The sequence below is a fragment of the Nannobrachium achirus genome, assembly GCF_963921795.1.
Source record: "Nannobrachium achirus genome assembly, chromosome: 6".
Lineage (NCBI taxonomy): Eukaryota > Metazoa > Chordata > Actinopteri > Myctophiformes > Myctophidae > Nannobrachium > Nannobrachium achirus.
Genome location: NC_137815.1, coordinates 20,329,589 through 20,401,510, shown reverse-complemented (window position 1 = coordinate 20,401,510; position 71,922 = coordinate 20,329,589). Strand labels below are relative to the sequence as shown.

Sequence of the window (71,922 nt, the reverse complement as noted above, 5' to 3'; positions counted from 1 at the left end):
GGGCCATTTGCGGCCCGCGGGGGGCTACTGTCAGGCCCCCACCAACACCAGTAATAATGGTGGTATAAGAGCAGCAACAACACTAGTATATCGTCATTGTCGGGTGGAAAACCTGTATCTCAAAATGTGTATGTTCTTTCGCAAAGTAAAGCTCTGCTTCATCAAACAAGGCCGTCGCACAAAAGTAGTGAAAACAGCAGATCTACAAGCACACAACGCCTCGCGGTGCGAGTCGTTGTGTGCTTGTAGATCGGCTGTTTTAAAAGTCATTTTTTAAATGATAAATGCAAAACGAACGGTTGTGGACATACAAGATGTTCACCCGACAACGACGATATCTAAACCGTCGCTGGAGTACGCCACCGTCGCCCCCTGCAATGTTGTGGCCCTCGGCTTGGTACCCTAACCCTAGGCATAATTTGGCCCTTGGGGGAAACTAATTGGGGAACCCTGCAGTAGGTGTAGGTTATTTAGTGCATGTTTTCAGCACAGTCAAGACCATTCAGTGAATTTAGATTCTCCCAGATGTGTCTGTATAGGAAGGGATTTCTGAGCATCATGGTTACGCTAGATTAACACATTGTACTGTAGTCTGATCATTGTTTTTGACTTCATATTCACCTGATATTTTTGTGACTGTTCTGAATTTTTTTAATAAATGTTTGTTTTTATATGGTGTGTTACACTGTATTATAACTCGGTATTGACCCTTTTCCTTTAATTAGGCAGAAGCGGAGATAATGTTTTTGTCTGTGTCTGTGTCGGTGTGTGTGTGTGTGTGTGTGTGTGTGTGTGTGTGTGTGTGTGTGTGTGTGTGTGTGTGTGTGTGTGTGTGTGTGTGTGTGTGTGTGTGTGTGTGTGTGTGTGTGTGTGTGTGTGTGTGTGTGCACATTGCCAGCACCATTTAAGGAGAGTTGCGTCACCTCCATTGAATTCATCCAGGGCTTCTACATAGGCTTCTATTGGCGAATAGTGACAAAGTGCTGAACCGGACGTTTACGGAATGCAGTGGAGTCTATGGGCGATTGTCACTATTTCGAGTTACATGAACCACGTGGCCGCGCAACTCTCCAATAGATGGCTCTGCACATTGCAAGTAGGCTATATTATGTAAAAGACACGTTACCCCATTGTTTTCAAATCAGCCTCGTGGTGGTGCTATACCAAGCTACTTTACTTTTGCCGATAACCTATTGAGTGGCCTTTATAGCCAATGGGAGCCAATGCAATGTCATGTTGGGCCACAATTTCAGCAATATTCATGTGTACTAAAGGAGCTGAGCGTCAACGGCTTTTTGATATTCCATGTTGTTTGCCTGTAATTGGCCACCAAAATTAGAGTGAGGGGCACATTTCTTACAAAAACGCCATAGGCCTATATCATGAACTCAACATCTAACCTCAAATTGGAATTGAAAGTAAGTAAGTAAGAGTAAGTAAGTAAGTACTCTGTACCGATGGAGGAGGATGGCTGCTACTGCTCCTGCCGTGGAGTTAAAATGATGGTGGATCACAACCACATCAACCAACTGTAAGTTATAGAATAATATACTAATGTTTTTACAAGTTTTACTCTGAGAGGAGACGGTGAAAAACATGTATTTATATTGTGTACCCCGTGTCAGTTTTTCCACTGAGGAGGGCGGTGTCCCGAACAGCTGTGAGTGTGACTTAAGTTTATACTGATGTTTAGAGGTTTAGAACCGTTTGAGAGGTTGGACATGTCACCTAAATTAGGTGATTGATTGATTGATTGATTGATTGATTGATTGAAGCATTTATTAGTTTGCAGTATAGATAACTATATCTGCTATTTTTCACTGGTTAAAGCATTCAGTAATTCTAGGCCTAAATTAAATGACGTTTGGTGTGTTGTGGTCGCCATCATTTGCAGGTTCAGAGGTCATTCTCTATGTGACACAATGACGCAGGATGTGGATTGCGTGATGCTATACCCAGATGGAAAAACAATACTACTGTGATGACACAAAACAGACACACTAATTTGAAATAAAACTATCCTGTCTATGAACTGTTTCTTTGTCTTTTATGTCTCTCTCTACTCACACTCATTATTTATTTATCTACATTGTTGTATAATATTTAATATGAATAGCATGCACAATGCACTGTGGCATACTGAAATATACTGTATGTTGTCTGGTCACTTGTCAGTAATGGGTAATTAATGATCCACCCCACCCATGCTGATGGGTAGATTGAGGACACTCCCCAGGTGATGAGTTTACCCCCAAAATAATCATATTTTAACTGGGGAGGTGTTGTGAAAATGTAGATCGGCTATTTTCACAATGTCTGCCAATAATATTTGACAATTGGGCCAATGTTTAATTTGTAATTTTAGAGGTATTAAAAAGTCCTTAAATTGTCACTTTAGAAATGTGCCTGGGCGTAACATATAGGCTACCCTCTACTTAAACGTTATGTTGGTTTGTTGACTGTTGAGTGAGAAAACAACGTTGCCCATTAAGTTAAGTTGAGTTAATCATCTGGGGGGACCCCCAAAATAATTTGGGGACCCCCCTGGGGGTCCTGACCCATAGGCTGAGAACCACTGCATTAGATACTATGCCCTATAGAGTAGAAGGAAGGAGGAGCCTGGTTTACGAGGCTACTAGTCTGTTTGCAATGCAAACAAACCTGAACCTGCAAAAGGTCTCTGATTTCAAGGTCTTTAATATTGCTACTGAGATATACATGCTATTTCAATTCAAAGGAGCTTTATTGGCATGTGAAAACAAAGCAAGTGTCAACATAATAAAAACAGCATTGTGTAAACAGTTTACACAATGCCGCATGTGCTGTCACATTTTGGCCTCATGTACAGTAGGCTTTACATAATAATATAAGCCTACAGGCCTTTTTTGGACCAAATAGCAGCAATCATGCAGTCGCTTTAGGACAAGATGCAGCATTTTTCCTCAAAACGATTTTAAGTAGGCTATAAAAAAAGAAGAAAAAGATTTAAAATGCGTTTAAAGGTATAGCAGCTCTGCTCTGCTTATAAGTGCAGTAGGCCTAATAATAGATGCTTTGTAGTCCATCCATGCAATGCATTTGTACAGAGGCGTCAATTGGGTATGGTATGGCAAGCTATATGGCAGCTGCTTGGCTACGGGGGGAAATAATAAAATGTACTTTTCATTGTGCCTGTTGCTAAGGTATGGCAACATGACTGGTGTCTTGCACGCGCGCGAGGGCGCGCGTGCAAGACACCAGTCATGTTGCCATACCTTAGCTTTTGCTGAACTGACGCCACTGCATTTGTATATTGTAATAGTGAGTGTAGTTTTGTAGAGATAGGTCAGTGGGCCGCTTATCCCATCCGAGTGCAGTCAGTGCACACTTATAACACCACGCATGCAAGGAGTGGCAAGTGTCCTCCAGTCCACACAGACAGTCTCCACTTCATTCATTCCTGCCCGTGCTTTACGTGCGCTGTCTGTGTGTGTGTGTGTGTGTGTGTGTGTGTGTGTGTGTGTGTGTGTGTGTGTGTGTGTGTGTGTGTGTGTGTGTGTGTGTGTGTGTGTGTGTGTGTGTGTGTGTGTGTGTGTGCGTGCAGGCAGTTGAGTAGAGTGAAGACGCGCGCTGTCAACAGCCGCTCGCACCGCGCTGTTAAAAACGGATCCGCGCCGGGAATATGAGAGGTTCCTCCTGCCAGCCAGGGCACACGCAAAGCAGATCAGGTAAAAGATGCCAATGCAAATGACAGATGGTGTTATCATCATTAGACATTTGCATGCGATGGTGATGTGTTGTTGGTTGGAGCAGCCATGCAGTGAGTCTTCTTAACTCCCGTCGTGCGTGGGCGTAATAAACAAGACTGTGTCACGTAGGCTACACTCTACAGTAGGCGCATGCACAGGACAAGGACTGAGGACGAAATTGACGATCTCCGGTACTCGAGGGTTGTTATGAAGGAAAATTGCGTTTCAGATTCGATGAGACGCGATATTGACCGTATATTCAAAAGTGGCTGTGTTAGCTACTAGCGTGTCCTTATTTGCCCCCTTTATGTGTCTGATTTATATTACATTGTACGACGGTGTCGATTGAAGCTCCAGCTCTGCAGTTTATGGGTTGCCTCAGGTCGTGGTATACGGGGGTTGTTGTGACCGATTGTGAAGCTATTAAATACGCTGTGAAACAGCGACCACCACAATCCACCAAAGGAATGTCACTATGAAAAGCATTCGCTTTTTAGCCTATATTACATCTAATGGTCGTGTTTGTTGTTGTTGTGTTTTTGGTCACATATATTTTGTCTATAGGCTATATTTTTGCTATTACATCTGCGGAGATCAGACAGCTGCTGTACACTTCGGGTTGTTGAACTTGCTATCTATGCTGCGTGTGGTCGCTTGTTTAGGGGGTGTTTCGTGTTTGTAAACACTGCAGCATGCATGCAGGGTTGGTGTCCTTGACCAGCCTCCGCTTTGCATAAAACATGAAGCCTGTAGGGTTCTTGGTTACATTTCAATTTATCTTTGGCCAAGAGTAGGCTACAGGCCTCTGTTTTAATTCTTATGGTGAAACATAGGCTCATATCATATCCCTTTTACTTTCTGTTGTGTAGCCTATATCCTTCACCATATAGGTCTAAAACTCATGTTTAAAGAGATTCTTCTGTACAACTTTTTGTTAGTGTGCTGTCAGTGAGTGTGACTACAGTAACATCTCAAGTCCCAATGTTTTATTGTTATTTGAAAAATAAGGAGTTATAACCGATAATAGGCCTAGTAATAAGTATAATAGCAAAGTTATTACAACACAGTTTTGTTTGTAGGCCTACTTATCTCATGCCTAATGTCTACATTTGTGTGATTTCATTAGAAGGTTTAAGGAGAGCCAGATATTTTATTCTTACACTAAAGTAATGCTGGTCCTGTAGTGCTAGTACTGCATAGCTACTGCATTGTGTGCTTTCTGTGTGACAGATGTTAGTGTGGTGGAGAGAGTCGCAGCCCCATAGCCTGAAGCCTCAAAAGTCTAGTATCTGCCCTCATTCCATAGGGATATCCCTTTCCCTTTGGAGTAAAGGTTAAGATATGGGACTTTCACGCGGGAGACCCGGGTTCGAAGCCGGGTGGGGAGGTTTGGATCACCTCCGTTACATTAAGAGGGAAGAAATTAGCTCAGGACAGTAAGTCTGTTCTTTGGCTGTGTCTCTTGAATTATAGGCCTACTCACAGAGGGCTAAGACAAGGTGAATTGGTGATACACAAACACATACTCAGGAGTAGACCCTTTTCTATGCATTTGCATCCAAGCAGAGCACGCAAGTACTGTGTTTGGCTGTATGTATGTATGTATGTATGTATGTATGTATGTATGTATGTATGTATGTGGGTCAGTGACGTGACGCCCCAAAAAAATTGTTTTTAAAAAAACTTTAAATTGCAGGCATAAAAGTTATTTACTTTTGTTCTACTCACTCTCAACCTTATGGAAATACATTTTGTTTTTAGATATTTTATTGGAATCAGACTTTATTCAGCAGTTTGTTGTACTTGTGCCTAAAATCGTCATATGGTGTGACATGAAAATAATTGTTCATAAAATGAAAATGGAGTACATCTTTCTTAAGTTACTCACTTTATCAAAGTCCTTTATCATAACTAACCAGTGATCCACTATAGTTTTTTGAAAATGTATTATATCTGTATATTTTTTTCATAATCGACACTCTGTGTGAGGCCCATGTTCATGATCTTACAACATATTTTAAATGTATTCTGTCAAAACTTTCTCTAAAATTACACAAATATTTGTGACTCTTCCTGATAATATTCTCTATGTAATCCATAAACATTTTTTTGGTTTAATAAAGGTATGATTTTTCACTATTTGGAATGTCACACCAAATGATTTAGTGTCACACCGTATGATCATATCTTCATGTGTCAAAGCAAACTGTGTTTTAACCTACCTATTAGTGAGTACTGAACTTTACTGATTGATTAAACAATTACCCAGGATAACATGGCCTTAATATTTCTGAACAGGATATTATTGTAGGGCTTTAACATGGGATAAGAAAGAATTGTAGTAGTAGATGGATGATGAGGATGTGCACAGGAATGCTACACACACCTAAGTCTTCTGCCGGCCCACGGCAGAAGGATCCTAAAGAGACAATAAGGCGCATAGCCACACTTGGAGCCAAGGCAACATTTTATTAACACCAATTAGTGGAAACAGAACTCAGCATTCAGGTAAATTGCTTTTTTCCGAAGTCTCCTGAACTTGAACACAGCATTTTGTGTTGAACAAATGTAATTAGGAATCATGACATTACACCACATCTCCACTAGCTAAAGAGTGCTGGGTTGCGCAACTCCGAAAATAGCTGATCTACAAGCTCTCGCAGCACAACGTGTTGAGAGCTTGTAGATCAGCTATTTTCGCTAGTTTTGTCTCGGGTCCTACCTTAACACTGTCCACTGTCCAGTCCAGTGAGTGAAAGTACAAAAGTATTAGATCAGATTAGATTATACATTTAGACTGTATTGTACATCAGCCAGTCGTATTTGGTGAGGGTAGCAAACCGGCTGCCTTGTTGCGGTTCTGCTATGCCACAGACAACCTCCTGCTCTTCGTAGAAAATGCAGTCTCGCCCCTTTGGCTCCTCTCTCCTTGCTGGGTCATTGTTTAGTTTCTCCCTGTACTTTCTCGTTCTCTCAGCACTTGTCATTTTCCAGCTGACAAAAGAAAATGGAATGTATAGTTTAAGACAAAGAGAAAATATTGTTTAGATTGAAACAATATGTTAAGGTTTCTGTGAAGGGGTTTCTGCTCTGTCTGATGAATTTGAAGTATCACTGAATGAAGCTAAATTACATTTTATGTAAAAATGTTTAAAACAAATGTTTAAATGTACAAAAGAAACATGGAACTTTGTTATTTATTGTTATATCTGTAGTTAAATACAGTATAAATCATATGGTGTGACAATCAAGTCATATGGCGTGACAAGCAGACATGTCACACCATTATGATTAAGTGTCACACCATATTACGTTTTCTGTATTTAGGTTTACCTTGAGGCTACTATGTACACATTAGCATGCTAACAGCATGCTAGCTATAACAAAGCAACCTAGATCTACATGGAAATATGACCAAAACTTCAAATAACTTAAGCTTTTTTTAATGAAAGGGTGTCACACCAACAGACATCCAAAGTGGTGGGTTTGTCAAAGTTTCAACAAGATGGCATTTCATGAAAATGTTAAAATCATAACTCACCTCACACCTGTCTTGCAGTTGTGCTGGGAGTGCTGAATAGCCTTAGAGAAGAAGGACCTCTCTAGCCAATAGGTGTCCAAATAATTGCCTGTTTAATTTGTCCAAACTAGTGTCACACCAAATGATTTTGGTTTGGGGGACAAAATGTTTTTGATCAGAAATGACTGAAAACATTATGCTTTGACTTTGAAAAGATATAGGCTCACAAATAGACATTTTTTTAGCCTAAATTCATTTTCAAATGATTTTTAGCAATTCTTTTTCTTAGTTTTATTCAAGTTCCCACTTTGAGAAACAAGGTCAGGACAGTCACACCATATGAGTTTTGCCATGTTTGGTTGAAAATTCTGAAGAAATGAGGAATGAAATGTTTTAATCTTGAGTAAGTTCATATAAAGCTTAATGTCCTGCACAATATTCAGAAGGTTTTTGACAAATATATTTTTTATTTATACATGTTTGACACCGAGGACAGCGAAAACGTTACGTCACGTCACCCACCCATGTATGTATGTATGTATATGTATGTATGCATGCATGCATGTATGTATGTATGTATGTATGTATGTATGTATGTATGTATGACACTGTATGTATGTATGTATGTATGTATGTATGTATGACACTGTATGTATGTAGGTGTCTGTGTGTGTTTAAGCCCGTAGCCCAATCAGGGACCAGCATTTCTGGCAACGCCATCATTAACAGCCAATGAGGGACCAGCATTCCTGCATGGTGATGCCAGGGGTGATGTCACGGTGAGCGCACCTCATATGGCGTGCTCTGCTTGTGCACAAGACGCAAGTTGGCACCTCGACAGAGTGCAGCTCCAGTTTATTTTCCTTTGTTAACAAAATCAAAATGAAAAGGACTATTTTGTGTTGGACTATTTATTATCCGCTCATGTTTGTCAAACATTTACATAGATTTAGGCTGTCTCTGCTGTCAACAGACTGCAAAACAGAAACAATTGATCTGCTATAAAGAGTTCTAAAAGGGCCTTTTGGTGAAAATATTGAAAATAGCAGACCTCCAAGCTCACAACGCGCCATGCTGCGACGCGTTGTGAGCTTGGAGGTCGGCTATTTTCAATCATTCTTTCAACATAAGTTGGATTCAAGTTCAGGAGAGTTTGGACGAGGTAATTTTCTTGAATGCTGCCTTCAGGTATGGCATGCAAAGAGGGGCATTTGAAATTCTTTCACCATAGTAAAAACTGCATGCGTGTCTGGAGAGGGCACTTTTTACAGAAGGGTAAAAGGGCAAAAAAAGCCCCCTTTGATGTCTGTGTGCACGTGCCTGAGCTGCTGCATCATCTAAGTGTACTGGCCTATATTAGGACAGAGATACTGTACTTTGTCCCGTGTGAGTCCCACGGTGACTGCATGCCCCACATGACATTCACATCAACCTGGGTTGGAAACTCTGCTATCTGCAGGCTTCCAGCTAAGTAAATCTGCTCTCTCTCTCTCTCTCTCTCTCTCTCTCTCTTGCCTTTGTCCCCGTCCTCTACTTTAGATGCAGTTTATCCACATTTCTCTTTTTAATCCCCCCTCATCCATACATACTTACTTACTGACTCACTTGATTTCCGCTTCTCCTTCTCCCTCTCCCTCTCCCTCGCTCTATCGTTGCTCTGCTCTATCTGGGTGAAAGTTCAGCCACATATATGCTGCAGAATCCCATTACAGGCTTCAGACGATTACCTTGCATGTTTATTGTATGCTGGGTTCGTGTGCATATTTGCGTGTGTGTAGTTGATATGCCTGGAAGTGGTTCATTGATGTTATTTTTGTGAGTTTGCATACATATACTGTAGCAAGGCTCTGTAGCATGGTGACATTTTCTTCCAGATTCAGTAGGACCGACTCTACTCTCTCATTCTCCAATTTCTTTGCAGCATAACAGAATAAAAGCTGTCTATGAAAAGAGGGGGTCCCAAACAAGAATCCCAAATAACCATAATCTCTGGCTGTGACCCTCATATTGTGACATGGCATAAAGAAAAAGTGAAAATAGCTGATCTACACAACACACTGTGAGCTCATTTATATATTTTGAAAATGTTTTGAAAATGCTTGAATTTCAGACATGCTCAAAAATGTAATTGTTTTGTGAAGCCACTGGGTTGGTTTGGCAATAAAGGAAGCCGGTGCCCAACCTGTTCTGTTCTTGGATTCCGACTGAGCACTGGCACTGCACACCCCTGGATCATATGGGACACACATGCCAAACTGGGGCCATTTGGACAGGCGTCGCCAATATGCCACAGTTTGTGGCCCCACTTTTAAAGCAGCTCTTGATTCTTTGTCTTTTGCCTCAATGTACGAACTGCAACAGAAGACCGACCCTCTTTAACTTTAGGTTTTGGTGGCCACTGGCCAGTAACTCAGGGTTCATGTTTGGATCAGAATCCAGCCTGAATCAGAACTGGTTAGATCAGTTGTCTCTTCCTTCACTATAGAGGTAGACCTATTTAAGTTATGGAGGCAATAACGTTTTTTTTTGAGCGGTGCTAACCGCTCCTACGTCTGACTTTGTGTGAGTGTCCGTATGAGCATTGACAGAACGGCCCATACAAGGAGATATGCATGTGTGTCGTGTTTGATACCATCAATTCACACTGGTTCGATTACTTTTTTTTCTCTTTACCATTTGAATACTTTATTAGTTTGCAAAAAAAAGTTATTATACAATAATGCTAAAGGGATAAAGCAGGGGTGCCCACACTTTTTTGACGTGAGATTTACTTTTAAAATGACTAGCTCAACATAATCTACCCATCCAAAATGTTTTAGCTGAGGCCTGAGGGGGGCTTTGGAATAGCAGCACTGGCGTTACATTTTAGACAAACACACTTACTGTAAGGGGGAAATGAATGGGAAATACTGTGGGAAATGTCTTCATCCCATTCTGTATGGAAGTGGTAGGTTTTGGGGTCCTTTGTAATGCTACTGACTCTTGAACAAAGTATTGCATTGGAGGTTTGCCTACTTTAGAAGCCATGAAGGGAGCTGCAGGCCCTTCTTGATGTCATATTGACATTCTTTTTATATTTTAATTAAATATTTTTAGAGGCATGTCATGTGGTTATCCGATAAAGGATATGTATTTGCATTGCATATCCAACTGGCATTTTGGTGCTTCACAGTCTCCCTCACGCTCCAAGGTTTAGTAGTAGGCACAGTGTTCCCGTGTTGCATATATAGGCTAATACCTTGCGGAGGTGTTGGTGTGTGGTGGAGGATTATTATGATTATAATTATGATGACATGTCGGGTGACAAGGGCTCGTTGGATCAACAGGTTGGTGTCTGTCCACTTGACATGGTTATGTACTGTAGGCTAGTCATAATGATAGCATAACCCTTTCATTAACACATTAATTCAGTGTTACTGCAACAAAGTACACAACAATAACAAACACAATTACTTGGAAACACACCCTAGAACATTTTGATCAAAATGTCATATTTGCTTGGTAGGTAGTTAAACTGTTTCTTCACAATTGTATTCTCATGTCCCTCTGCTTAGAGTTGAAATGTGCTATTTTTGTATTTGTTTTGTTTATAATTACTTTATTATAATTATAATTATTTCAAATAAAGAGGGAAAGTGTTGCTGTACCCACACTGTACACTGTATCATTTTAGGTACTTACCCACACTGTACACACTGTATCATTTTAGGTACTTACCCACACTGCACTATCATTTTAAGTACTCCACACTCCATTGGACAATATACATTGACATAGGCCTACTAGTGCATGCTTATTGACAGGTCAAGCTTGCCATAGAGAAAAGATACTGTATGCAGAATTCCTGACCTATGCTGTATCATAGGCCTTCACAATAAGGCTAACAGTGCCACCTAGTGTTACACATTTGACACTACACTATTTCAATCAATCTGTATTTCAGAATAATAGGTCCATAAAGACAACACGGGAAATGCTATAAAAAAGAAGAAAAAATAAAGAAAAAAACATCAGACACCCTCTCCAATGTCTCCAAAAGTAGAAGAAATAAATCAGACTCCATAGCGTAATCAAGCATTATATGGGTTTGATTATACAGTAAATAGAATAATAGATCATCACGAGTCACGACCACGTTGATTGTATGCGGCATGTGACATTTCAAAATGTCTGTGAAGCAGTCATGTTGTGTAAATTTTATAAGAAAAGGTTTCTGTCAGAAGTGGGATTCGAACCCACGCCTCCAGGGGAGACTGCGACCTGAACGCAGCGCCTTAGACCGCTCGGCCATCCTGACTATAAGGAATCAGATTAGGGGTATAGTGATATTAATCAATTTAATGAGAAGCGCTATAGTTTCATACAATGTTACTACTATATATACAATATAATTAGCATACACTAGAATAAGTATTTCGTTGTATTCTGATGTATTGTCTATGTTATAAATTAAATGATGATGATTAATTGAGGATATTTATATAAATTGTTATAAAAGGGTTACTGTCAGAAGTGGGATTCGAACCCACGCCTCCAGAGGAGACTGCGACCTGAACGCAGCGCCTTAGACCGCTCGGCCATCCTGACTATGGGATTTTAATAGGATTTTTATATTGATATAATTTTATATAATGTTTTATAACGTATTACGACTAGAATATGTATTTTGTCATCTTACTTATAAAATAATATTACTGTATTCTTATGTATTGTTTGTATTAGATATTACATTGTGATATAAGTTAAAATATATAGTTTGATACGAAAATGTTGATGTCAGAAGTGGGATTCGAACCCACGCCTCCAGGGGAGACTGCGACCTGAACGCAGCGCCTTAGACCGCTCGGCCATCCTGACTATGGGATGATCTCGGTTGAATATTGATACATTCAATAAGTAGCCTTAGTCATATCGTACAATATACTGTGTTACACATTACATAACAGGCTTTCAAATGATCTTTCTAACCTTATCCGACCCTATTCGCGGCGTCTAATGTGGTGGTTAAGGAAAGGCACGTGAAGCTGGCGCTGCATGACTTGTTTTTGAGGTGTACCATATCTGCTTTCTCAGAAGCCTGGCCCCACGCCCTCCGGATTTCTGGTTCGTCTCTGCCATTGGCTACACATCCTCGCCGTCTCATTTGTGATTGGTTCCAGTCACAGCAACATTCACTGCCCATGTGCGCTGCATGTGTAAAAAGGGTTGTTTTTGTCTATTTCCACCTTCCCTTGTTGTATGGCATTACGGTAATATTAATTCATCAATTTGAATTAAAAACGGATATTTTAGTACGATGTTTAATCAATTTGACAGTTGTTTAACATTCGTGTGAAGTACATGTATTCATTTTTTACTTTGTTTTGAGGTTTGTAACAGAGTATTTCTATATTGCAGTAGGCCTACTGATACTTCTACTTTAAACAAATCTGAGAAGGCCTACTTTTTCCACCACTAGTGATTTTGCAGGTATAATATAACCACAACTAGAAATTAATCGTTTAATCAAGAATTGACTGAAGACTTTATAAGTAGTTTGCATAGGGGAGGTACAGTTTCATGACGGTACAGTTCACTGGCATAGGCGCCGGACCATGGACTGTTTGGGCTGGACTGCCACCCCACTTTTAGGCTATCGAGCTTTTTTTTTCTTTTTTTTCCTGTATGTTTTCTCCTCGACCGGCGCGAGGGCAGTAGCCCCGCCCAGTGCGACCCCTATCCTGGTCTTAAGTGTGACGTTGTTTTGTAGGCGGAGACACGTGGGGGCTGAGCGTCTCCAGTCCCTATCTTTCACCATTCAAAACAACAAACTTGGAACCCGTGAATCTTTTTTACTATACGCTTATTTTTCAGAAAGGAACCATTGGGAGTTAAAAGGAGTCATAATGCTTCAAACTAGAATATTTTATTCATGTAATTGTTCTCCCACGGGCGGATCCATTGAAAATAGCGAGGGACACAGCACTGCGCATATTAACAATACAACTGCTGCCCCCACCCGGAAGTGGCGGGTCTGACTCTGACTACAAAATTACGCCACGGCTTAAGAGCAGGATACACAAGTCTGTCTGCTTACATGTTCAACCGGTTCTGAACTTCTGATGACGGCCAGGCTGCAGTGCATGGTAGACTAAAGTAACAAATTAGCCTACATTATAGAGCCTACTGTAAGTACAATGTTTAGGCTTTCTCAGAGGCAAATATAGTAGGCTACTTTTACTCCACTACAAATATTTGAAAACAGTTAAGTTACTTTGCAGATTTCGATTATTATAAAGGCATACATTAACCAGTTCAGTCTATATATTTAGACCATTAAAGGCATACATTAACCAGTTCAGTCTATATATTTAGACCATTAGAAATGAAAATACAAGATCTGCTAAAATATTTGTAGGTCTGTCTATGGTAGCCTACATTTTTTAAAACCTGTGAAATGGGACGTTCTGCAAATGACTACGTTTTATTTATACAGTAGCTACATTTTGATACCAAAACGTCATTATGCAAGTATTTTGGACATGGGACTTCTAACAGAGTATTTCTACTTTTACTTACTTAAAGGGGAGCTCCGGTCGTTTTCAAGGGCTTTTGTAACCCCATATTATCATATTCTAACTTGGAAAACAAAAAAGAAATTTATTTTTGTGGTACATTTCCATTTTTTGGGAAACGCGAAGCTATGACCTCACTTCCTACAGCACCAACCTCACTTCCTCCAGCACCCATAATCCTTTGCGCAAGCAGCGCTTGGAGAAGAGAGCCAAAGCTAAGCTAACAGCATAACCATAATAACATCCTCGCTGCGTTGCTGTTTTAGTTTGTTTGTTGCTGTTGGTTGGAAGTCACGTAGTAAGAAGATGGGATGTTATGACCGCAGTGATGCTGAGCAGTTGTAGAAGTTTTGAAACGTGTGCAACTGTGTCGGTGAAACAACATGGCATTGTTGTTTTACCGTGGTGTTATGATTGAATGAAGCCGAGCGACGGAGCGAGCCCCGGGTGCTGCTGCTGCCTGCAGAACGATGGGACATGAATCTGCGGTTGTGTAGTGATTAGTAAACATTTCACAACAGATGACTTCCACCGAGATGTAATGGCAGGATTGATGGACACAATGCAAAGCTAAATGTCCCTTGTAAAGCAGAACATAGGTATGTACTGTATGTTTGGAATTAAAATGCCACTCTACGAAACATAATGTATAATGTACAAGCAAAGGTTGCAACTTGATTCATGTTTGTAACACTTATTTTGTTGTCATCTCTTGTCTTTAGAATCATCCATCTAATGGGTGGAGAGGCTTCATATCAAGGTGTATTCTTTCAAGAGGTAGGACTACTTTTAGGCTATTGTTATTGCTAGCGATGCTAATCTTTAGCCAACAGCAGTGCGGTTCCAACATTAATGTAAATGTGCGGGGCACCCAAAAGTGGTGAGATAAAAGTCAACAGAGGGGACTGTATTATAATGTATATGAATCGACAAACAACCCCTCCCCCAGTGGCTGCACAGTAATTATGATGTAACGTGAGCTATTATAAAAGATGATGATGATGATGATACTACACTCTGATTCCTAGTGTAGGCAACCAAACGTTGGGTACTTACAACTGTGAAGTGTGTGAATCACTAGCATATATTTTATTCAGACAAACTCATAAACAAACTGAATCCACATAACTCCATTAAAACACATAGCAGTACTGTAACACTCCCCTTCCCTCATTGACCATACATGAAGCTAGATCGCATTGTTTTTTTTTTAAATGTTTTTTACTGATGTGCGTGGTCTAAATGTTATTGTTTTCTAGATTGATATTGCTATGCATTTGTTATATTGTTGTTGATGTACTGACATTATCCTATTATATTGATATACTGTATTACCTGCTTATTGTACATCGCTTTGGATTAAAATCTGCTAAATGCCTAAATTGTAATCATCCAGCACTTTTGCCAGTTACTTTTTATTCTTTTGTACTACACTGTTTTATAAAGTAGGGTTTAAACTTACAAACAAAAAACTGTTTAAATATGGAGATAAGAGGTTTGTGCCCGAGAGCAACCCCCCAACATTACATGAAATATGTAACATGGTAAAATGCAGTGTTACTGTTGTTAGCTTATAGATCTGTTCTTTTTTTTTTAGCAAACTGGTTTAGGATTCTCATTATTGCATGGTGTTATTACTAGAAATGGGGTAAAAGCTATGGCAACATTTTGAAATGTCATTGTAAAAAATCTGTGTACCCTGAAACATTTTTCCTCCTCTTTGTCTATAATTGCATAAGGTGCTGACACATCACATAATCCACCATGTCCAAGATGATGTCCATAGCAGTCCTGCGGGAAGACAGCGGTACAACTGTCTACATCGCCCTCTGCAGCTTACAAGAAACTCCCAGGAATATTATTTACTCTCTCGATTCATACAGCAATGTGATCTAATTTTTTAATATTAGACTACTCTAAAGCCTCTTTCAACTCTAATGTTGCCTCGCCTGTGCTCTGTACACCCAGTAATAAGCTTGTTATTTTAATAAGTCAAATTGGGAAATAAGATAAAAGTGAGAGAATAATTTTCCAAATCCTAGGGAGAAAAATAATCATTTACAAGAATCGTGCTGCCCTTCTGCAGATATAAGTGTCTGCTAAATTTCTAAATTAGATCAGCTAACACAGGGAACATGTCAGAACCCTAAAACATCCGGGACAACCTTGTCCTAGCTCTGGTCGAGAGTGTGCGCTGCTCAACCCATTTTCAGTATTGGCTACAGCACAAACTATTAGAATAACGGTTTCAATTTCAGGTGGACTACACACTAAAAAGGCTAATAAAAACAATATATAACATCATGAGCTTTTTGGTTTCATCCTTGCAATCTGTCATGAAAATATGTATTTACCGGTAATATATTATTTGCTGGAGTAGAGCAGTGGTTCTTACTCTGGCGTCCCTGCAACAATCATATTTGAACTGGGGACCCCCCACCCTGATAAGCACTTAGACTGTAGGAGTTGAGGCATTACATTCTGCTCGATTCCGTTCCACAGATAAATATTGTGAAACTAGCCGATCTACAAGCTCAAACTCCCAGACTCAAAGGTTGAGAACCACTGGACTACAGTAATGCTCTGAAACAGAAGTACTTGCCACTGTGTTTGTTACATTTGTGTTTACTGTGTTACAAATGGCAGGTTCACACAGCACTCCATACTGTGTACATTATATTTCTTACAAGTAAAAACAGAAAAGAAGGAAAATCAAATGTATTGAATCTATTTTATTATCTATTATGACAAGGATCATAGAAATGTTCACATCTCTATGCATTTGTTATGTATAATACAATATAATGATGCCAGGGTAAGAAGACGTCGACTCTCCACTTGCGACGACTCTCCAGGACACTCCAAACGATACCGCAGTGCCTGCAGTGAGAAGAAGAAAATACTGTAACATGTTGCATTGTCTTTGTCACACACAAACGGTTCATCGCCATGGCAGCTTATCGTGTACATCAGGGTCTGCAACCTTTTACAAATGAAAAGTGCCATGGTTTTATTTTTTTAGATAGTGTGCCATGTCAACATGAATTTTAATGACAAGCCATCATAAGTGTGGACATTTTGATTGGAAGGACATAACAATCATTAGACTCTGAGCAATAAGTCACTTATCTCCCAGACTCCCTCCCCAGTCAGAGTTCATAGCTTTAATGAATGTAGAATTATATGCAGGATGTCATTTGCTGCAAATTAGGTGACTTAATTTAATTTACCATGTTTAAAATATATATTTGAAATAAAAATCCTGTCTCACACTTCTGCCAGTGTGCCAGTGATCACCCCACCCCCCCCTGTGCCAATGTTGGCACTCGTGCCTAAGGTTGCCTAGCCCTGGTTTTTGTCATGGACATACAAATATTAAATAAGACCAGAGACAGATCTGCTAGCCCTAAATATTAGCCTACTAGTGCTGTTCTCAGTGTGTTGAGGGACCTTCAGTTGAAGATGGTTCAAATGGATCACAGGTCTATTTTCTGAGAGCAGTGGTGTAAGCAGTGCTTGTAAAATGTTGAGGCTTTTGTACTTTGAATAATTTCCAGCTTTCTGTACTGGTACTTGACTCGAGCTCGAATCCAAATATAGTACTTGTACACCATTACAATCATTTGAAAACTTGAGTTACTTTGCACATAAATGATTATATTATAAAACCTAATTAATCAACTTTAGCCCTATTTTATATCCAGGCTATTTGAAAATAGACGATCTACAAGCTCACAATGTGTTGATGCGATGTGTTGTGAGTTTGTGGATCTGCCATTTTCAAACATTTTGTACTTTTAAAGTATATTTTGATGCCAATACTTTAGTACTTTTACTTCTTACAGAACGTTTTCTATATTGCAGTATTGATAGCCTACTTTTACTCAAGTATCTTAGTCCTTTTTCCATCTCTGTCAGAGTGTAGACCTACAAATGGGACCAAATAGACCCATAGGAGGTACTGGAAAATAAAAGTTTTGAGAGCCACTGTACTAGTGGACTCCTAATGTGAAATACATAGTAAAATCAGTGCCATCATACATATTTTAAAGTAAACTTAGGCCTACAGACTTTACATTCTGTAATTGGGATTAATATAGGAATGTGCATGCCAGGACACATTGATGATGACACTCACATACACAAATAAGTTATACATGAATGAAACATACCATTGGGTCTCATTTGTCTCTTCCAGTTCAACTTGGGGATCCTAGCAGCATGGAGCAGTAGTCACAACAAACGGGCAGAATAACTTGGGTGCAGAGAATGGTCCTATGACAGTGTGTATGATGTTAGCTTAGTGGAGTCCCAGCTGGCAGAGAGACGCCTCGACTTTTCTCTCTGGTTCACGTCGCTGCTTTTTTTTCTTTTTTTTTCCTTCTTCTAATGTAATGCATAGCCTACTCCAGTTCATATAAAAAGTAGTTCTACCGAAGATTCTGCCAGCAAGTCCCTATGTCAGTAGAAAACATGTCTGAAACAAGTAACAACCATACTGTTGTTGCTAACTAGCGTTCACGCTACGGCAACTACACCGGGTCAAATCCTACTGTAGTTTCTGCAGCTACAACGGCCTCCCACCACGTACGTCATAGCCAGGCGTTCCATTGGCCGAATCAGTCTATGACGTACGTGGTAGTAAGGCCCCCTACTGTCCACAGAACAGTAATGTAAGGAAATAGACGCGTTTTAGCATGAACGTAGTTGACTAAAAGAACACAGACTTGGTTGAAAACCGGCGAACCACTCCTTTAAGTAAAACATGTGAGTAGGTCTACTTTTCTTTTTTCTTCACTGACGGCCGGGCTGCAGCGTCGGCTCGGTCACTCTCTCTCTCTCCTCACTCAGTCGACTACGATGTAAAAGCAGTTCGTTCTAACTTTCACTACTGTATATAGCCTATACAGTAGCTGGAATTTCCCTTACTTTATTCTCATTTAAACTTAATGTATTTTCTCGAAAATACATTGAGCGCAGCAGAGCCCTCATTCATGCCGAGATTACAGAAGGCATAACAAGGCATAGGCGTACAACATTGTAGGGCATAATAATTAATATTGAAATAAGAAAAGCAGGATAAAACAAGTTAGGCCTATGTATTGTGAAAAAGTTGAATTCAATTCTTAATCCAGACAGAGCTACTAACAATTGTCATCTAACAACACATTGTACTAGTGATTGTTGTGATAGTTATACTAAAGTCCGAGGTGTACGTTTGGTTACGGTTATGACGTCACCACCTGGCCACGCCCACATCACCGTCCCCTCACTATTTTACCACTGCCGGCGCCACTGTTCACTGGTACAAGGTCAACTAAAAGGGCCTCCTCCTAGTAGGCTAAGCTCTTCAGCTTTTTTTTTTTTACACAGGAAACCTTTATGTATCTCATTCATAAACATTGAATGACAGATGGATAGAACACAGTGCTATGCAGAGGACAACATCAATAGCAAAAGAAGGAATTACAAAAATAGTCAAGAAGAAAAATAAAAGTATTAAGAAAATAAATAAACGGGCGTTAGTTCATCACAATATACCTTTCAAAGTAATGGGGTGACAGAAAAAGAAAATATAAATTGACAAGTTGTGCCCTGTTGGCTGGTACATTCTGTTCCTCAAGCGCTGATTATTCATATTCGTATTCAGTTTACGTCTCAACATGAGATAACAATGCTTGTTACACATGGCTTTATTGTTTCCCGCCTTGCGCTTCGTTGCGTGCCATTACGGTAACGAGATAGCGCTGTTTCTCAGCTGATATGACATCCCTCAGACTAGTGACTCTGGAGACAGCTACAGATCAGACAGAGGCTACTGAGGCTATGGTGCAACAACCAAGACGTTATGATGGAGACCTTCCCCTGCGAACTGACCCAGAATCCACTGAGGAAAATCTGGATGCCGTTAGGTAAAAACGGGCTACCACCAGAAAAGCACATAATTCAAAGAAGGGGTAAGCTCTGTGATTTCACTGACTGTCTGGTGGCATGTACCACAATGCACGTGATTTCAGATACCTTACTTTACTATTATATTATATTTATTGTGTGGTTATTGTTATTAATGTAATTTTTTCTTCATTTGAAAAATGTCTTTGTTTTTCGAGGCCACTCTCTCTGAACTTTGAAGATGGCTTTACGCGTGGCGTGGGGTTTGCAGCGTTGCGCACTTGGGGTTCGGCATTCTCCTGGATTTGGGGGTAACGTTTAGGCGTAGGTGTTGCATCATTCTCCGCCTGTCTCGTCTCACACTCACAGTCTGGTCTGTGAGAATGAATGTCTAAAAGGCGATGAAGCCACATTTAAACAAACACTACTGGTACCTTTACCTGAGTGCCTCTAATGTGATCTAACAAAGATGACACGCACATGACTTACAGGCACACAGTCAGTCACCCGTGACCACAAAACCAACTTATACAGTACATTCCCAGCAGCAGTCTATCTACTGTATATAAAACTGACTGATCACACTCAAAGTTGGGTCGTCACTCGTCAGTGTGCGTTCAGCAGACACATTGAAGAAGAGTGACATTTGCAATCTGTTAAAATTGGTTGTTTACTCGAGCATATAATAATATGCAGTGATTAAGAACTGTATGCACGAGCTGCGGTCTTAAAGTGATCCCTGGCTAATACGACAAATATGCCTTAATACATTATAATTGTCCTCTATAACTGCAATGTAAAATTAAAAACACCTTAAATATTTTATTTCTTCTAGAAATAGCTAATCTTTCACTCAACAGGGGAAATGCCCGTCACAAGTTGATGATGTCATAAATGTCATGTGTTATCTATCCCTATGGAATTCATGTCATGCATGTGAAAATAAAAACAAACTTAATATTTCCTATGGTTAATATGAGCATCAAATCAATATTTCAAATGTGTTTTTTGCACATGCATGCCGTAAATTCCATAGGGATAGATCACACATGACATTTATGACATCATCAACTTGCGACAGGCATTTCCCCTATTGAGTGAAAGATTCGTTATTTCTAGGAGAAATAAAATATTGTAGGTGTTTTTAATTTTACATTGTAGTTATAGAGGACTATTATAATGTATTAAGGCATATTTGTCATATTAGCCAGGGATCACTTTAAGCCTGCCAGCTGAAAGGCGTCCAAAGTAGCCTACTACTAAATGGCATCGATCGCGCGGCGCATCACTGAAACTATAAATGATCATGTTTCAGCATGTATTTAGTCAAGTTGTATGGGGAAATTTCACCCTGACGGGCAAGTGACAACCACCTTAAAAAACATTGTATATAGGCTATATCCCTGCTCTGCCTGCACTTAACCGTGATGCATGAAAACTGTTTTCACATACATATTTTGTTCTGATTGTATTGTATTGTGTACACTTCTGCTTTGGCAATGTAAACGTATGTTTTCTCATGCAAATAAAGCCCCTTGAAATCAAATTGAAATTGACAATGCTGCTGCAGTCCAGTTTGATCTGTGATGCAGCATCTTCGGTCTCTTTTCGCTGAGTCAGGCTGAGTCAGCTCTTTGGAAAGGGAAAGCCTACTCTTTTAAAACGTTTTTAATGCCCAACAACGTGCTAATTGCTTCCACCAGCTGAGTTCAGTCAGACTCGGACTGAGCTCTATCACCCAAGGTGGCACTGACTGAGCCATATGAACCAGGGGAAAACATGTATAAGCTCACACTAATTGGACATTTCTTCATCCATACATTGGGCTGGAAGTGTGTGTGTGTGTGTGTGTGTGTGTGTGTGTGTGTGTGTGTGTGTGTGTGTGTGTGTGTGTGTGTGTGTGTGTGTGTGTGTGTGTGTGTGTGTGTGTGTGTGTGCGTGTTTAGAGTGAGCTATCTGCTGCGGTTTAGAAGGTAGAGTAGGCTGACAAGCTTTGTAGAGTCTGTGACCGTTATATTGAGGAAGGCAATACAGTACTGCCAGGACTGCAGTGCTAAGCACCAAGTCGGTGTTTTCCAAACTCCTGTGGGGAACTGGGGATCCACATTTTCAATTGTTATTAAATGAAAGGGCACTGGGGCAGTAATATAACAGATACAAAGTAAATTTACAGAAAACGTTTCAAGGCAGTTGAAGGCACCAATTTACAGTACCAGTACTGGACGCGAGTTTCTAAATTCTAGGAGAGCTAAGGCAAAACCACGCCCCGGACTCATTTTTGAAGCTTGTGATTGGCTGAACCGGAGATAGGGAGCGCTCCATTGTAGTCACTTGGACCGCGGCAGAGGTGCACCAAAACCTGAACCTCTCCTTAACCGTTCCTAACCCTAACCCCAACTCTAACCCTAACCCTAACCTTAACCCTAACCCTAACTCTAACCCTAACCCTAACCTTAACCTCAGTAAAACTAACGCAGGTGAATGCTAACCTAGTGAAATGCTAACCTGCCGACGCTGGTGAGTATAGCTAACCTGCCGACGCTGGTGAAAACGAGCGCTCCTTGCCTTAGCTCTCCTAGAATTTAGAAACTCGCGTACTGGACCTGACTCATAGTCAGAATTGTTTGTGATTCAGAGAAGTTGGAGACACATTACGAATCCAAAAACATCACACAATGCAAATTGAAATACTGTATTCAGAATGATCAACTGACAATATATATATATATATATATATATATATATATATTAGTGGTGTCCAACGATTAAATATTTTAATCGCGATTAATCGCATGATTTATGTAGTTAATCGCGCGATTAATCGCAAATAAGTCATCAGCTTTTATCAGGTCACAATGTAACTTGGAGGGATATCTTTCAAGTCTTTTGTGGCCCTATTAACCTGGGAGTGTAAATATTTGCTGGATTTATGCAAAAGTATGTTAATCTTTTATTCTAAATCAATTAAAAACCTGAATAAATCATAATGGTATTGCATTAAACAGACTTCAGCTGATGGGTATAAAGATCTGCTAAATGATTACTGTTGTGTCCACCTTTATGCTTTAATTATACTTTGGTATTTTTTGTTAAATCAACAGGGATGGACCTTGTAGCCAATATAGCCGATATTGTAGTAATGTTTGTAAATATGCGATTAATTGCGATTAAAATAATTAATCGCAATTAACATAACGGTGAGTTAATTGCGATTAATTTAGTTAACTCGGACAGCATTAATATATATATATATATATATATATATATATATTTATATATATATATATATAAAGGTCTATAGATTATTGATACTAATGCAGACTATACAGATTCATTATTATGTATACAAAGTCAGGCCTACTTTGTTTGAAATTGTATCTTTACTGACTTACTGTACTACATGTGAGGTCAAATCCTGACCATGAGTAATGAGTAATGATGATACAATGTTTTTGAGTTCATTGTCTGGATGAAAGAACTCAAAGGACTAGTAGATCTTCAAACACTCCCTCTGGTGTTCTGGTGTTGACAATATTGGTTTTACTTTGGTGTGGTTTTCTCATGTAAGTTTACACTTAGAGCCAGAACACACCTATTTCATTGTACTACATAATACACAACAATAATGTCGAACTCGAGGTTTATTGCTAATACCTATTACCAGCTCAGTATTGCAGTAATGATGTGAGTGACTCATCAGGCTGGTTTAGTCATTGTTTTTCTGCAGCAGTCTGACTCACATGCATCCCCGCAAAATGACAATACAAAAAGGTCAATGAGGTCAATAGCGATTGACAGACGATCTATGCATAGATTTGATTGATTGATTGAAGGCTTTATTAGAAGTTTGCATAGGAAAATGTACAGTTTCATGACGGTACAGTTCACTGGTACAAGGTCTACTAAAAGGAGATCCATGAAAAGACTAAGCTTATTTCAACAGGAAACCATTTAAGTATCTCATATAAAAATTAACGAAGTCATGACGTGAACCAGGTAGCATGTGTAAATGACATCAAACTTTGTTACTTTATAGCATTTGGCCAATGTAGAATGAACCTCTCTCCATTGTTTGAGTAAGGATACCAGGCTTATTAATTGTCCCCCCCCCTCTCTCTCCTTCTTTCTTTTTGTCTTTCTCTTTCTTTCATTCTCTCCAGTATGTACGACCAACTGCCCAACGCTCATTGTGACAGTAGGACTACCGGCCAGAGGGAAGACTTACATTTCAAAGAAGCTGACTCGTTACCTAAACTGGATAGGTGTGCCAACAAAAGGTAGGCCTACCCGACACTCACTTTGTTTTATGTAGTTATGCAAAATGTGAAATTATTCTCTCTGCCAGGCCGGACGGGCCGAACGGACATGTGCGTGTCTGTGAGCAGCTAATTTCCGACACTGTTGGACCATTCGACATGACAATTTGCTTGCACACTCCCTGGAGCCCAGAGCAGAACCTCTGCCCCACATTTTTCACATGAGCACATTTTTTGCTACTACTCCTACATATTTTGTCCAAACCTCATGCAGATTGGTATACATTATCTCTGTAGTCATGTGACCAACCAATACCAATCCAGACATATCTGTCAGATGTCTCATATTACATTCCAATTGGCTACCATTGGATTTTAAAGTTTGCGGGGGTGGCCTGTTTTGCACAACATACCACAAATGATGAATGCAGCGCTGATTGCTGTGAAACTTTGCACACACACACATTCCCACTAGGCCATGGACAACAATCTTTCAAATCGCCAACAGCCCACTTCGCATTTTGGCCGATAACTCTTCAACCGTAGGTGGTACTATCAATATCTTCTCTCCCTGGATTACTTCGATCATGACACAACATATTGGCCCTGTTTGTGACAGATTTTAACACACTTTTTGCTGCTACTCCGACATATTTTGTCCAAAACTCACGCAAATCAGTTTTATCAGATCCCATTCCGACTGCCTTCTAAAGTTAGCTGGAAACCTGGCCTGGCGGAGGGAGACCTGCATATGCTCTGAAGAGCACTCTTTTCTAGTTATTATTATTATTATATCTGCTGCAGAGTTCAATGTGGGCCAATATCGGAGGGAGTGTTTGAAGATCTACAAGTCCTATGAGTTCTTCCAACCAGACAATGAAGAAGGCCTCAAAGTTAGACGGTGAGTCTGTTTTTTTTTTTTCTTTAATTACTTATGTCAACTCAGGTAAACCTAATGCCTGATATATACATATATACATAGTTGCACACAGTAACAGCTGATTGCCCCTTTGTTGATTAACTCATTAGTTGCACAGTAACAACTACTACATTAATTGATCTAAAGCTAGCAGATCTGTGAGCTTGTCGATTGGCTATATATATTTGGTGCGTGACACCCATGCACAACAAAGTATAACAGGACATCTTGAACAGCCGAATGCTGTAATCTTCGGAGAAATCTGCTGTAACTGATGTTCACATACACAGATAACACAGGAGGCTATCCATGAGGAACAGCCCGGCATAGAAACAGTTAACATAGCCTGAATGAAACAACTGTGTAGTAGTTATCAGTGTAGTCTAGTTACTTAAAATAAATATATCATGTCAGTATCATGTCAATATCATGGCCAATATCATGTCAGTATAATATCAGTATCTGAGGTGCACACAAAACCCAGAGTAGATGTTAAAATGACCCCAGAAGTGTTTTAAATACACATTCTCTATTGCATTACTACAAGCAAATAAAAAATAAAAAGTGTAAAATAATAATAATAATTAAAGTAATCCATCCATCTGCAAAATTCAAAGAATTCTGTGTTCAATGATTGCCTGCTAACCTTTAATTTCTTTGAGCTTATTATGTGAGACACGGTTCTATCCATGGCAAACTCCACTACTTTTCAAATCACTTTAATTTATCTAAACCCATGTTAATAATATATATGATACAATAAGATTGTGTCATATGATCCTGTTTTCTGTATAACTTGCTTATATGACTACTGTACTGTACTGGCCTAATACAGGCATTGTTAACAGATATGCTTGGAATTTGTTTACACATTGTCCACCCAATGGAACAAATCGACAGAAATTCCTGAAGCTAATGTCTTAAAGCGTCCAAACATGGGCCTTACTGTACCTTGTAAACGATAATTAGGTTGGCTGACCATGTGTACGTTTTCCTTCCACAGCCAGTGTGCGTTGGCGGCACTAAAAGATGTTCGTCAGTACTTGCTTGTGGATGGAGGACAGGTGGCGGTGAGTGGAAATAATCTAGAACAGTGGTTCTCAACCTTTTCAGGCCACGACCCCCAAAATAATCATATTTTAACTGGGGACCCCCACCCTACGAGCGCTAAGAGTTGATATGCGTTGTTACGCATAGACAGTATAGTGGAAAAACATGCAGAACAATACAACAGAACAGGTCATACTGTATGCCCATTTATCCATTACTATGTTGTAATAATTAGGGCGATCATTATCACCCAGCCCAATGAAATCCTGTATATGTTGCCGCACTACATTAGAGGTGTGCATGTTCATTGCCTTGGCCTCACGATTAGATTACATTCACCCGAGCAGTCAATTACATATTTGAACTCCTTTTTATTTATAAAGTGTATAAATTATACTCATTACAGCACTTTATAAATAAAGGAGAGTGATACAATCATACATGTCTTAACATTAAAAGGATCCCTGGCTAATACGACAAATATGCCTTAATACATTATAATTGTCCTCTATAACTACAATGTAAAATTAAAAACACCTTAAATATTTTATTTCTTCTAGAAATAGTGAATCTTTCACTCAATAGGGGAAATGCCCGTCGCAAGTCGATGATGTAATAAAACCGTGTGTGGTCTATCCCTATGGAATTCATGGCATGAATGTGCAAAAAAAGACACACATTTGAATAGGGAGAGATCACACATGGTTTTATGACATCAACTTGTGACGGGCATTTCCCCTATTGAGTGAAAGTTTGTCTAGCCAGGGATACCTTTAAATACTGTGTAAATAGTATAGGCCAAGCACAAAAAAAGGAAAAAGTATTTCGCTTGAGATGCTTTTAATGTTTGGTCAGCAGCACTTATGCAACTCTACTATGTTTTCTTCCTGGTATCTCAGGTCTTTGATGCTACCAATACAACCAGGGAACGAAGAGGGACCATAACTAAGTTTGCTGAGCAGAATGGATTCAAGGTATGCTAATCGCAAGTGGGTCAATTCAATCAGTCATCATGCCTTAAATCAATGGTTCTTAGGCCGGCTTTACACTGCAGTCAAATCCAGACCAAATCCGATTTGGTTCTCAAATCTGATCTTTTGGCCCGACTTTTCACACTGCATTTGCAAGTAACACAGATCTGATCTGTGCGTTCTGACTGATTTTAACAGCGTCAGCCCAAAGCTGCCCTGCGTCTACATATCTGCTTTGGTTACCGTGGTAACGACGTCGGCGTCATGACGTCACGTCACAACGTTGACGCTAGTTGATCACATGTTCAGGAAATGCGACATAACAGACAAGAGACAACAAAAACTTTTTCTCTCCTTTTCTTCACTCTTGTGTTTCGCTCTTCTCTCTGGTTGTATTTATTTAGCTCACGTGTATTCTCTCTCCTCCCTTGTTTTTCTCATGTGCTCAGCGTGCTGTAATATGCGCTGTAATCAAATAGTAAATAATTGCGCTCTGTAATGACGTCGGGGCTCCGCGCTCGGGTTGCGCAGCACAAGTGACGCTTGGCCAGTTTGATGTGGCTTGCATGTGACCTGCATACTCAATGGGGTGGATGTGGTTGCTGCTTTCAGACTGAGTCAGATGTCCTCAGATCCGATATGGATCGGATTTGAAACTACCTCTGGATGTGGTTTTTCAAAATCGGATTTCATGTGACCTGCATGTGACATGTTTGGATTTAGACTGTTTAAAAAAAATCGGATTCCACTTTTGAAGTGACTCAGATCTGATTCAGGCTAGATTTCAGTGGCAGTGTAAAGCCGGCCTATAAAGTGGATTCCAGGGACTCTGTGGGTCCCTTTAGGTATGTCTAAATTGACCCATACAAGTCTGTAACTCTGACAGTGTACAAATGGAACCAAATGGACCCTGACTCATTTGGTTCCAAGTTAAGGGGAGACCTTGACATTTGAAAGTTTGAGAAACCCTGCCTTAAATGACCCACATGTTGTATATCTGTGTTAACCTACCAGGTATTCTTTGTGGAGTCTGTGTGTGAGGACCAGAATGTCATTGCAGAGAATATAGTGGTGAGTGATATACTTTTTGTTTGTTTTATTCAAGTTGTATAGAGTGTTTGCCATGGAGCTTATTGTTTTTTTAATTAATCCAAAACCCAAAGCAAAAATTCTGGTTAGTATCTGCTGTAGGATCCCATGGTGGAAGTGACTTCCAAGTTAGCCTACAAAAAGACATTAGAACAGCCAATTCATTAAAATAATTATAAAATAAATACATTAGTATAGTTCCTTACGGTGTTTAGAAGCTGTTGTTAAGATTTAATTATCCCAAGCCTCTGAATCAGTCCCTCCCTAATACTGTAATCAAACACGGGAACTTCCTCTTTCCTTACTCATATTTATTCTTCCCCCACACAGTCATGCTCTGCGGTGAGTGAAACTGGCCAGCCATAGACTTTGTTTTGAAGCGGTTGTTACGATTTAATCATCCCAAGCCTCTGAATCAGTCCCTCCCAAATACTGTAAATGTGAAATTGTATCACACTGAAACTGTATCAAACTCGGAAAATACTTCTTTATTTACTTTCACCCCCTGCCCATTCATGCTCTGCAGCAAGTGAAACTGGACAGCCCAGACTACATAGACTGTAACACTGAGGAGGCCATTGCAGACTTCATGGAGAGAATCAAGTGTTACGAGTCTGCCTATCAGCCTCTGGATGAGATCCTAGACAGGTATGGAGATGCCCTCCCTTCCCCAAAAATAAAAAAAACACACATCACTCTCCCGATTAAACCCCCGGAACTAGATATTTTGAGATGGGGGTCCGTGGCCAAATAAATATCATTTTGGGGGTCCTTCACATGAAAAGGTTTGAGCACCTCTGACATAGTAGTCTCTCAAGAACAGTCTCTAACTGAGCTCCAGCTAAGTGAAAAGGACCTTTTCTTTGACGATGGCTATAGCCAGATTGCTGATATAGAAACATAGGTTTTTCAAAAAACCTTAGATGGATTCAAAAGTCACTTATAGAATCAGGTCAAAATTCTAATTTTCACGATTTTTCAAAAATAGCAGATCTACAAGCTTGCAGTGCCGAGCTGTGAGCTTGTATATCTGCTATTTTTCAATAGTTAAAGCATAAAATAATGATACACTATAATGTGTACCCGTTCTGAATGGGTTAATTTACCGAACGGGTGTCCAGAACCTGTATGCTGACATCACTGATACTAAACAGTGTCTCCACCATGGTAACAGCCGCATGCTGAAGCAATGCCCAAATAATGTCTGTCTGACATGATGAAAAAGGTGACCAAATTTGGAGATGACTGACATCACTGTCTGACATCACTACAATACCCACATTTGGTGGTGACAATTTACAATTTAGTCATTTAGCAGACGCTTTTAAGCCAAAGCCTCTTACAATAAGCAGGTAATAAGCAATAATATGTCAGTACATCAACAACAATATAACAAATGCATAGGAATATCAATCAAGAAAAACAATAACATAGCTAGACCACGCACCTAATCAGTAGAAAACCTTTCTAAAACCTTAAAATGCTATCTAGCTTCTTCTATGGTCATTGAGGGAAGGGGAGTGTTACAGTAGTGCATGGGTTTAGGTGTTAAGGAGTCTGAAGAGGTGAGTCTTCAGTCCACGGCGAAAGCTAGGGAGTGAGTCTGTAGTTCTAAGTGCGACAGGGAGTTTATTCCACAGTTTGGGGGCCAGGAGGGCAAATTGTCTATTTTGCCCTCAATGACATCACAGACTGGCCTGGACACAGAACACCATATATGGGTATAAAAGAGAGACAGAGATAAGAGATCTCCATATAATGTATGAATATGAAAGGGACACAGACAGAGACGCATACAACGGATATTGCACAACTGGATGTCAAGGACTATTCTGCCCAACGAACGGGCTGAGATGTCACTTGAAGCTTGACCAATCCTTGAATTCATTATATTGAAAAGAAAAAGGGAAAATTGCAGACCTCTCCCTTCTGCAATTCTCTCTGTTCTATTTAATCGAGAAATCAAATAACTTATTTTCCCCACATCAGGGTTCCCCCACATCTTTAGCAATTAATTTCCAAAACTTTTCCAAAACCTTTCCAGACTATTTAACCCGATTTCCAGGACTATATAACAATAATTCAGCTCAATAACAAGTCGCTTATAATACTCCTATGCGCAATGCCCAAAGACAGGTAGTGTATGTCAGTGGTTCTCAACCTTTTCAGGCCGTGACCCCTGAAATAATCATATTTGAACTGGGGACCCCGGCACCCTGACGAGCACTAAGAGTAGAGGAATTTTGTATAACACGGTTTTATTGTGAAAATAGCCGATCTACATGCTCACAACGCCTCGCAACCGCGATCAATTCCAAAACTTTTCCAGTACTGGAAAAATGATTTTCTAATTTCAAAATATTTCCAGGAATTTCATGACCGTGGGAACCCTGCGACATGGACGTACTCACAAAGTCACGTATTGGAGCGGCTAGCGCCGCTCGATTACAACAACACTGACAGTGACAGTGAATGACCGGGATTGTAACTCCGCTATCCAACTACTGTATGTTCCACCAGGAATCTGTCTTACATCAAGATCATAGACGTCGGCCAACGTTACCTGGTGAACCGCGTCCTCGACCACATCCAGAGCCGGATCGTCTACTACCTGATGAACACCCACATCACGCCGCGCTCCATCTATCTGTGTCGCCATGGCGAGAGTGACCTCAACATCACGGGACGCATCGGAGGTGACTCTGGCTTAACTGCCAGAGGCAAGGAGGTACATGTCTTTTTGTCAGTTCTTTGTTTTTTTCCCCCCATTCTGCTCCACAGATCTTTAATCAAACCCACTACACTGTTAATTTGATTAGGGTTCTTCATCGTTTTCAGGCCAAGGACCCCTTAGTTGCACGAGAGATGAAGCAGTGACGCCCACAACATTTCATAGATTCCATATAGTTTCATCGTTTGACAGCACAATCATCAGTGTATTTTAGATTCATGTCAATTTGTGTTTTCAGATATTTAACCACTTGAGCCGTCAATACCTAATAAACTTCTCTTTTTCCCCTCTACACCAAAGCTCTTTGCCAAAAATAGCCGATCTACAAGCTCACAACGCCTCGCAGGCGTTGTGAGCTTGTAGATCTGCTATTTTTGGCTACTAGGTTCAAGTGTGTGCATATAAAAAAGGAGAAAAAAAGTTTCTATCACACAAAGATTTGGAGGACCCCCTGTAGTAACTCTGAGGACCCCCCAGGGGTCCCGGACCCCCTGTTGAAGACCCCTGCACTACACTGTTAATCAAACCCACTACACTGTTAAACCTATCATTCATACAATGTGTTCTCCTTCCTCAGTTTGCTAAGCGCCTGCGCAAATTCATCCAGGACCAGGACATCAGTGAGCTGAAGGTCTGGACCAGTCAGATGATGAGAACCATCCAGACAGCAGAGGCCCTGGGCGTGCCGTATGAACAGTGGAAAGCTCTCAACGAGATAGACGCTGTACGTCTTCTTTCTGTGTTAGAAATATGTGTCATGTCATTGACCCGTTAAACAACGAATCAAAACCTTCACTAGCACAAATGTTACTGAATAGAGAGACATACTTATTTACTGTCAAACTGGACTTTTGATGTCCATTCTTTGAGAACCACTGTGATAGAATATGTTAATCCAATATAAATATCACTGTTGTGGTAATTGGAGCTGGTCTACCTGCTATTCCAGGGGTCTTCAACGTTTCAGGCCAAGGACCCCTTAGTTGAGAGAGAGATGAAGCAGGGACCCCCACAACGCCTTTTCATAGAATCCATATAGTTTCATCGTTTGACAGCACAATCATCAGTGTATTTTGGATTCATATCAATTTGTGTTTTAAGATATTTAACCAATTGAGCCGTCATTACCTAATAAACTTGACCTTTTACTCAGTACTTAGTCTGCTCTTTTTCCCCTCTACACCAAACCTCGTTGCTGAAAATAGCTGATATACAAACTCACAACGCCTCGCAGCGTGAGGTGTTGTGAGCTTGTAGATCTGCTATTTTTGGCTACAGTTCTCAGAATATGGACACTAGGGTTCAAGTTGTTAATATAAAAAGGATTGGAAGATTTGGAGGACCCCCTAGGGGTCCCAGACCCCCTGTTGAAGACCCCTGTGCTATTCCATAGAGACATGTAGATCCTGTGATCAGTAAGAACAGTGGAAAGCGCTCAATGAGAGAGACGCTGTATGTCTTCTTTCTGTGTTTGTGGGAGAGTAAAGACAAACTAAACATTATGACAGTGTTTATGTTATAATGTTCTTTGCCTCTCTACCTAGGGCGTTTGTGAGGAAATGATGTATGAAGAGATTCAGGAGCATTACCCTCTGGAGTTTGCACTGAGGGACCAAGACAAGTACCGCTACCGTTATCCTAAAGGAGAGGTGAGGAAATGGCCAAATGCTTCCATCGTGCGCTCGAGTCGATATCTTTGAACATTGTGTTTGTGTCTACTGCAGTGGTTTTCAACCTTTTTCACATCAAGGTCCATTATTTAGTCAGCATTTGTGCCACGGGCCACCATTTGATGAGATCTCAGACCCAAAAACAAAAAAAAGCTGAGATCCGAGCACTCGAGGAGATTAAAGTAAAACAATGTTTATTCTTGCCCTGATGAAGACCGTAAGGTCGAAACATGTTGGTTTTATAGAATAAAATGTGTTTTATTTGTATCTCCTCGAGTGCTCGGATCTCAGCTTCTTTTTTCTACAGTATTTTCCCACTGATCCTAGCAGCACCACATACTTTTATGCAATTGCATTTGATGTTTTGATGCTGTTTTTATGTTGCTACCATGGGAGAGATAACAGGCAAACTTTGATCAAAATAGCAATTCTTCTACATTCTTTAATTGCGTATAACAATAATTTATCTCTTGAGAGCGTAAAATGAAAACAAATGGACCCTTTTTTTACGCTCTTTAGTTCATTTGGTTTCATTTTATGCTCTTTAGTTCATTTGGTTTCATTTTACGATGTTTGGTTCATTTGGTTTCATTTTACGATCTTTAACGCTTTAAGTTAAAGATCTATAAGGGCCCATTTGGTTACCAACTCTCCACCATTTAGCAGGGGACCACCTGCTAAATGATGGACCACCTGGTACCACTGGTTGAAAACCACGGGTCTAATGGGTTTCTTCTGTCTTTCTCCATCAGTCATACGAGGACTTGGTGCAGCGACTGGAGCCTGTGATTATGGAGTTGGAGAGACAGGGGAACGTCCTGGTCATCTGTCACCAGGCCGTCATGCGTTGCTTGCTTGCATATTTCCTGGACAAGAGCGCAGGTGAAACACTGTTTCATTGCACTGCCCTCGATCTGTCACACAATCCAAATAGCTTGTCTCAACCAGTGTACACAGCTACCCTACTTATGAAAGTAAAACATTTCAATAATGTTCTGTTTCTGCCACCACAGATGAATTGCCTTATCTAGAGTGTCCTTTGCACACTGTGTTGAAGTTAACCCCTGTGGCCTACGGTAAGTTCTGTGCTGCAATGAGTTCAAAATAAAACCAATATTACTCATTAAACCAACCATAAATACACCCAAACACACCTCAGGTTATAACTCAAGTATTTTTCAAAAGTATTTGATTGAAAATGCTATTAGACAAAGTGTACAGTCTTTTCACTTCTCTTTTATTCAACAGTAAAATGGCAACAAACGTTTTAAGCAGCCATGGGTTTTTTAATCATACTTAGCTTTTGTGAATAACCTTAACCCTAACCAATCTGTATGATCAGTGTTTCTCAAATGGGGGTACACAGATACTCAGAGGGATACCCGGAGGTACTACATGAGAGAAAGTGGAAAATGGAAAGAAATAAAAATGTATAATGATGATGAAACAGTGTTAGATTCAGTGACAAAAATGGGGTTGTCAAGTTGTGAAATGAATAAACAAAACACTTTTAAATTCTTATTTTAAAGGCACATATCAGATTTGAGCAATAACTCACCTTCCAAAATGTGCTCTCCATTATTGCTCAACATTAAAAATGTTGGTACTTGTGCAGGGAACGAAGATTCGAATCCCTGGTAGAATATGAAAGTTCTTGCAGCTTTAAGTGGTTAAAGCTGCCACCTAGTGACACAAACAACAAAACACAGCTAACTTGCCATCTCTAATGTCCAGGTGTCATCATTATGTCCGTACACTTGTCCGTGGCAAAATTTAGATTTCCTTTTTTACACATCATTATAATGTTCTTATTTTGATCATAAGACTCAATTACTGAACGTCAAGTCTCCTTTTCTTCAGAATATGTATGACACTGATTTACTATGACACTATGGCATATTTTGGAGTCCACTACTAGTGGACTAGTGGTTCTCAAATGTTTAATTTGCAAGTACCACCATAACTCTGAGAGTAGGGCTGTCACGATTGTGACATTTTACATGACGATTATTGTCACTCAAATAATTGCGATTAAAGATTTAATTGTGTTTTTGTCGTTGACAATTACATTTCTGTTTGGCTTGTAGGCTTTGAAGTTACACATGGCAGATATGACGCATAACCTAAATATACAAAGAAATTAAGGACATATTTGACAACTTGACAAAGAACATTGATAGTGGAAATAGCCGATCTACCAGCTCACAACGTGTCGCGATGGGACGCGTTGTGAGCTTGTAGATCTGCTATTTCCACTATTTTTGGAGCTGTGTGGAGCTCCCTATACGTGGCCGTGTGTGTGGGTATGTCTGTCTCCGTGTCTGTAGCCTGCAGTAACCTTTTCTGACCACACATGTTAAGGGAGGGGCGCTGTTGCACACACACACACACACACACACACACACGCACACACACACACACACACACACACACACAGCTCCACTTCGAACAGAGGTTCGATTTTCTTTTTTTTAAATGTTTGAACATATATAAACATTTTTCAACATGTAAACGATTATGACGATTATCACAAAATAATTGCGATTATGTCAAATAATTGCGATTAGACGATTATGTAATAATTGTGACAGCCCTATCTGGGAGTTACAGACCTGTTATGGTCATTCTTTATGTGTTCCTGGTAATATTATTGTCCGCTAATTTCTTATCTCCATGGCAAAAATATATTTTGACAAAAAAAAACGTCCACCACAAGCCAACATGTGTGGATGCTAATGTCCCTTTCTCCCTTGCATTGTACCTTTTTAGGCTGTAAGGTGGAGCCTGTCTGCTTGAGTGTGGAGGCAGTGAACACACAAAGAGACAGACCAGAGGTGGGTGTCTTAGACGCTTAGGAAAAGATGCCTCTCCCTGCTGGAGGAGTGCCACATTAATCCATCTGACCATCACACACAGCACGTTGTCTGTAACCTGGCTGGCATCCTCCTGAACCCAGGGCTAGTGGTCTGTGCTGATCCCACTCCCTCCTCTGGTTATTGGACAGAATAGAAACATTTCACACACAGGGCGCGTGGCAGAGCAAGTCGTGTTCCCAGACGCAGCCCACCAGTGACCACTGACAGCGACCAAGATGACTGTGACAGTACTTGCCATTGTCACCTTCCCTCATAACTCACTTTGAATTTTCTTTTAATTTTCTTCTCTTTCAATGAGATTAAGGAACACCCTTGCATTTTGTAATATGGTTTGTTTATGAAGCCTTTCTAACTTTGTTTTGATTTTGTTTTACATTGCTCCGTTCATCGATGAAACTTGCCATATTCACAGTTTTGTCTGTTTGTGCGTCATGTTTGTATGAACATAATATTATGATTTTGTATTGTCTTGAAGCCATGTCATATATCAACAACTTATTTCTCGTATGTTATATATTTTTTATTTAGATGTTATAATCTGAGACACATCTTGCACAACACATTCATTACAGTATTTTTTTTATAACAGTCTTGCAAAGAAATTGCCTCTAATTAAATTTGGTATTCACTGTTTAAACGCAGAAGGGTAATAAAATCATAATATTTTACTACCAGTAACACATACGCTAGAGTACCAATAACACACAAGCTAGAGAAAATCTGTTACATTTGATTAAACGGCTTATGTTTTTTTGTTTAACATTTTATATTTTGTTTTTCATGTCTTTGTATTTATTTAAATGTCAAAATGACAACTTTACTTTATGAAAATGTTAAAATCCTGATGGAAAGAATAAATCAGATTTTCTGTTATTTGTTTATTTTGTGTATAACCAAGTTTTGCCCCTCAGTCAGCAAAACCCACTTGGACAAATTTGAGGGTTTAGGACATGTTATGTCAATGTCAGTAGCTGAAAGAATACACATGCACGCCACGCACATGCATGTGTGTGTGTGTGTGTATTATGTACACACACACACACACACACACACACACACACACACACACACACACACATACACAGCTCTCGACATTGGCAAAGAAAACGTTACCTCAACAATTTGTGTCAGTGGTATCACGTAACATGGTCCTTAACATGGTCGTTGTACTGGGTTTTCTAAAGCAAAGGCTTTGATCAAAGACATCCTTTTTGAGACGTGCTAACCACTCCTACGTTTGACTTTGTGTGTATGTTTAAATGTGTAATGTAGACCTGACAGCAGTCCAAGATCTAGATGGACCAGAGCCGTAAGGCAGCTGTGGCATGTATAACTATTTTGTCAAGTCACCACAAATGACATTTTGTTTAATGTTTTTTGTTTTGTCCACGTGGATCACTTTTCATGTAATGTAACCATCTGGATATCTAAAATCGTAAATTATACTGTAACAATGTATGACTATAGTATTTATTGATTCTGAATGTCGTGTTTACATCAGGGTTCCCACACATTTTTACCAATTAATTTCCAAAACTATAATTCAGCTCAATAACGAGTCACTTACTCCTATGCGCAAGCTCAAAGACAGGCAGTGTATGCCAGTGGTTCTCAACCTTTTCAGGCTGTGACCGCCGAAATAATCATATTTGAACTGGGGACCCTGGCACCCTGACGAGCACTAAGAGTTGAGGAATTTTGTATAACACGTTTTTATTGTGAAAATAGCTGATCTACATGCTCAAGATCTGCTATTTTCACAATTTCTGCCTCTAATATTTGACAATTTGGCCAATGTTTAATTTGTCATTTCAGAGGTTTTAACAAAATCAATAACCAAAGACAATGCATAGCTATTTTTTCCAGGACCTTCTAGGACCCTTGATCAATTCCAAAACTGGAAAAATATTTTTCTAATTTCAAAATATTTCCAGGAATTTCATGACCGTGGGAACCCTGTTACATTGATCCAGAATAACAATTTCAAAATGTAAAGCAAGACTACGTGGTCTCGCGGACTAAATCCTCTCCTCTCCTCACTATTTCAGAACGTTACTGTTCAGCGCAGCACAGAAGATGCTCTACACACCATCCCGGAACACTTCTGACCCCACCACTTCCGTTCCACTGAAGATCACACATTGGAACCTTCCTCTGAAAGCTCTAATAGCGGCCTGAAAAGGTTGAGAACCACTGTAATAGCCTATGGATGGTATTTCCCAACAAAGTAATCAACTTTTTAATAAATGTGATTTTGATGTTTTCCTGTTAAGAATTGAACTGTACTGGTACTGTATGGTTCAAATGAAGGACATCTTAGCGGAAACGAAGGTTTTGGAGATGTACTGTACTGTAGTAGGTCTTGTTTTCTTGCACTGATACATTTGTATTATGATATTTGGTGTATGTATGATATGTGGAAGCTTTAAGACTGCCACATGCTTTCATTGTATTTAAGAATGTTATTATATTTGTTAAATTTGTCTTTTGTTGGTTTGTTCTTGGTGCTTTTTTACATTCCGATCGATTCCTTCCCACACACATTTGTGTGTTGTCACCACCAGGGGTGTCACAGCACATTCTGGGTCCTGGGTACAAGGATTCACTGCGGGCCCCCGCACAATTATTTTGTGCTTTAACTATTGACAAATAGCAGTGCCGCGCTGCGAGCTAGACCTTCCAGAAGCAAAATCTGAGTTACAAATGTTTGCTTAAAAAGATAATATATATATATATATATATATATATATATATTCAAAGATTTGCACACATTTTCACAACTTTTCAAAAATAGCAGATATACAAGCTTGCAGCGCAGCACTCGGTGCTTGTACTAAAATATAAAATAATTAAGGCCCCTCCACCTTGGGCCCTAGTAACTCAGTCCCATTTCCCCCCGACGATATTTGAACTGTCGCTGGAGCAGCGGGAACACCACTGTCGCCCCCTGCAATGTTGTGGCCCTCGGCTTGGTACCCTAGACATAATTCGGCCCTTGGGGAAAACGAATTGGGGAGCCCTGATGTAGAGACAGCTGACAGGTGCCGCCTCCAGCCCGTAGGATTACATGCAGTGATATCGCCCTCCCCGCCTGGCTTCCCTCCCCGGAACAACGGGCCTATTGTCTTTGTGTAGATGCTTGACGAAGCCGGACGCCCCGTGGTGGATTTGAACCCACGACCTCCGTGGTGGCGGGCAGGCACTTTACCACTGTGCCACCCGAGCACTAGTTAAACCTGTTTTAAGGTGGTGGTCGTGGTGGGGGAACGGGATTACTGATTTTATAAGGCAATGATTCTCAACCTGTGGGTTCGGGACCAAATTATTTTCGGTGTCCCCAGATGATTAACCTACTGTACAACATCGTTTTCTCTCTCAACAGTAAACAAACCAACATACAGTTATGTTTATAGAGGGTATCTGCACATTTCTAAAGTGAGAATTTAAGGACTTTTTTAATACATCTAAAATGACAAATTAAACATTGGCCAAATTGTCAAATATTAGAGGCAGAAATTGTGAAAATAGACGATCTACATGTTCACAACGCCTCGCGTGTGTGAGCATGTATTTTCACAATAGAACCGTGTTATACAAAGTTCAAATATGAGAGAGAGAAATATAGAGAGAGATCTCTCTATAGCGCTGCTGCTACTCAAAGATTTGTGACAAAGTGACAAGCCAGTGGGCCAATTCAACCTTGTATGTCCAAAACTGTTTGTTTTGTATTAAACATTTAAAAAATTATTTAAGCACACAACGCCTCGCGGTGCGAAGCGTTGTGTGCTTGTAGATCTGCTGTTTTCACTACTTTTGTTCGACGGCCTTGTATGATGAAGCAGGGCTTTGCTTTGCGAAAAAAAAAAATACAAATTTGAAACTTGGAGATACGAGGTTTCAGCCCAACAGTGACGATTTACTTTGTTGGCCGCCCGCCCAGCCCCCAAAATGGAACGATGGCCGACATTTTCTTTTTATATTTTTCCTAATGGACGGCCAGGAATGAACGGGCCGTTCAGGATTCATCCCGCTTTTCCCAATGGCCAGCACGTCCCTGCCCAGAGCTTCCTGCAGCAGGATGGGGAAACTCTGGCCACTTTCTTTTTGAGGGCCCAAACACAATTTATTTTTATAAAGAGGAAAAGGGCAAACATCCGACATGTGTCACTATTAGTCCAGGAGCCTCGTCACTCTCATCTCGTCCTAGTAGAAATATGCTTCAAAATATTTGCTAAATAAGAAAGGTTAATTTTATATTTTTGAGTAATTTAGTAGACCACCTTCGAACGCCACTTTGGATTTGGCTATAAATAATTAACTGTTGGTAATTTCACAGATTTAGTTGCATTCATTGAGTCCTAAAACCTAGGGTTAGACACCAAAACCATCTTTCTAAATTGAATAGTAATTGAGATATAACCAATTTAAACCCCCGGCAGCCATTGTCGACACCATTTTGAAAATGACGCCTTTCGAGAAGTAACATTTTCCTCTATTTTTTTGTATGCTTATTTAGCTTGCACAATAGTAACAGAATACTTTGAACAATACTTATGTGTGAATTTATGGGGGGTTAACACACATCATGGTTTCATACGAGAATATGTTTGTTTAGAGAGTGATAACTGTTATTATGCTACTGAATTGGAAGACTTATCATACCAAAATATAAACTAGAGACATGTAGGAAATCTAGGAATACAAAAATGCAAAGAATCACCTTGGTGCTATACCAAAATCTGTCTTGGCTCCTGGACTATATTTATCCTTATGGTGTTTTTCTTTCTTTCTTTTTTTAAAACTTTTTTCAAGGCTTTTATCCACCATGGATAGATGCTTATGAAGAATCAGAAATAAAATAATAAATAAATACATACAAATAACCTAATGGGATTACAGTTTGTGTGATCTGCAAGTTTCAGTAATTGTGTTGAAAATCTCCTCAAGGAGCTCAGGAGCTTATTGTCACATGGATGTTTCAGGGAAGATGCCCTTCCTTAGCATCCACACTGGCAAATTCACCAACAATAGGCCCAGGGGGTACAGTAGATAATATCCAACTAGCACAACAGGGGAAGTCATGATCACACACAACATTATTCAAAAATAGGCAATTTACAAGCTCAAACGCAATGTGATGCGTTGAGAACGGTAGATCGGCTATTGTCTGAAAAACTATATAAAATAACTAGAAATACTGTTCCTACGAAACAGTGTGGGCTCGCTCGTGACTATATTCTGCTGCAGCGTGTTAACTGTCATGTGAAGCTCAACAGCTAACACCACTCCCAGATTTTCCGCACCTCATTGGCTAAGGGCCCTGCCTTTGTACTGTCTGCGATGGAACTCACGCAACGGAACTCACTCTATAAATAATGAAGATAACATACTGGTCTCGCCTTTTAGGCGAGCCCACAATGAATGATTTTGAAACATTTTAACAACACAAATATTCTCTCTGGAACACATCTCGGAATTTTTGTGGACAGTCTGATGTCATTTGTCTATGATGTATGTATGACGTATGACTCAAAGCCCCATTGTCTTCATCATTGTCTTCCTTGCCCGTTTTATAGCAATTCAGTTGCAGGTATGAAATCACACTTACCTCTACTGCACTGTGGGTTTTCAGAAGAAGAAACATGTTATATAAGATGAATTTATTTATCAACTACTAAAGCACCATATATGAGAGGGCATACGTCATCAACATGTTGTGACAAGTCACAACTGTAGCAACTATATAAATGTACTATATTATCTTATTATTATTAAGTACTGTAGCTTTTGACATTGGCAAAGACTTGTTAAGCGTTATACAAGACATCGTTAAGCGTTATATAAAGCTGTTAGCCAATCCTTTTAATCTCTTTTGTATACTTTTTCAGTCAATAATTTACAGAAGCAATGGCATCTATATCCTATGCCCCGGTTAACATATTCAGACAGGGAGCAGATGAAGAGAAGGCTGAGACAGCTAGACTGTCTTCCTTCATCGGTGCCATTGCTATTGGAGACCTGGTGAAAAGCACTCTGGGACCAAAAGGAATGGATAAGATCCTGTTGGGAGCAGGTAGAGAAGGTAATGTAACTGTCACTAATGATGGAGCCACCATTCTGAAAGCCATCGGTGTGGACAACCCTGCTGCCAGGGTCCTCGTTGACATCGCCAAGGTTCAGGACGACGAGGTTGGAGATGGAACCACTTCGGTCACCGTGTTGGCTGCGGAGCTGCTCAGGGCAGCAGAACTGTTGATCGGTCAGAAGATTCATCCTCAGACGATAATCAGAGGGTGGAGAAAAGCGACTCAGGCGGCAAGAGATGCTCTGGGAGAGGCTGCGGTGGACAATGGTAAGGACCCTGTCCAGTTCCAGGTGGATCTGTTGAATATAGCACGGACAACCCTGTCCTCGAAGCTACTGACCCATCACAAGGATTATTTCTCTCAGCTGGCCGTGGACGCTGTGCTCAGACTGAAGGGCTCGGGGAACCTGGATGCCATACACATCATCAAGAAGCTGGGAGGAAGTCTCACCGACTCCTACCTGGATGAGGGTTTCCTGTTGGATAAGAAGATCGGAGTGAATCAGCCCAAAAGAATGGAGAACGCCAACATCTTGGTCGCTAACACTAGCATGGACACGGACAAGATTAAGATCTTCAGCTCCAGGGTGAGAGTCGACTCCACGGCCAAGGTCGCAGAGATTGAACAGGCCGAGAAGGAAAAGATGAAGGAGAAAGTTGAACGTATCCTGAAACATGGAATCAACTGTTTCATCAACAGACAGTTGATCTATAACTATCCAGAGCAGCTGTTCGCTCAGGCCGGAGTGATGGCCATTGAACACGCAGACTTTGCCGGCGTCGAGAGACTGGCTCTGGTTACCGGAGGCGAGATCGCCAGCACGTTTGAACATCCGGAATTGGTCAAACTGGGACACTGCAAACTGATTGAGGAGGTGATGATTGGGGAAGACACTCTCATCCACTTCTCCGGAGTTGCCATGGGGGAAGCTTGCACCATTGTGTTGCGTGGAGCCACACAGCAGATCATAGACGAGGCAGAGAGGTCTCTACATGATGCACTGTGTGTCCTCACTCAGACCGTTAAGGAAACGCGCACTGTGTATGGAGGAGGCTGTTCTGAGATGCTGATGGCCAAGGCGGTGAATGATCTGGCCATCCGGACTCCTGGAAAGGAGTCTGTTGCTATCGAGGCTTTTGCGAAGGCTCTGACGATGCTGCCCATCATAATAGCGGACAACGCCGGTTATGACAGTGCCGACCTCGTCGCTCAGCTCAGAGCGGCTCACCAGGAGAACAAGAAGACGTTTGGACTGGACATGTCTCAGGGGACCATAGGGGACATGTGTGCCATGGGAATCACCGAGTCCTTCCAGGTGAAGAGACAAGTCTTGCTGAGCGCTGCTGAGGGTGCCGAGATGATTATCAGAGTGGACAACATCATTAAAGCTGCTCCAAGGAGGCGCGTTCCAGACCAACACCCCTGTTAGTACAGAGTATAGACCTGGTGCCGTGTCATTGTTCCGACAGCGTTTGCCCCACGCGTAGCCACGTAGTCGGAGAAATGAGATGTCGGACTTATGGGCAGTCCTCACCTGCTAATGCTTGCCCACTACATAGCATAATGGATGATTATGCTAAAGATGTTACGACAAGTTTCAATCAAGCTATGAGTAGACAACTAGCCTTATGTTTGGTTATGTTGAGCTCTCAATAGTTACTATAGTTTGTGCTTAAGATAGCTTCCTGCCTACATTGCCTAAAATACATTTAGAAAAAAATATATATATATATTTATTACAGCACTATATATTTCTGAATCAAACAAAATATTCAATAACAAAATAGCTGCGATGGGGAATGTGCACAATAGGGAGGGGGTATAGAGCATTATGTCTCAAACTTTGGAGGTCAGTCATAGCCAAATGGAATTAGATAAATCAGACCCATACATTTGGATCCATAATGTGTATCGGAGAAGGAGTGCATCAAACAATTAGCGGCAGATCCGGACTGTGCATCTCAGGATCAGGACTCAAATAGATACCAGGAATGAAGAGTTGGATCACAGACTATTAGTTTCAAGACAAGTATATTTCCTGTACAGTATCTGTAGTAACACAAAACTGGTATACATCAGTAAACTCATCCACGGACACGAGGTAAAACATGCATAGTTCTACGGATGAATGCAAGCTAACTGTTTTATTTCCCTTTTTGTTTTCCTTTTTATTTTATCTGGTGCCTACAAGTCTGCATCATCATGAACAATCCGTTACTGAGGTTCTCTTTACCCCTCATGATCCTATTGGCCCTTTCCAGGCATCTACTGTGGTATGGGCTGGAAGTGGTCCGTTCGGTACAAGCTTTTATCACATTTATCATACACTATGAACCGAACGATGCTCTTTTTGAGCGGTGGTTACACCGTCTCCTATACGTGGCCGTGTGTGTATGCGTGTGTGTGTGTGCGTGTCTGTATGTAGCCTGAAGTACCTTTTCTGACCACACATGTTAAGGGAGGGGCGCTGTTGTTCAGGCCAGGCCAGACACACACACACACACACACACACACACACACACACACACACACACACAGGGGGGAAGGGGGGGGGGGGGGGTTATGGTTGGGGGGGGTGATGGATATTTTTATTATTAATATTTTTTTTATATTGTTTTAATATTTTTTATAATTATTATTATTACCCTTATTATTACCCATATATATACTGCAACCCCCGCTGCACCCACCCAGTAGTGCTGTTGTGCAGCCTCCAGGACCACCGCTCAGTTCACACGGGTGTGATTTTTTTACTAGTGCAGTGAATGAGATGTATCATCTTCCCCACCAACCTTCCATCTCATGGCCATGGCCAATTGTGTTCTAATTGTGGAACACCAACTCCCCAGAAACGGAAGTAGCTAGTGGCTCTCCCAGAAGTAGCTAGAAGTCGCTAGGGGTGGGGTGCACGCGCACTGCGTGCACACAATAGCGCGTGCATGTGAACAGATGCGCGTGCACGTTTTTAGGGTAATGATTCAATTTTTTTTTATTTTTTTCCACGGCAGCAGTACCAGTAGAGAGAGAAAGAGATGTGGCGTGCGCGTTTGTGTGTCACTGATAGGGTTTTATCTCTGGCTCCTGTAAAAAATATGTTTCCCCAAATCAGCAGACAAAGTAGCCAGATTTGTCTCTAGAAGCTTTTCACTAATTAAGTCTCTAGGGGCGTCTGGAAAGTAGCTAAATCTAGCGACAAATCCCCTAGGTTGGCAACACTGGGAACACCCGTCCAAGTCAGATGCACTGCATTGCATTCAAACCCCTGCTGCAGCACAGAGAGAGAGAGAGCCTTAGAAGCATTTTCACCGACCAGAATGCAGGACCACTGCTCGACTAATGAAGAGTGGAAATTCGAGGCATCACAAGGCCAATGGATTGGAAGAAGCCACAGTCAAAAACACAAAGCATGCATGCAATCTTTTTTCTTTCCTTTTTCCCAACAGAGGGTATGGACAGCAGTTATGTCCAGCAACTGATGTCATGGTGTCTGACCACCAAGTAACAATACTAGATTGATATTTTTTATCCCCTCTAGGAGGCTACAGCTAACCTGTATATTTTGATATACAGGCTAGCTCTACAATATATAAAAATCAAACCTCGGTTCGAAGTGAAGCGGTGAATCTTTATTCTATGTGTTCTAGAGCTATGACATCTGTGTTCTAGATCTATACATTTTGTGTTCTAGATCTATACTTTCTATGTGTTTTAGTTCTATATTTTTATGAATTCTTAATGGATGAATGATTTTGTCTGGAGGGCCAAATTGTCATGTGAAGCTTGACCAATCCTCAATACTGCATGCACGGGACATGACACGGACACAGGACTCCTTGGAAGCCTATGGGACAGACTGTCTGGGACAGAGAGAGCCACCCCTTGGAAGCGTCTTTCACCGTTTCGAAAAGGTGTGTGTGTGTGTGTGTGTGTGTTGGGGCTAATCTTCCAAACCGCTGGACTGACCAGTGCAAGACTTCTTGTGCACACTGCCAGTAGGCTAAGTAAGCAATTTACCCCGAGTGAGAGGACATTATGCTCTCATAATGTCCGCAGTGAGGGTGTTATCGGACGAGGCGCAGCCGAGTCCGATAACACCCGCACTCAGGACATTATGAGAGCATAATGTCCGACCCCGAGTGGTAAATAGCTTTTCTACCACTTTTTCCCGTATACATGAAAGAAAACACATAGTTGTAACTTGCAAGGATCTTAAGTTACAATCATTATTGCCTATAAAACTTCCGCGAGACAGCAGATAGTTCCACAAACAACATCTTCTACTCACCAACAGATGGCGCCAACTCCATAGTAATCCATGCGTCTAGCTTACAGCTAAGCTAACGTCAGTTAAAAGCACCGTTCCGGCCGTAAATAGAGGCTGTTCGCTTCCAGAAAGGCATAGGTTCAGAGAAAAGGGGCTTTAAAGTTGGCGGATTGCATTGGATCCAAATAAATCGGCGACGATAGTACGCACGTTAGTAAACATAGGACCGCTGCGACCTTCATTTGTTGGTTGGGGGAAGTCCCCGGATGTACACTGAGGCGCATTGATCTCGGACACACAACTTTGCGGCAGTTGTCCTCTCATAACCTCCGGAATTTAGCCAATCAGAATCCAGTATTTGAACACGTGACTCGAAAAAGTGGTAGAAGACCTTCTTTTCCTATAGTATATTTAACTTTAACTCTTTAATTTTATGTAACCAGGGGTTAATCTCTAAACTGGATAAATACCCACATTCAGCCATATATATGCCTCGATATTATGATGTCACCCTTTGACTCTCTCTGACTGGCTATGGTTATACACGGCTGTGTCCTTGATTGACTACAGGCGTAAATAGACAGACAGACACGGTTTCTGGAAATTATAGATAATAAAGAGGTAGATACTGTAGAATAGATAGATAACCGGAAAGCTGAAATTCTGGGAAATTGAAATTGTAGCTGCCTATTTATAGTCTGGATAGCCAAAATGATCATGTGAAGCTCGACCAATCCTCAAGCTTGCACCACTCTTGGTTTACTCTATAACAACACTCCTCTGTTGAACTCAATGGACTTTGGGGGTTAACTCTATAGTTTCTATCAACCAATGAGGAGGCTGCGTAGGGGTGACGTCACTGAGAATGTTGGTTCCTCATTGGCTAAAAGCGGTTTTCGCATTTTCCCAATCAGGTCATTTGGGTTATTTTATAGAGTACATTTCAACCAATGAGAAAGCAGCATAAAGGTGATGTGGGCATACGTCTATAGTTTATAGAGTAACATTTAGCCAGTGAGGAAGCAGCAAAAACTGCTTTTAGCCAATGAGGAAGCAGCATAACGGTGACGTCACAAGAATGCTGGTTCCTCATTGGCTAAATGTTACTCCGTAAACTCGGACAGAGAACAATAGTGTGTTGCCCTTCAGACAACCACACTAAATAATGACCTAAGCCCCTAGTCTCAATTAGTTTGGTAGGCGATGAGGGCAACATACTGAAAGAGGAGATAAATGTACGCAGACCCTAACCCTACCATGGTCTCAAGGTTTGATAACTATTGAACTAGACCAAAGCACCATATATGGGTGTATATGTATTATGTAATCAGCAAGTGGTGACGAATACGATATCTACTCTACAGCCATATTTAAGGCAGGTGAGTGAAAACAAAGTTGTCAGTTTATAATTACCCAGTGGAATTAACCAAGCTTGCAAAAAGTGTAGCCAGAGTCAGGGTGAAATAACTAAGGCCATCAGAATGCTGCTCAGAGTAAGAACACTTACACAAGCCAATTTTAGCATAGACGTAGATCTAGAGGAGACCGTGAAGACGTTGAAAGAAAAGATTGAACATGAGAAGGGGAGGGAAGGTTATCCAGCCGATGGACAGAAACTGATATATGCAGGTAAAATCCTGAGTGATGACAAAACTCTCAAAGAGTACAATATAGATGAGAAGAGCTTTGTTGTGGTTATGGTGGCAAAGCCCAAACCAACCCCAGCAGCTGCCCAGACCTCTGCTGCCTCAGCTCCTATCACCGCAGCTCCCACAGCCCCAGCTACCTCCGCATCGGGCTCTGACACCCCACTAGAAGGCGCACCTAAAGAGGACATGTCATCTCCAACCACTACAAGTACCAGTGAAACTGGGGCAACCGTATTTGATTCAGCCAATTCAGCCCTTGTGACAAACGACTCTTATGAAGCCACGGTGAATGAGCTGATGTTGCTGGGGGGATATGAGAGAGAACAGGTGGTGGCTGCTCTCAGGGCCAGTTACAACAATCCGGACAGAGCTGTGGAGTATCTGATGACAGGAATCCCACAAAGCATGGAGGAGGAACGCAGTGCAGAAGAGGCTGAACCAGCGGCCCCTCAGGTAGGCGCTATGAGTGCCCCCACCACAGCCAGCGGCTCTTCACAAAGTGACAGTGGACTGAGTGGAGGAAACCCCCTGAGCTTCCTGGCCAACCAACCCCAGTTCCAGATGATAAGAACGCTGATCCAGCAGAATCCCAACATCCTTCCAGGTCTGCTGCATGAGATAAGCAGAGAGAACCCAGAGCTCCTTCATGAGATCAATAACCATCAGGAACAATTCATCCAAATGTTAAACGAGCCAAATCCAGAGGGGGTACAGGAGAGCGGCGCAGGTGGAGCAGGCGCAGGTGGAGCAGGTGATGCCCTGGCTGGCGCCAATAACTATATCCAAGTAACACACCAGGAGAAAGAAGCCATTGAGAGGCTAAAGGCCCTCGGATTTCCAGAGGGAATGGTTATACAAGCCTACTTTGCATGTGAAAAGAACGAGAACATGGCTGCAAACTTCCTTTTACAACAGAACGACGATGATTAATAATAATAAGGGCCATAGTCATTCTGAACTGGACTGGTAACGCCGAAGGAAGGAGCAACTGGAGAAGGGAGAAGGACGGGGTGCAGGTGTTGTGATTAAGGATGGACAATGGAGAAATGGCAGTGAAGGAGGGATTTGCTGTGGTGTGGGAGTTGTTTGAATAAATCACTTCCTCACCAAGGCATCCTAAGGCCAACAAGGCAGAAGGGAAGTTGCTGTCAAAGTTGCAATGCACCCATGCGAGAAAGCACTTCAGGATGGAAATTAGGCCTGCAAGGTGATTTACACTGGCAAACACCCCAAAAGAGTTTTTCTTTCTTTTTTTTTCTTTTCCCCCAGAGGGTTATGGACAGCAGTCCTGCCCAATGACTTCATGGTGTCTGACCACCAAGTGACGGCTTGACAATTTATTTTCTTTTTTTTATACTTTTCTTTTTTCATTTTTTCCTTTATTCAGATAGGAGAGTAGAGAGACCAAGGGCTGGAGGATTCGAACGCAGGTCCTCCCTCAACTATCAGAGAAGGAGCAATGTGATCAGTGAACTAATCGGTTTAGCTACCAGCCACATCATCTGACCAGTGACCACCAAGTAACACTGCTAAAAGAATTTTCTCTTTTTTTTTGTGCATTTTCTACAGTATGTAGAGACAAGAAGCCGATGGCTCAGAGGATTCGAACACGGGTCATCTCACTTCACAAGGAGCCTGTGATTGAGCTACCAGGTACTCACAATTATTGGAGCTGTGTGGAACACAAGCTACCCTATACGTGGCCGTGTGTGTGGGTATGTCTGCGTGTCTGTCTGTCTGTCTGTCTGTCTGTAGCCTACAGTACCTTTTGTGACCACACGAGGGCGCTGTTGTTCAGGCCAGGCCAGACACCCACCCACACACACACACACACACACACACACACACACACACACACACACACACACACACACACACACACACACACACACACACACACACACACACACACACACACACACACAGCTCCACTTCGAACAGAGGTTCGATTTTTTTTTATATGGTGTGGCTCTTTCAGGAGGGAAGCTAGAAGAGTGTGTGTCGGGGGATAATCTTGTAAACCGCCACAATGTGCATTCTGCCAGCAGGCCAAAGGAGTACTTCCATGCATTACATTTTTATTATGGAAGGGAATAGAACTGAAACCTCTGCCAGATACGAGTCTTAAGTCTGAAATATGTCAAAGATGACTGATGTAGCAGTCAGGCAGAATTTCTATTGATGTTATAGATCCTGATTCTGATTTGACATGAAAATTCAGTGGTAGGTTACAAATGTAAGCACTTGCCCAGCTCAAAAATGGGTGCTATATAATGCCTCAAAATGGATGATTTCTATTCTATTAAAGATGGCAGCTACCACTTTGCTGATATATTAAAAACATTATCTTTCTGACTAAACAAGGTAGGTTGAATTTGGGTTTCATTGGTGTTCATATGAATCCAGTGCCATATTCTGATTTGAGATAACATGTGAGGACACTGCTTAACTCAAAATTATCATTTATAGTCAGGGCCAGGGGATATTGCAAAAAGAAAAAACAGGAATGACAGTAATGTTTAATTCTGCCCTAAGTAGTAGTAGTTTTTCTTGACTCTGGATCAATTGCAAGCATTTGTTTTGCACAAATAGCCTACTACTAGGTTACTCCTTACTCCTTGGCAGAAAATCAGCCACACACACTTTTCCCTTTAGTCACTGACACATTTTTGTGAAAGTACTTAGGCTACCATTGCGGGGACTGCCACATAATGACATGTTCCCATTATTGCTGCATGTAAAATGTAAAAAGTAGATGTATTAGTTTATTTCAATTTATTGAGTCAGCTCTTAAATAGGCTATACTTTTGATACTTTTGAACCAATGTTCCAGATGTCTGGGTTCATTATTTTAAGGACTTGATTTGTCTGTAGTTTTGAGAAACGCATCACTGGAGAAAATACATAACAAAAAAAGAATTTTAAGAGTGTGGTGAGGTCTTGAGGTATAGGCCTACATCAACATATTCGTCATAACATACTATAGGCTAATTATTAGCCTATATATCTACTTATAACAAGTTTGAAATCTACTATTTCCCAAACAAAGACACTGTTTTTTGTGTCAACTTGTGTGCATGAAAACAATGTGGTAGACAATAGCGACGTCAACAGGTCACACTCACGTATTGTAGGCTAAAGGACCCCTTACATCTAACAACTGAAAAGATTTCTCAATCGTAATAAAATCGGGGCTATTTGCGGCGCGCTCCCGTGACTCAGTCGTTACTCAATCGTTAAATGTGAGGTAGTGGTCCGACTCGATTTTTACCCCAACTTGAGAGCCAGATTCTGTTACGAGAATATCAAACTGCTTTAATATTTTCACAAATCGGGGCTGAGTCTGAATGAATACAATGACGTAGCCTAGCCTACAACCAAAACAGAACAAGCCAAAAGCCAAGCCATTCATTCCCCAAAAGACGCTGCCTGAGCTGCCAGCCTGGTCGTTGTTGGTGCGGCTACTAGCTACTACGACAGCCCTTTATTAGTTATTTCTCCGCGTTTCCATTATTCCAAACATTCAACGTTGATAATAGTTGATAGGATCGATCTGCGCCGGTGTCGGTACTACATCCACTCGGGCTCCATATCTGCGCAGGGGTCCTTCGCTTGCGAATGACGTCACACAATATGGCCGAACACAGCAGACCTACTAGCTCACAACACATAACAAGCGCAACGCTTTGTAGGCTTGTAGATCGTCTGTTTTCGCCCCACCACGCAGCATGGCAACACCATTCTACAGAGACAGCAGTGTTCATTCTTCTCTTTTATAATTAATATATGATGATTGTGAATTTTACTTCTAACCTTTACTGAACACTGGAACATGACATTCACAAAAAATAAAAAAACCAAAAAAATATAACCAAATAATACAACCAAAATATAACCAAAAATATAAAAAAATATAAAAAAACAATATAAAATATAATATATATATATATATAATATATATATATATAATATAATATATTATATAATATTATATAATATTATATAATATAATATTATATAATATTATTATATTATTATAATATTATATATATATAATATATAATATTATAATATATATAACATTATTATTATAATATTATTATAATATTAATATAATATAATATTATATATATATATATATATATATATATCATATATAATATATAATTATATAATATTATATTATATAATATTATATAATATTATAATATTATTATAATATTATATATATATAATATATAATATTATAATATTATATATAACATTATTATAATATTATTATAATATTAATATAATATTATATTATATAATATTATATATATATAATATATAATATATAATTATATAATATTATATAATATTATATAATATATTATATATTATATTATATATAATATAATATATATATTATATATTATATAATATATAATATATATATTATATAATATAATATTATAATATAATATTATAATATTATATATAACATTATTATAATATTATTATAATATTAATATAATATAATATTATATAATATTATATATATATAATATATAATATATAATTATATAATATTATATAATATTATATAATATATTATATATTATATTATATATAATATAATATATATATTATATATTATATAATATTATATAATATATAATATATATATTATATAATATAATATTATAATATAATATTATAATATTATATATATATAATATATAATATTATATAATATATAATATATATAATATTATATATAATATATATTATATTATATATATATATATAATATAATATATATATATTAATAATATATATAATATATAATATATATATATTATATATATATATATATTATATAAATATTATATATATAAATATAAAAAAACAATATAAAAAACCAATATAACCAAAAATATAACCAAAAAAATTAATAAAAAACCAAACCTATTTGCCAAAAATAGCTGATCTACAAGCGTGTAGATCTGCTATTTTTGGCTAAAGTTCTCCTCAGAAAAGGGATGAGAGGATTGTTCATTTATTCTAAAAGAATGGTCCTATCACACATAGATTTGGTGTCTTCCCCTGTAGTAATTCTGAGGACCCCTAGGGGCCCTGGACCCCCTGTTGAAGACCCCTGCTGTAGATGCACACACGGTGTATTTTCATTACTTACATTAATATAGCCCAGCCTACATTACATCTGCCCAATCTAAATAAACAGATAAAGTAAAATTGATAATTAAGTAACTGGACCTAATTAGGTGTAGGCCTACTGGTGTAGCCTACTTGTATCAACAACCAATTGATAGCTCTTCTATGGATTACAATAGAAAGAATGGAATTAACATTTTAAGTGGCCTTTAATAGCTCACATATCCTGAATTTCAATCTGAAAGAACCTGGAAAATGTGTTAGGACAATTAGAAGTACACTAGTATAGAGACATATATCATACACATATTTTGTAAATACATTTGTGTCTTTTAAAAAACATTATTTAGTGAACTTTTATTTTGAAGGCTAGTGCACTTTTATTTTGAAGGCTGGAGCCTGGCTTCTGTAGCTAATTCCCAGGCCGGAAACGCTAATGCAGCTCACTTCACGGAGCTCAGACGGAGAGCCGATCCTATTGTGTGACGTCATCAACAGTCGCAGGACCCCCGCGCTAGGATAGCAGAGCGAGCAGATATTTGACCCACACCGGCTGAGAGGTGAAAACTAGAGAGGAGAGGCACAGAGGAGCAGGGCTGACTGGCTGAGGGAGGAAGGCGGAGCTCGGTGTGTGTGTGTACAGACTGTGCACGGCATGTGCAGTGAAAAAGTAATCAAGTAAAAGTATCAATACTGCAATACTCTGATGCGACGCGCTGTGACTGAGCTTGTAGATCGGCTATTTTCATTTATGGTTAGCCTAATGCTTCATAATAATATTATAATTTATTTAGGAACACAAGGCTATATAATAGGCATATTTCAGCAAATAAAAGGGAATCTTGAACCAGTCTTTACACAATCTTTTGGGCATCTAACAACTGAAATCTTTGAAAAATCATCCTACAGTCTTTGGGGAGTCTTTTTCAAATCTTATAGTGTGAGGGGTAGTCTTTAAGAAATCTTTCCCAAATCTGTCCACAATCTTACCAAAGTTGTTAGGTGTAAGGCTAGCTTAACGGGAGTGTTTTTGCAGGTCTTTCAGTCCGAGTGTGTCAGAAAGGCAACTGGGTTAAGCACCGTTGGTCCGAACAGTTTAACATTCAACAGGTGGTTACCAGCGTTAGTTTTACTGAGGTTAGGGTTAGGGTTAAGCCAAGGTTAGGTTTAGGTGTAATGTGTGTATCTCCGACTCCGTCCCCCCGACTTTCGGCACCTCCGCGCAGCCAATCAAAAGCTTCCGCTGCCTTAAGCCAGTTGCATTTTTGATACACTCGGACTGAAAGACCTGCAAAAAACACTCTCCCGTGTCGCACTCGCATCACGCCCATTGGATTCTCCAATCGTGTCCCTGTTTTGACCCAGTCGACCAGACACCAGACGACCTCCCTGCAAAAATGGCGCTTCTAATGAACTGTTTCACATTCTTTTTTCAGGTGCTAACTATACCCTTGCACCTGCTTAAAGCGGTTGGCTTGTACGGTAGCATATACAGGCGAGTTTTTCCATTTATTTTGTTCAAAATATCTGTAGGATACAACAAGAAAATGCACGACAAAAAGAAGGATCTCTTTAGCAATCTGTCAGAGTTCAAGAAACCCACCGGTGAAGCCCTCAGTATTCTGGAGATTGGCTGCGGCACAGGGGCGAATTTCAAGTACTACCCGTCGGGATGCAAGGTAGTATGCACCGACCCGAACCCCAATTTCCAAAAGTACCTGTCAGATAGCCTGGCTGACAATGACCACCTGGCGTTCGAGAGGTTTGCAGTCGCATCTGGAGAGGATCTGGGCATCATTGAGAGCGAATCGGTGGACGCTGTTGTCTGCACACTTGTGCTCTGTTCTGTCAACGATGTACCACGAACTCTACAAGAAGCGCATCGTGTGCTGAGGCCTGTAAGTAATAATAAATACAACGTGTTGTTTGTTAGCAGCTTGTACAACTGTTCGTTATATGGGGATAAAGAAATGAGTGCAAATCCCTAGCCTCCTTCAAAATTGGTCTGAAGTCAGCTGCTACTCGAGACTTGTAAATAGACTAGCCCCCATGTTTCCATCCCTCCCCCTTTTCTGCCTTTGTTATTGGTGTTATCTTATGCAAAGTACTCTGTTCTATCCGTCTGTCTTTCAGTGTTATTATGAGAATGAGATACATAAAGTGGTTGTGTAGTGACCTTGTACCAGTGATTTGTGCTGTCACGAAACTGTACTTTTTCCTATTGCAAACTTCTAATAAATTCTTCAAACATGTGACGGTCCACTAGCATAAGTGCACAACAATGCAAAGACACTAAACAGAAGTCATGTGCTGATAGCCTATTATTTGAGACATCTATGTTTGAGACACCCCCAATAACCGTGCGTATTGGGGTCATTGTGCGTCCCCTGTACTACAATCTTAATATATTAGAGGAGAGGTACAGAGGTATTAGAGGTTTAATCGGTGGACCCAATGTTTGCCCTACAGGGTGGGGCCTTCTACTTCATGGAGCATGTTGTCGCAGACCCCTCAACGTGGACATACTTCTTCCAGCATGTTCTCCAACCCATGTGGTACTACTTTGGTGATGGATGCGAGGTCACCAGGACAACATGGAAGGACCTGGAGTCAGCTGGCTTCTCCCAACTCAATCTTCGACACATTGCTGCACCACTCACCTACTTGATACAACCACATATTGTGGGCTATGCTGTCAAATAGGTTCAGCAAAGGATGTTTTCCAGTGAATAGCAACATCAGTATAATTGAATAGAGTCCAGGGGTCTTCAACGTTTTCAGGCCGGGGACCCCCAAACTGATGGGGAGATGGAGCAGGGACCCCCTACCACCTCGTAGGGTGGGGGGTCGGGGCTACGACATATTTTTTATTTTAAACATGTACAAGTTACAGCGAGCAGGGTGGGCCGTACCACTACCATTTGTCCATTTCTAAACATACTACTTATTAACTGAGAACCAATTGTGTCAATAATATCAACAATCTGTCAATTGCATAGTAATCATGTATTCAAGCTATTCAAAATGGATAGAATCATGATTTAGTTTTTAACATAAATGTGAAAAATGACCCCCTGCAGTACCTCCGCGGACCCCCTGTTGAAGACCCCTGGAATAGACTATATGCACAATGCTTACTTCTATTTTGCACTAGCTAATTGTCTATTGAATGTTCTTGGGGCTTGCTATGTGGTTCTATATCAACAGGAGAGTAATTAAACTTAACATTTCTACCAATATGACACTAGAAGGTCTGGTGTTAAACTATGAAATCCTGTATTCACTTTGCTTGTTTTTTGGTGAGAACAATCTTCATTGCATTTTTCTATTAGGCCTAGATAGATACGGTAGCCTATATGTAGGCCTACATAATGATTCACAAGAGTGAAAAGTTCTTGTTGTCAAGTTGAAATGTGCAGACTTTGGGATACCCTCCTGCTGCCAAAGAGTGGTCAATCAATTACATCATTCTAAAAAAATAATCAGCTTTTTCAGTAATATACCATCATTTTTATCATAAACCGAGCAAATATGTCCTGACAACATGAGGTATTTATTTACCCTCCTCCCCAGCTCTATTTGCCTAACTTAGAGTTGCCACTAGATGTATCATGTTTTTATATCAAGTAACGTCCACCCATCCTGGATAATTGCAGCCTTACAATAAAACATGGGGTAGCTAGAACTACATGTAGATTTCTTTAAGAATATGCAGACTAGATTACATAATATGCATGTAAACCAGATTATAGAGGCAAGTTTCATGCCAAATATTGGGGACTTATTCACTATTGACTAGAGTTGTGAGCCAGCTCTGTGGCTATGTACTTTGTCCCTATACTGCCAAAATGAAAAGGGATGGATTAGAGTTACGACCCAGCTCTGTGGATACTATGTACTTTGTCCCTTTTTGGCCAAAGTGAAAACGTAACAGGTTAAAGGCCCATTCCCACTGGGCCAGATAAACAGATAAAAAAATATCTCTCTCCATTCAAGTGGATGGTAAGATGCAGATTAAAAAATATATATGTCGCATATATTTGTTTTCTGTATCTTACCATCCACTTGAATGGTGAAAGATATGTTTGTATCTCTTTATCTGGCCCAATGGGAATGGGCCTTAAGAGTCCAAAGCATAGGTCCAAAGAGTAGCCTTAATTAAGAGTGTCAATGTTCTAGTGTGCTAAAATATTTTATGATTTGTATCCTTAAAACATCTACCGTTTTTTATTATAGACTATAATAGAGGGACCACTAATTGAAATTGAAATGGAGATGTTGCATTGTCTCCTTTACATTTCTGTCAATAAATTAAGGGATCAATAAGCTGGTGGTCTACGTCTACTCATTTCATAATCATTCCATGATGGAAAGGAACTGCGCCGCAGTGATAGATGGTACCAGGCTGACAGGTTTGATCAATGCGTAGCCCTGAAACATAACGGTCATGGACCGGGTTTATATGGATTTGCACAAGCGGCGACTTTAGCCTATACAAACTACACAAACTTTCAGATTCCTCAAACAAGGTGCCTTATAAAGTCTCACACCTGTCTAAATACTGACCGGCATTCTATAACTTCTCGGATCCTCCGTGTTCTTTAATATGAAGCCTTTGTATCCGATCGTTTTCTGTTTTCCCGTGCATTTCTTTGCGTTCCCCGTGCGCACCAATCCCATCTATTGAACACAGATGTGGGCGTGGCCTTGCAAAAATGGGTCCGGAAATACATGGGAAAACAGAAAACGATCGGATAAAAAGGCTTCTTATAGAACACGGAGGTTCCGGGTAATTATAGAATGCCAGCCAGTATTTAGACAGGAGTGAGACTTTATAAGGCAGTTTGTGAAATCTGAATGTTTTTTTGTAGTTTGTTGTGTAGGCTAAAGTCGTCGCTTGTGCAAAACCCATGTACACCCGGTCCCATGACGGTCGTGCAGCCAGCGACGCGGGGTTTGCCCAGAACTCGGGTGCAATTCCAAATAACGCGCCAGGGACAGTCATGTTTCAGTGCTACAACAATGTGTAGCACAGAATGTTTTTTCTAAGCCAATTGCGCCACCGTGTGGAGAAACTTGAATACGAGGCTCACACTGGTTGATTTAATCTCATGATCTTCTCGACCCGTCTCTCAGCTTAACGGATTTAACCTCCATTTCAGACAGTAAAGAAGACTGCACAATAACTATGACTGCACAGCGAGATTGGCTCAGATAAATAAGGAAAATGTCGTGTCTCTTGTATTTTTGCAGAACAATTTGTTTGGTGATATCTTTGCCTTTTCAGATAATGGACATCCTGGGATTGTATGTTTTTTACAAACGTTTGTTTCCATTATTGGCCTATAATATAACATTTACATACAATGATAAAATGCATGAAATGAAGAGGGATCTTTTCCGAAATCTATATAAATTTACCGGACCTGGCGGTACACTTCGCCTTCTTGAGATTGGCTGTGGTAGCGGAGCAAATTTCAAGTTCTATCCAGGTGGCTGTACGGTGATATGCACTGACCCTAACCCGCATTTTGAGAGGTACCTTCAAATGAGCATGGAAGCAAGTAAGCACTTGACTTATGAGCGGTTTCTGGTCCTGTCTGGAGAAGACATGAAGGAAGTAATGGATGAGTCTGTTGACGTTGTTGTCTGCACTTTGGTCCTGTGTTCAGTCAGCAACGTGAAACGAGTGCTTGAGGAGGCGAGACGCATTCTCAAAACGGTGAGATGGGTATCAGAGCTCAGTCTAGAATGTGTATCTACACTACAGATCCATCTAAAAAAAAATAGGATATTGTGTTCATTCTCTTCTGTAAAATAATTCAAAAAAATTGAAACTTTCATATTCAAAACCTTGTGTTTTAATTTTTAGGGCATACAGCCAATGCAAATCTAAAATCCATATCTCAAAATATTACAACATTGCAGGAGAACACTCAAAACAAAGATTTATAATACAGAAATGTCAACCTTCTTCAGTACAGTGTGAAGTTTCAGCAGTCAGTGATGATTTGGGGTGATATGGCATCTGCTCTTTTTCTTTTAAAACACAATATTCAAATTTTCTTAGAGGGATCTGTATATTATGTATTAATTTACTGTAACCTAAGCCACAACAATCAAATTGAATAACCTGTTCCACCCTATAGGGCGGAGCCTTCTACTTTATGGAGCATGTGGTTTCAGAACCATCCTCTTGGACTTACTTCTTCCAGCATGCTCTCCAGCCCATATGGTACTATCTTGGGGATGGATGTACTGTAACCAGAACGACATGGAAGGACCTGGAGACGGCTTGTTTTTCAGAACTTCACCTCAGGCACTTTGAGGCCCCAGGGGTCACTATCACTATAAAGCCACACATCATGGGATATGCCATTAAGTGAACTTGTAAACATCAATGTTAGCAACAGGCACTGTAAAGTTTGACAGGTTGCCTTCATTTTCCTTTTCACTTAACACTATTGGGGATGGGGAATACCAAGGCTCTGTGAATTAGATGTACAGTTTACCATTAAACAAAGCTATACAAAAAGTATCCTAATTAATAAATACATTTTTTTTAAAAACGTATTTTGTGGGAAATTAATGTTTCGGTTAATCACTATTGCCTCCATCAGATTAGTAATTCTAATTAGCTTTTGATGTAGGATTTCACCCACAGGAAGCCAAAACAGTCACAGCCTGCTTTCCAGACAGTTTGGTGTTGAGACCTTTGTAGGTTATCTAAAGAAACTAAAGTAAAATAGATTAAAAATATATTTATTTAGTTACAGAATCAGGAACATGTGTTACTCTTTGTTTGCTCTTCAGCCCCATCCCTTCCCAAAAGATGTACAAAATAAATATTACCTGGACATTGTGCTTTTTTCCCTGATTGTCTGAGTAACAGCCAAGTAACAGCCAAATTAGCCATACACAATGACATCAATCTAATACCCTTTTTATCCCGTTGCACAAAAATAAGGAATGACAATTGTAACATTTCCTTATAGGGGAATAAGGGAGTTGGGAATTGCTGGTTCACATACGAAAAAGGAATCACTTCTTTGCAGTAATCTTACAATCAGACGTCTGCACATGATGTTTAAAGAAGAAAAATGATTCCTAAAAGCCAACACAAAGTAAAGAAAACAGGCCAGTTCTAACAAGCAAAAACAAGAACAATTAGAAATTCAATATCAATAAAAACTCACAATTCAATCTTTCTGTGTACTCAAAATATACACAAATATAAACATAGGATGATAGCATTACCAATTCTACTAGCATGAAAAAACATTGAGCGAAAAAATACATTTGTTTTCTTTTTGTAGTTTAAAATGGGTTATGTTTCAATGACATAAAGTCGTTTTTTATTAACAATTATAATAATAATAAAATAAAAAAAAACCTTTAGGATCTCAGCCACATCTGAAATGAAACGTGTTCCCAGATAACCCTACAATGTCCAGATGGCAGAGCTGTGCCGTTGCCATAGCAAGTCTTCGCCTCTCTTCAACTAGCCTATTCTGTTTTAACACAGTAAAGGTCCTTTAACGTTTTGAGCTCTTCGATCAGGGTCTTGTTCTGGTTTTCTAGAACACCCACGCGGTTTTCCAGACATTTAACATATTCCTTTTTCTTCACACGACATTCACGGGCCGCCTCTCTGGGAAAACAAAAAAAATCAAATCTGGGAATCAGTACACTAAAGGTCAGTTCCACACCAATGCAACTAGTCACAACCAGTTGCAAGACATTTGGCTTACAGATGCCATTTGGGGATGATGGTTGCAAGTAGTTGCAGTTGCAACTAGTTGCGTTGCGAATCATTGGTGTGGACTGGGCTTAATACACAGTGCATCAAACAAATGGATGGATGGATGGATCAAACAAATATTAACAAATTGTTAACTGTAGATTAGAAGGGAGTATGGCTCTCTGTTGGAGCATTGCAAACTATTTGGAAAGACAAATTGTTGTCTTGCTGAGTGCAGAATCTATTAACACATATGGTGCCAACCCCGAGTTTCCCGAGTTTGTATTGGTACTAGTGCTGTGCCAACCCCGAGTTTCCCGAGTTTGGGACGTGTTTGAAAAAAAAAAAAAAAAAAAAAAATCTATTTTTTTTTTTTTCAAATTTTTTTTTTGGACCTCCACAAATGTATTAGGCATGATCGCGATCGCGAAATTGCATGTTTAACCCCCATACCAACCCATTCTTTCAAACATGGCAGCCATGTTTGTTTACATCTGAAGAAAACATAATGGCTGATAAATCATGAATGCCTGAACGGATTTCCAAGCGGATTTTTTTGTTTGAAAGCTGTGAACAGCATCTACACACGTGGTGCATCATCTAGGCATGGGCGTGCACTTTTTACACAATTGCACAATTACATGGAAGTCTATGGTAACCATGGCAATGCGAGACATTGAAGAGAAAAAATCATAGCAACATAAGTGTTAACATAACTGATGGCAGCAACCAGGAAAGACTTGCGGTTGCCATAGCAAGTCTTCAACTCTCCTCAACTAGGCTATCCTGTTTTAACACAGTAAAGGTCCTTTAACGTTTTGAGCTCTTCGATCAGGGTCTTGTTCTGGTTTTCTAGAACAGCCACACGGTTTTCCAGACATTTAATATAAACCTTTTTCTTCACACGACATTCACGGGCCGCCTCTCTGGGAAAACAAAAAAAATCAAATCTGGGAATCAGTACACTAAAGGTCAGTTCCACACCAATGCAACTAGTCACAACCAGTTGCAAGAAATTTGGCTTACAGATGCCATTTGGGGATGATGGTTGCAAGTAGTTGCAGTTGCAACTAGTTGCGTTGCGAATCATTGGTGTGGACTGGGCTTAATACACAGTGCATCAAACAAATATTAACAAATTGTTAACTGTAGATTAGAAGGGAGTGGCTCTCTGTTAGAGCATTGCAAACTATTTGGAAAGACAAATTGTTGTCTTGCTGAGTGCAGAATCTATTAACATAACTGATGGCAGCAACCAGGAAAGACTTGCGGCTGCCATAGCAAGTCTTCAACTCTCCTCAACTAGGCTATCCTGTTTTAACACAGTAAAGGTCCTTTAACGTTTTGAGCTCTTCGATCAGGGTCTTGTTCTGGTTTTCTAGAACAGCCACACGGTTTTCCAGACATTTAACATAATCCTTTTTCTTCCGACGACATTCACGGGCTGCCTCTCTGGGAAAAGAAAAATCAAGTCCGGGAATCAGTACACTATCAAAACAAATATGAAAAAAGTGTTAACTGTAGGGAGTGGGTCCCTGTTAAAGCTTTGCAAAACTACTTGGAATTACTTTGTTGAATGCTGAATGTTCTGTTACCATAACTGAGATATAGGGCCCTATTTGAAAACATCAGAATATAGACCTGCTATTGTATACAGTAGTTCTATTCTTGTTACTATGCTGTCAGGGGTTCAAGAAACTGCATTAGAACTCTTATTCCACCATAGGGTGGTTGGATTTATGTGTTACACAAAGGTCCAATGGTACACAAACTGAAAAGGTTGGACAAAAATAATGAATGTAAAACTTATTAAGTGATACACAACAGGCAGCCCTTCTCTGTAGTACCGATATCTCTGTATGTAACCTCCATCTTCTCACAATATACAGTATGTGAGGGAGAGAAGGGTCCTCAGCTGTCATCCATTTTTCATACCTGTTTTTTGCCAGCCTGATTTCCCTCTTCATTGTGGGGTCATCGCTCTTTCCCTGAGGGATTCCGACCGGAGAGGTCATGACTACGGTCTGAGGCATGGAGCTGGCGGTGGACGTGCGGATTTGGTATGTTTGCATCTCTCCCCCTGTACCTAAGGGCGGTGACAGTCTGGGCATGAGCGTGAGGGCAACTACAGCAAAGTTTGAAAGACCCCTCAATCGGTGTGCATGGGAGAGCTAGGATGTGACGCCACACCAAAAATGACATGCTTATGCACATTTGTAGCTCTGATGCCAGTGTGTGTGTGTGTGTGTGTGTGTGTGTGTGTGTGTGTGTGTGTGTGTGTGTGTGTGTGTGTGTGTGTGTGTGTGTGTGTGTGTGTGTTTAGTATCACCTGATGCCTCACCTTGTACAACCACCTGGTTACTAGGCACAAGTATCTGTTGTCCATCAGACGTCTGAGCATACTGCAGGATGGTAGGGCCTTGCTGGGCAGCAGAGTTTGTCATGAGAGCCTGAAGACCCTGAAGGCCCTCACCCCCTGGATTGGCCAACTGGATGGTGCCATTAGGGGCTATGGTAACTAGAACGGATGTGGAAGGTCATAAAAAAAATAAAGATCTGTGGTGAGAACACACAGTAGTGCTCTTGCTGGGAGTGTAAGAAAAGTACACACACACACACACACACACACACACACAGGACATGAAGTCATGGACACATGCGGTTATAGTTGAAACCTCAAGGTCAGCTTCCTTTTTTCATTTTGGTGTTGTGACTTGAAAGAGTGAAAGAAAAGGATAATGATGAAGAAAAAAAAGGATACCAGGAAACCGGCAGGTTCAAAATCAATCAAATCACCGGTGCACACAAGACTAATATAACATATTAATTGTCTAATCATGTTTTTGAATGCAATTGAATCACATGCACGATTGCGTGTTGGCTACGTACATCACAACACAGGTTGTGTGGGGAGGATACAGTTCATAGTACGGAGTTGCGTGTCAAAAAACAAACAAACTAATATGCAAGTTGATGTGACATGTGGTTTGCTTGTACATCTGCAAGGTCTCAGATAAAATTTGCAGGCAACGCTGTCTCACTCAGTTAAAGCAACAGGACTAAAACTTTGCTAACAGTGGAAAGAAATATTCTCTCTGATCTGAAATGACTGCTGATACATTTGATAGGTTCAGATTCAGCCATAATGTTTCTTTTACCTGTCCATGCTACAAACAAGTTAATAGCTGGATTTATTATCCTGTTTTATTATTACAAATGTACTTAAGTTTGGTTTCAGACCATCTATTTTGTGGAATTAAGCTTTAACCTGCAGTGATTTTATTTTTAAATGTAACTTTCCCCAAATAACAGAGATGCCTGATGTCACAGTACTGACATCATAGACTGGGTATTTGACAGCTAACTCCTTTCAGTGCCACACCCTAAAACCCAACCTAAACATAGGGTGGGTTGAGTGATGATATGGTGATGATGACATCAGTCATCTTCATATTTGGGGCCACACAGGCAAACACTGTTCAGAGACAAACCGCATGTCGTGTGCTAGCAGACAGTGTGAGAAAGGAGAGGCTCTTACTATACTGGCCGCTGCTGGTCTGGTAGATTTGCGTGGTGGTGGGCATGGTCATAGTCATGGTGGTGGTGGCAATGCCATCATTGCCTTCACTGTTCGACGTCACTTCTTCCCCCGAGAGTTCGTTAAGGATCTTCCTGCATGATAAATAGTAAAAAAGCAGGGTTACATCTAATGAAAAATCGAATGTAAACATTATTGTGAGCATGTGCTGTATGTTGGCATTGTTGAAACTATTGTGTGTATACAGTATATATACACACTGTAGGTAGGTTTAAAGATCAAGCGATATGAATCGGTAATCAATTTTGACTACATGGATGTACAGACCTCTGGATCGATCCAAATGTACCATGAGGAATGGGTCGATTGTACGGTTCTAAAGTTATTACAGGTAGTATTTATTATCGTTCACTGAAGCTTTGCAGACTGCTGAGGAAGAGTTACTGATCTAAACCTTTACAAGTTACTAGGTTACTGTCAAAATAATTAGGACCTCCTCTCATTCAGCTTGTCTCACACTGATGGGTTTTGTAAACAAACAACACAGACTCAATTTACTCAGCAGAGCAAGCTAACAAATCTTAAGTTTGGAAGATGCAGGCAGCGAGGAATCCATGGATACCTTTCCCAGCTAAAACTCTGCTATGCTGTTACAACCTTATAGCAGATAATGAAATCCTCTACAGAGGAAAGGGGATGGGATTTTTACTTCTGGAAACTTACTGTGAAGCTCTATATTGGAATGAATCCTTCTAGTTTGAGACACACTTGAGGTCACATAATGCACTGCAGCTTGCTACTCTAGCTGACTCTAATCACACAAAGCTGATTAGTCTCAGCCTATCACGTTTCAGTCGTAGTGGTTTTGCCCCCTGAATGCATGCACCCAGTAATGTTTGTAAACAAGAGACCCGTCTATAAGTCAATGTCCCATTCACTTAACACAACAGGGAATTGTAGCTTCATTTACTATAAATGTTATAGTATGACAGTGTCACGTTGCCAAAAAGAACAGATCTACAACAACCTATCGCATTGCAGCCCTTTGTTAGCTTGTAGATTTGGACAGAGTAGAAATTAAGCTAAACAGTCTGCTATTAAGCTCTTTTCTGTGACTTCAAGGTACACTGTTAACTGTCTTCTGACATTATCCCTGAATCATAGTTAACCGATGAATCAGATTCGTCATGTATTATTATACAGCAGGGTTCCCCAATAGGCGGCCCGCGGGCCACAGGGGCTACTGTCTGGTATATCGTCATTGTCGGGTGGAAAACCTGTATCTCAAAATGTGTATGTTCTTTCGCAAAGTAAAGCTCTGATTCATCAAACAAGGCCGTCGCACAAAAGTAGTGAAAACAGCAGATCTACAAGCACACAACGCCTCGCGGTGCGAGGCGTTGTGTGCTTGTAGATCGGCTGTTTTCACTAGTTTCAATCATTTTTAAAATGATAAATGCAAAACGAACGGTTTTGGACATACAAGATTTTCACCCGACAATGACGATATCTGAACTGTCACTGGAGTAGCGGGAACACCACCGTCGGCCCCTGCAATGTTGTGGCTCGGCTTGGTACCTTAGACATGATTTGGCCCTTGGGGAAAACTAATTGGGGAACCCTGTTATACAGTATGTTCATGTTGATTTGTTATAATTTATTCCCCATTTACAAGTATTACTGGTTTTACTCTAATAGACAAGATGAATCTTAAGCTTCAAAGTATTTACTTATTCACTGGTTTTAAGGATATACTGTACCTGTAGGAGGGTCGTCTGGCCAGTATTTCTCGTGTCTTTTGGGCTGCTGACCCACTGTCTGTGGAGTCCTGTGAATCGTCACTGTCTGAACCTTGGCTCTGCATGAAAGACACATTCACAATGTAAATATTATTATTACATAATACAATCCCCAGTGTTCATTCACCCATTTGTAAATCTGAGTGTAATGTCAACAAATGGCATTTGGTTACATTTATACACTCAAGGTGCGTTCCCACCTAAAGATTCAATATTTATTAGAGCAGCGTGATTACATACAAAGTCAACGCAAAGATGCGGCTTGGCGCGGCGTTGCATCGAGCGGTGCGAACGAGGTGGTGCGAAAGAAGCCTCTGTATCGCCTCTGTATCTTCGCTCCAGCTTCCCTCCAACTGAGGCTATGTTTGCTTCGCCCCACCAACGCTGACCAGCGATATTCTATCTTAGGGCGCGGTGTTGATTTTGATTAATTTATGACGGACAATGTTCGCCAACTACCTTTTTTCACTAACGAAAACGAAATAAAAACTAAGCTATGATGACTAAAACTACATACATATCGACAATATTCGTCAACTAATAAAAACTAGACTAAATTGTTAGGGAGGGAATAGTGGAGAAGAGATCCAGTAGAACTAAAACAAGTCATCATGGGTGTGCGTGGCTGTCACAGACCGAAAATATCTGATCTACAAGCTTACGACGAGTTTGTAGATAAGCTATTTTCGGCATGCAGCATGTGCAAATCTTTCCATTTCGATGCCATCACGGCCTGCCACAAATTCATTTTAGTCTAACTCACCTGTAGATTTAGTTGACTAAAATCTTATGATATTTAGTCAACTTAAAACTAAGAGTAAAAAATGTCAGATGACTAAAACTAAACAGAATTCTATTCAAAACTAAAACAAAATCAACACTATTAGGGTGGGATCACACTTTTAGAGATCTTTTACTGTTTTAAGGCTCAGCTGTGGGAATGTTGGGCCAACGGGATCAAATCAATGTCCGAGTGGAGGTTCGTTGGTCTCACCTGTACGGCACTCTGCACCTGTGGGGACTGGATGACCGAGGACTGGGCAGACTGGATCACACCTGCCTGAAGCTGAAACTGACCTCCTGGAAGCTGCACCACTGTCACAGGAGAACCGCCCAGTGACATCTACAAATATACAGACACAAATTGAAATTCAACGTTTTTCTTTTTGTTTGTTTTTTTAACTTGACTTGAAATTGTTTACTTAGCTACTCAAACGGCTAGTAGAATGTTGTAGAAGGAAATGAGATATGATGAAATGTATAGTTAAGGAGGCGGGATTATGACGTTTAATTCTAAAAATGGGTGGAAATATTTGTGTTTAAATTAAGACCATCTGGGAGTGTGTATTAATATTACTCCCAGGAACATTTACAGTTTCAAGAACAATATGAACAGTTGCCATTTACAAGTTCTCCTTTCCTTCAATAATTAATTTGTTTTGTGCTTTACATTTATTCCCCATCTGTAAAATATAATACTCAGTTCAGTTCTAAGTACCTATGAAGATAATAAAGATCAAACAACTTTCATTATCGTTTGTATGCAAATTGCAAAGCAAAAAAGCATATTTCCACTAAATCAATGATATTAATTTTAACAAATTTGTTTCAGAGTAATCAATAATATTGTTTAAAACGTTGCACTCAGACAAGAATGTTTGAGACATTGCCTTATACTAGAGGTGTGATACACATATTCGTACCAAACCATTTCAGTACAGGGCATTCGGTTTCGTACAGCCGTGTACTGAAAAACATGTTGTGTGTGCAGGACTTCAATTCTGTATATTCTGAGTTCCCACACGGATATATGTATTAAGCGAGCGCAACATACCACATGTATTTTTAACCCAGGAGGGTTGAGGAGTGCTTGATATCCATAAATTGTTGTTACAATACATTTGTGTTAAATCACTTGATATACCAAGGTTGGCCTTGAGCTGTGCCCGAGCGATAAGCAAGCGCATCCCAGAACGCTGTAAACACAGGATGCTACAAAGACAGCACACTTTAGCCATAAAGCCTGCCATGTTGCCACTCGCCAGCTGAGATGGTAGTTGGGATACAGCGGCTTTCAATCTCTAACTTTATTCACAAAGACTGATGAGCTAGGTACAAAGAGGGTTCCACAGCTCCTCTAGCCAAATTCAGGCTGATACGGTGCATCTCAGGAGTGGGACTGGTAAGTATGAAGAAGGTCATGACCTGATGAAGTATTGACATCGAAACGTCAAGTTACATGCCTGCATCCTGTTAATAAAAAAAGTGTTCGAGCTAGCACCAGTGCCTTCCTTCCTCATTTTCACTGATGAGCTACTCATTAACACATTTTTTAATATTAGTATTTATTCGTTTTTAATCACTGAGCTTCATGACGCAGCATTCCACCCCCACCTCCCCTCTGCCATGAATATGGCTACATTAAACTGCAAATCAAATCACCATCACATTTAAATATGTTCTTGGCACTGTATGTGTATGATGAGAATGAATAACACAATAGAATAGAATGATGAATTTGGTATGTAATTTTGAGAGAACTGTAATACTCAATATGAATACTGGTAGCCGATATATTGTGAATCAATCTCTCACGCTCACACACACACACACACACACACACACACACACACACACACACACACACCTCGCTTTCACTGCTTCTGAAATGGTATATGAATACACGTTTTGTCTTATACCTGCTGGGCTATCTGTGTGAGGTGAGAGGCTGTTATGGTGGTGGGTACGGTGAAGACCTGTGACTCAGTGCCATTGATGGCCTGCTGCATTTCTTCCATCGTCACTAGGGACACATAAATCAGTGGTAATAATGTCGCAATAACCCCCACTTTAGGACAGATACAAACTAGGGGCGCCTGCGTGTAGAATCTAGATTAGAATGTTACTTTCCGCTGCTGTTTGTGCAGTGGTGGACTTATCTCACAACAGCTGACTGGACCTCATTTAAACCCGTTACTACTAGGCTTTAGATCCAACAACACCAGGCAACGACAGGTTAGATTATGTGAAACATTTGTCTTATTAATCAAATAACCTGGTTAAAAGTAACTGGATAAGTTACTTCCTCTTTGGTTCAACTCCCTTAGCAGAGAGCCGTCTACGGCAAAGACATGATCTAATCTAATAGCGCCTTGGCTTGGATTCTCTAATAACAATAATTATCATACTGATAGATAGCAGTCATTCAAAAGGCACTATACAGGCTGTCAAATATGTATTTCCCCCTCGCATATATGATATATCACTGTCTGCACTCCCCAAATTGTCTTTCCTTTCTTTAAAAGCACAACCGCCGAGTTTTTTAACGGCGTAGCTTCTAGTTTGAACACTAAGCTAACGCCTGTCTGCTAGGTTAACCAACCTCATAACAGTAACAACAGGCAGCTAAGCTAAACACCTAACACATCTTTCAACGGTTTCAAAACAACATAAAAATTGGTTTGCCACCTGGCACCAGGCGACGTCGGGTAAAGTATGCAGGCTCATAGGATAGGAGGATGAGCTTTTGTCTCGAATTTTAGTGTAACAGTGTCACTAAGCACGCAAGTACCCGCGTCAATAGACGTCAGCGCTACACGGAGCCATTAGCAGCTAAACTACACCCCAGTTTGCCTTCGTAAAACGACGAGCAGCTCGCCGCGTCGAAGCTACTCGTCGTTTTACGAAGGCAACTTGGGTGTAGCTCGACGAGGCGGCAGCCGCCCGCCATTAAAAGCGGGCAGAGCAGGACCGTCAACACACAACGGTCACGTTATTACACCGTTCAAGTGAGCAGAAATGTTACCTTTAAAACGCCTTGCGGTCGCTCGTGCTCGCAGCCTGGACGTTAAGCGACGGCCGTGTGTCCGCAAGAGTGTGGAACCGTAGAAAACGGGTGGTTAGCAAATAGCCACAAGCTAACAGCTAAAAACACAGAAACGGCAGCCATAAAAAATATAGCTGCGCTGTTTTTTTCTTTTTTTCCGAAAAGGAAAAGGGCGGTGCCGACTAGCAAAGAAAGCATGACGTAATTCTTTCCTTTGGGGTTTTGTGATTGGTGGAGAGGTTGTTCGGTGAAACCTGATAGGCGCTAAGCTCGCGTCATTCACCAGGCTTTTTTTCCCCCCACCGCGGAGGGAGAAAATACTTGCCGATCTACAAGTTCACAGCGCGCTGCAATCTGACGCGCTGTGAGCTTGCAGATCGGTTGTTTTCGCGCGCGGTAGTACGCAGCAGCATAGAGCAAGGTGGGGGAGGCAACTTAACATTGGCACGATTGGCACAGGGGATTCTTTTTCTTTAAAATAAAATAATTTAAAAACATTTGGTCAAATTAAGTCCCCTCAAGTCTGTATGCAAATTACATCCTGCACATAATTCTATATTTATTCAAACGTTGAACTTAAAAAAATATGTTGGCAATGTTTTATTTTGATGTGGTATCATTAATCAAACTTAAAGGAGTAGTTCACCACCAAAATGACCTTTTTTCTATTGATTACTCACGCCATGGAGACTTGAGTTCAATAATATATTTTAGTTTTTTGTTTTATTCCTAATCCTAAAACAAAAATCTCAGTACAATGTTCCCCCATTGATTCCAGATGTGGACACTAAGGGTACATTTTCTAGAATCAAACTTTTGTCTATAAGGAATGCGACAAATACAAACAAATATTATTGAACTCAAGTCTCCATGGCGTGAGTAATTAATAGGAAAAAAGTCATTTTGGGGTGAACTACTCCTTTAAGGTTGATATGGCACAGGGACTATGAAATAAAAACATGGCACTCTGTGTCAAAAACTGTTTTGCCGACCCCCAAACTTGCACAAGGGACTGAACAAGTTGCGGTTCTTTTATTCCAAGAATGAAACATTCTAAATAGACATTCCTAGTTTTATCAATGACATAAGATAAGGAGTCTGTTTTGAACAAAAAACGTTTTTATTTATTTTTGCATTACTGCAGCATATAGTATAAAACAGTAAATACAACAAATTAAAAAAAGAAAGAAAAAGGTGAGCAAATTAGGGGAGGGTTAACCATCTTTATTTTTTTATTATAATCACTAAAATACCTCCCAAGCACCAGTAGATCATCTGTTGACAAACCAGTATGGGTATTATTCACCAAAGAATGCTATATACAACAACCATGAGCATATACACAAAACATTGATTGAGAACAGTTCAACGAGTGACGAGTAGCCTACTGTCACGGGTTCTCAACAGGTAAAATATTAGTCAATCTTCATTCAATCTTTTGTTCAGTTATTATAAAATGTATTATAAGCACAATATATTTTTTGGGCTGTGCAAGCACTAAGATTAAACTGCTCTGTCAATGATTGCATAGTGTGGAAGAAATGTTTAGGAGAGACCTCAAGTGGAAACCTTAGAAAGCCCTTATTGACCTCCCAGTAGATTCTTTTTTTTTTAGTTTGCAATGTCTGCCTTAACGGCAAGTGAATTCCTTGACAAATATGAACAGTAGCAGGAGTAATATTCACAGATTGCACCAAGGGACCATCCAGTCCTTCCCTGTATGAGAGTATTGTTTTCCCTGAATACAAATTTATTAAAAAATAATAACGAGAAAGAAAGAAAAAACGATACTTGTGCCTAAAGCTGGTTTCTTCATGTGCTTGGCAACTGAGTCATGCAAACATTCAGCTGTGAACTTGGGATGTAAACTCGGATATGCTGACAACATTTTTTCCTTCTCCCTATGGATATTATAATTAGGTAAAATCAAGTGCCATTTTGTTCTCTAAACATTAAATGAAAGCAATTGCGTAAGGGCAGTCAAAATAATCGTTTACTCAACGCCTCTGGACATTTACAACATGGAGTAAACCCAGAGCACCGTTCTAATTCAAAGATAACATTCTTATTAATATAGAATGTTTCTCTTCAGATCAAACATATTGATGATATTGTGTAATAGCATGACTGTTACACTGGTACACGTACAATTAAAACCCCTCATTCATATGAGGAGATAGACCAAAAACTAACAAACCAACCAATGTATTTACATGTTAACAGTAATGATTCATCATGGACAAATAATCCACAAAATTAACCTCTAAAAATATTGAAAGGAGCACAACGAAAGCATATAATTTAAGGTAGCACATAAAACAAATATGTGAAAACATGACATATGGAGTCCCAACCCCCCCATTACGTACTTTATGCAAGAGAGAGAATTAGGTCACCTTAAATGACTCAGGTGGCTCAGATTTGCAATTGCATTTACAAAGGCAAATAATTCCAGTGATTCAATCTAGAAAACATTTCAGAAACGACTCTTCCTGTAGTGTTAAAAGTAATGCAGTACAAAATTGCACAAAGACAGAATAGACAGCATGAAGGAACTATGGACAGAAATTGGAACGTTTCTGAAGTCTCAAACAATAAAAATGTTA

At 40.2% G+C, this 71,922-nt stretch overlaps 6 protein-coding genes and 2 long non-coding RNA genes across 15 annotated transcripts; 6 read left to right on the top strand and 2 right to left on the bottom strand.

Moving 5' to 3' along the window:
* Nucleotides 1–13,750: 13,750 nt before the first annotated feature.
* LOC308287546 lies at nt 13,751–16,387 on the top strand. Its single transcript, XR_013962141.1, has 3 exons — nt 13,751–14,401; nt 14,525–14,579; nt 15,542–16,387. It is a non-coding gene; the product is annotated as an uncharacterized lncRNA (long non-coding RNA).
* Nucleotides 16,388–16,519: 132 nt separating this feature from the next.
* Nucleotides 16,520–18,269, bottom strand: LOC308287547. Its single transcript, XR_013962142.1, has 2 exons — nt 17,975–18,269; nt 16,520–16,682 (listed from the first exon to the last, which is right to left on the bottom strand). It is a non-coding gene; the product is annotated as an uncharacterized lncRNA (long non-coding RNA).
* Nucleotides 18,270–19,611: 1,342 nt separating this feature from the next.
* Nucleotides 19,612–37,739, top strand: pfkfb4b (6-phosphofructo-2-kinase/fructose-2,6-biphosphatase 4b). Of its 2 annotated transcripts, XM_080728754.1 has the most exons (15): nt 19,649–19,714; nt 23,855–23,971; nt 24,755–24,851; nt 25,873–25,939; nt 26,819–26,893; nt 27,905–27,961; nt 28,506–28,627; nt 30,500–30,707; nt 31,288–31,434; nt 32,255–32,359; nt 33,133–33,262; nt 33,394–33,456; nt 35,150–35,214; nt 37,305–37,427; nt 37,460–37,739. In XM_080728754.1, the coding sequence occupies exons 1-14, from the start codon at nt 19,651–19,653 to the stop codon at nt 37,362–37,364; spliced, it is 1,377 nt and encodes a 458-aa protein (XP_080584880.1). In that variant the 5' UTR covers nt 19,649–19,650; the 3' UTR covers nt 37,365–37,427; nt 37,460–37,739. The 2 variants fall into 2 exon arrangements, with proteins under 2 accessions (XP_080584879.1, XP_080584880.1); XM_080728753.1 differs by lacking the exons at nt 37,305–37,427; nt 37,460–37,739 and having other exon boundaries at nt 19,612–19,759; nt 35,150–36,343.
* Nucleotides 37,740–41,163: 3,424 nt separating this feature from the next.
* On the top strand, nt 41,164–42,771 carry LOC308287444 (T-complex protein 1 subunit beta-like; the record flags this gene model as incomplete). Its single annotated transcript, XM_080728617.1, has 1 exon — nt 41,164–42,771. One exon carries the CDS (start codon nt 41,164–41,166, stop codon nt 42,769–42,771), a length of 1,608 nt encoding a protein of 535 aa, XP_080584743.1.
* A 4,316-nt stretch (nt 42,772–47,087) lies between these two features.
* LOC308286892 (UV excision repair protein RAD23 homolog B-like) lies at nt 47,088–48,185 on the top strand (the record flags this gene model as incomplete). The annotated part of the gene is made up of 1 exon (XM_080728015.1): nt 47,088–48,185. The coding sequence occupies one exon, from the start codon at nt 47,088–47,090 to the stop codon at nt 48,183–48,185; it is 1,098 nt and encodes a 365-aa protein (XP_080584141.1).
* Nucleotides 48,186–53,768: 5,583 nt separating this feature from the next.
* Nucleotides 53,769–56,738, top strand: tmt1a.1 (thiol methyltransferase 1A, tandem duplicate 1). Its single transcript, XM_080728610.1, has 2 exons — nt 53,769–54,310; nt 54,882–56,738. The coding sequence occupies exons 1-2, from the start codon at nt 53,810–53,812 to the stop codon at nt 55,113–55,115; spliced, it is 735 nt and encodes a 244-aa protein (XP_080584736.1). The 5' UTR covers nt 53,769–53,809; the 3' UTR covers nt 55,116–56,738.
* A 1,033-nt stretch (nt 56,739–57,771) lies between these two features.
* Nucleotides 57,772–59,014, top strand: LOC308287840 (thiol S-methyltransferase TMT1A-like). The gene is made up of 2 exons (XM_080729147.1): nt 57,772–58,134; nt 58,562–59,014. The coding sequence occupies exons 1-2, from the start codon at nt 57,787–57,789 to the stop codon at nt 58,796–58,798; spliced, it is 585 nt and encodes a 194-aa protein (XP_080585273.1). The 5' UTR covers nt 57,772–57,786; the 3' UTR covers nt 58,799–59,014.
* A 144-nt stretch (nt 59,015–59,158) lies between these two features.
* atf1 (activating transcription factor 1) lies at nt 59,159–69,456 on the bottom strand. 7 transcript variants are annotated; one of them, XM_080729145.1, is made up of 9 exons: nt 68,959–69,095; nt 68,190–68,293; nt 66,485–66,613; nt 65,452–65,549; nt 63,692–63,825; nt 62,495–62,671; nt 62,089–62,239; nt 61,046–61,079; nt 59,921–60,063 (listed from the first exon to the last, which is right to left on the bottom strand). In XM_080729145.1, exons 2-9 carry the CDS (start codon nt 68,286–68,288, stop codon nt 60,049–60,051), a joined length of 837 nt encoding a protein of 278 aa, XP_080585271.1. In that variant the 5' UTR covers nt 68,289–68,293; nt 68,959–69,095; the 3' UTR covers nt 59,921–60,048. The 7 variants fall into 7 exon arrangements, with proteins under 7 accessions (XP_080585269.1, XP_080585271.1, XP_080585268.1 ...); XM_080729143.1 differs by lacking the exon at nt 61,046–61,079 and having other exon boundaries at nt 59,159–60,063; XM_080729142.1 differs by having other exon boundaries at nt 59,926–61,079.
* Between the last annotated feature and the right edge of the window lie 2,466 nt (nt 69,457–71,922).

Coding starts and splice junctions, on each gene's coding strand:
- pfkfb4b (XM_080728753.1), top strand. CDS start 19,651: ATGATGGAGACCTTCCCCTGCGAACTGACCCAGAATCCACTGAGGAAA. Junction 27,962..28,505: donor TCATTGCAGAGAATATAGTG/GTGAGTGATATA, acceptor CATGCTCTGCAG/CAAGTGAAACTGGACAGCCC. Junction 33,457..35,149: donor GTTAACCCCTGTGGCCTACG/GTAAGTTCTGTG, acceptor GTACCTTTTTAG/GCTGTAAGGTGGAGCCTGTC.
- tmt1a.1 (XM_080728610.1), top strand. CDS start 53,810: ATGGCGCTTCTAATGAACTGTTTCACATTCTTTTTTCAGGTGCTAACT. Junction 54,311..54,881: donor CGCATCGTGTGCTGAGGCCT/GTAAGTAATAAT, acceptor TTTGCCCTACAG/GGTGGGGCCTTCTACTTCAT.
- LOC308287840 (XM_080729147.1), top strand. CDS start 57,787: ATGCATGAAATGAAGAGGGATCTTTTCCGAAATCTATATAAATTTACC. Junction 58,135..58,561: donor CGAGACGCATTCTCAAAACG/GTGAGATGGGTA, acceptor TCCACCCTATAG/GGCGGAGCCTTCTACTTTAT.
- atf1 (XM_080729141.1), bottom strand. CDS start 68,288: ATGGAAGAAATGCAGCAGGCCATCAATGGCACTGAGTCACAGGTCTTC. Junction 66,614..68,189: donor TCACACAGATAGCCCAGCAG/GTATAAGACAAA, acceptor GTATATTTGTAG/ATGTCACTGGGCGGTTCTCC. Junction 63,826..65,451: donor GCCAGACGACCCTCCTACAG/GTACAGTATATC, acceptor TTTATCATGCAG/GAAGATCCTTAACGAACTCT.